We start from the raw sequence: 72,089 nt of genomic DNA on the forward strand, positions 1-72,089 counted from the left end.
GAAGTCCATTTTCTACATGATATATCATTTCAAAGCTCAGGAAGTCAAGAATCCAACGCTTCAAACCGTGTACAATTTGGAGCTGAAATGAGGAAGATATGGCCTTCGGAAGACAACTGCTCCAGGCTTGTGCGAAATTCGCACAACACCTTGAAATTCGCACAACACCTTCAGCTTGTGCGAAGCTTGTGCGAAATTCGTACAACACCTTCCAAATTCGCACAGCCCATGCGTGGTGCGAATTTTCCTCTGTTTTTGCCGACTCCACTTTAGATCTTTTCCTATGTATTTTTTGATGTAATTTCTTTTCTTATCCTTGTAACTAACCAATCACAAGCTTTTGCTTTTGTAAAGACTATATAAGGGGTGGAAATCACCTCTTGGAAAAAACATATATGTTAAATTTTACACTTAGTGAAATACAGAGCTCTCTCGTTTCCCTTTTCTCTTTACTAGTTTCTTTTTCTTGGAAGCCAAACAACCTCTGAGGATGTTTTCCCGGAGGATGAGAAGCTAAAATTTTGGTTTCTTGGAGTGAAGGAAGCTAGGTGAAAAGTCCAGATGCAAAGGTGGAAGACTCCCGTGCATTAAATACAGGTAGTTGGAGTTCATAAATGGCTTCTAAATCCAAAGTTTTGCTTTAAATCCCTTAGAATCACTTTGAATGGCCAATACATGGTAAGCTTCAGGTCTCTGTGGATGCTTATTGCTAGATCCATATCAGTCCATTAGTTATCATGTACGAGCCATTGGAAAGTGGCTCAAGGTGAAGACCCATAGTGTCTAAAGCCATTAATGGACCTTGACTACCATTTCTATTGACTTTTTATGGATTAAATCTTCATTGTTAAACCTATACCGGTTCGGGAAATAACTATAGGTTAAATCCCCAATGCGAGGAGAAAAATCCAGAATTTTCCACTTTGCATTCTAAACTTGATCCTAGCAACCTCTAGCTCCGGGAGACTTTCTTCCTTCCATTTTTACTTAGTTTATGTTAGTTTAGTTTCAAACACTTTCAAAACAAATTTTATTTTCTTTTAAACTTTAAGTTTTTGATAAAGGAAATCATTAAATTAAATTTCTAATCTTGAGTATATCACTGGTAGAATGAAAACTCATCCTAGAGTTCGACCCTAGAGCCACTATTCTATAGTAGCTTTGCTACGCTAGTATGAGGTCATAGGTTTTATAAATGTTTTTTATTAAATGACCCGACTGGAGTTTCACACGAATCATGTGTCCAGTCCCATTATGGACCACAATGCAAAAATAAATTAACACTGATTTATGATTTTATCAAATTGATTATGTAAGTCCACACATAAAAATTCCAACAGAGCTTGGAACTGTAACAAGGGCAAGCTCCCAGCTAGTAGTTTGACATGACAGATTCAGTCTAAATTCGATTTTTCAACTCTTGAAGACAAGTGTGCGTTACTCACATATCTTGGAGGTTGGTCTGTATCATACTAATTGATCACATTGTCAACCGCATCAACTACCTCCATGAAGCTTTTATAGATAGCCAAAAATAACTGATGCATGTTTGGATGTCCTTGATCAAGATGAAGTTCCTTAGCTACTATCTCCATTCCAAAGTGCTTGTACATAATGTCGACACTACTAAACTTGGTAGAGAACCCGTGTGCAAAAACCTCACCAAACCCTTTCATTGTGTTCAATCCAGTCCCTTCAATAGCCCCACCTTATGTGAGTTGATACATGCAGGATATAGTGCATGTGACACGGCCAATTCCATATTTCACTTGAGGATTCCCCATACCATGATCCAACATCTTCAATATATGGGTCTATGCCATGTGTCCGAACCCAATCATAGCGGACAAAATCAGCCAGCCCACCAACAAGTTCAGATTCAAAAGTGTCAACATCCTGGTGGACATCACAATACCCATAACGGACGATGCATTTTCTCAATTTAGGACGCAATCCATAACTTGCTGAAAACAAACCGTACTGAAATGAAGAGCTTTTGTTGAGCCTTGAATTTGGAATTCCCCTCATAATTTCAAACTAGATTGTAACCTCTTTGCTTATCAGTTCCATTTTTGCTTATATACAAAAAAGGACTCCATAGTCAAAGGTGTCCAATTCTTTGTGGTAGTAGGTTTCATGGTGGAGTCTGACGAATGATGGAGTAATGGGGAAGTGGAGGAGAAAATATGTGAGTGGTGTTGGATATGGTAGAGTATGAGGGATAGAGAGATGAGAGGAGGGTAGTGACGGGTATGTGAGGTATGTAGGATGATTAAATGGGCATGATGTTAAATATATTAGGGTAGGAATGGTGTGGATATCATTGGTGGAATGGGCAATGGGAGATAATGGAAAGTGGGTTTGATAGAGAATGAATTTCTAGGGAAAGCTCATGGGATGATAGAAAAGAAATGAATGGGGAATGAATGGTGGGGTGGGTGATTGAAAGTAGTGGGAGAAATGGGTATTATGGGTATGAAAAGATGAAAGGATGTAGTGGGATGGGTATTGGATGTGGGCAGTGGGCATGATGATAGTGGACATGGAGAATGAGTTTAGGGTTGAGAAACACTGTCATAGGCACCTTTCATCTTCATGTGAGTATCTCATCTAGATGGTCATTTAATATTGCTTTTTCACAAATCCGACCTCATTCAAACATTGTCTTATTCACTTGAGTTCTCTCAAAAGCATTCCAATCAAAACAGCCAGCCTAAACATGATGTCCCACGCTCCAAAAATACCAGAAACAGAGAAGAGGGTGAAGTAAAACAGAGTATGTATAAAATGAAGAAAAAAACTGTTAAATCTAACTCCATTCTATGAATATCAAGGAGCTAAACATAGGTGGGATCAAAGGGGAGTGAGAACATGATTTTAATACATTAAGTTCAGGAAAGGAAGGTTCATATTCAAGGTATTCATAAAATAAAAGAACGCTCAAGTTGTTCATAAATGGAGCCAGAAAAGAATCAACAAAAATTGCATGAAAAAACGGTTTTGAATTTCATAAATATGCATAACACCAAATATGCACCTTCAAGCACCAAGTTTAACCTGGACTGAATTGATGATCTCTTCCTCTGCTTAGCTTGAAACTCTTTTTTCCCTTCTTTTCTCTGCTGGTTCCTTCCAACTCCTTCAAAATGTTTCTTTCCTTTTTATGGTTCCATCTTCCCTTCCTGCTTCAACTGGTTACTCACTCACAGCCTCCTTGCTTCTCAAGCAACAACCAGCCTCTTCAGAAAGCCTAAAACATGCTCCCTCACAGCCCAAGTTGCTCCTCAAGCTATCCTCTCCTCTCTTTAACCAGAACTCCTAGAAAAATATCTCTTCCCCAGACAACAGAATACGTTCTCCCTTCTAACAGCCAGAATATTCTCTCTCCATGTGTCACTCTCTAGTTGCTTCTATGAAAAGGACACTCTCTAGCCCACTCTCTCAATATGTGATGCCAAAAGCTCCCTCCAAGTGGTAAAAAAAATGTGGTAAAAAAAATACCCAAAACCTGGACCAAAATGAGGGTACACAACATGGTATTTCAAATTTGTATATATATATATATATATAATCATGAGGTCGAGATGGGGGTAAAGTCAAAAAAAAAAAAAAAGGTAAGAATAGGGGCATTCGCAGAAGGGAAAGTGTCGCTCACTTTCGGGCGGTTGTTTGACCCCCTCAAACAACCTCCATTTTGTGTGAGATTTTAGAATAACACTTTATTCAACATGAGGAATATTAATGAGTCAGATTTTGATTTCAACGGTTAGACATTTTTTATTTAAGGTAGGGTGGTTGAACCTAAAACTTCTATTTAATGTCTTTTTCTTTGAAAAATTTAAAGATTTTGTTGTTAGGAGATAAATAGGTAGTATTTGTGGCTTTTGAATGTGATTATTGATATGAAAAAAAAAATTGGTGATTTACAAAATTTTCTTTGGAATTTTTGTGATGTTGGGATTATTTAATTGTGGGAAAATTGTGTATTGGGTGATTAAAATTATTTAGATTGTTGGGAGTAAATGAAATTAGGATAAAAATTGTGTTTTGTTGATATTTGTATTATTGGGATTTTTCTTGAATGTTTTTGGTGATTTAAATGTGAAAAAAATAATTGTATTGGGTATTAAAAAAATTATTAAGATTGTTGGGAATAAATAAAATTAGGGTATAAATTGTGTTTTGTTTATATTTGTAGTATTGGGAATTTTCTTTGATATTTGGGGTAATGTAATGGTGGAGAAATTATTATGTTGGATTTAATAAAAATTGTCTTGGGAAAATTGTGAATAATGATATGTGAAATTATTGCATTTCATATTCATCATAGTTGTGTGGAGGAAAAATAAAAATTGTTGAAAAGTTACATGAAATTGAAAAAGAAAAAAAAAATGATGATGAAAAGTAAAGGCCCGTAAGAGGTGAATTAAGATGGGAGTGAGATCCTTAGGGTGAAAGAACCAAAAGTTTACCCTGAGAAGACTTCGAATGAGGAGTGTATTTTAGTACGAAGGTGTATTGTCACACCCCCGGGTTTTAGACTTAATAATTGATACTCAAATACAACATAAGTGCTTTCAAAAATTTGGGGATACAAAAATTTAAATGTTGAGTTCCTGCTTGATTTTGTGTAAAAAGAAAATATGGAAAGTTGTTATAAAGATGTTTACATCCTGTATTAAACTTTGTAACTATTAGTTAACAAAATATAATCTGTTTCACAAAAAAAACTTGTACTATATTACTTTACATATACCAAAACCCCATGGTTCACTATGGGTATCCCATACTACAAGTGTACATGACAAATATACATTACATCATTCCTTCAAAAAGATTTAGTCTTTGTATGATACAAAGGCAAAGCCTCAAAACACTTTCAATGCGAGCAAACAACATCCAATCAACAGAAAAGAAATGCTCAAGCATTATTTCCAACATAGGTCTTATGACCTGCATCTAGAAGTGGAAATGATAGGGTGAGTTCACAACTCGGTAGCAAAGTTTATAACCATCCTAAGCATACCCTTAAAAACCTTGAATTAAACATATAATAGCATGCATGATAAACTTTTATAACCATTAACAAATATGCAATAATGTCAAACAGGTATGCAAGAGTTTGATGGTTTCATCTCTGCTTTTCCTCATCCATCCTTTCACAACTGATAAACCGATAACCCCCACCAATGTACACATCAAATATCAATGCTCCACAAGATACTCAGTCAATATAATAATGAATATTCTGGGACATCACCCAAGGGTAAGTCATATCCCGTCTTCTGGGACTCATACCCAAGGGCAAGACCAACCCTATGTCTTTAAGGACTAAAACCCAAGGGCAGGACCAACCCCATACACCCACATCAGAGTGTCTTCCTCGAGGGCATTAAGGACTTTCACCCAATGACCCACGGTCCCACATAAACAATATATCAAAGGATAGTGCTTATAGCTTCACATAAACACTTCTCACATATCAATCAATTCTCTGGATATCATCTGTCATTATTCCATATCCTTCTTGCAATGCAACCACATCATGAACCATTTCCACAACACTGAACCATGAATCTTCATACCAATATACGTTTCAATATCATTGTAACATTTCAATACAATAAACCAAGATGCAATGACACATTAAAATATTTCATGAAATCATAGAAATGACATGAAATTTCAATAAATGTTTCAAGGAAAGAAACCAAGATACACCATGGAACAACATAAAATTCCCTACCTTACACTGACTTCCCCTTTGTGATTCTTCTATGCAGGCAATCTTTACCTATTACAAGGAACTGAAATGAAACAACATAATTTAGGTTTTCTAACCATGAAAATTTATACAATTAAAACTTATGACATTTTCCTTTCTTACTAATTTTTAACAACTTACTATTGTTAATTTTTAATTCTCATATTTTCTAATCTACATGCCCATGGGTTTTCAAATCAAATTTGAATTGAATTAAAAAATCTTTACAGTGCATATTAATATTCCCTAATTAATTACCAAACACTAGTTGTTTTAATTTTTCCTAAAGCCTAACCCATTAACAAGTCCCAAGTGTCCAAATAATCTAATTAATCACATGCTTTACTAATCTACTTTTCAATCAAACCAAACTAAACAAAGATGTATGTTGATCTTTCCATCAATAAAATACTTAAGTTAAAACACTTTAAACCTTAATTAATTCTTATTTATAACTAAAACATGTTTATAACTAATTACACTCAACTTTTACACAAACTTTACCATTAATTTGTTTCAAAATATCATTGGGAACCCAAATACACCAAAATTACTAAATTAATCAACTTCCTTACCTCAAATCTTCACTTTCTCTCTCTAGATTCTCTCTCTAACCCAAGTTTCTGTAGACACAAGGCTCCAAAACGAGGTTGCAAGCCCTTAAGAAGAGTCCCCAAGAAGCCAAGCAAGTGGTGGCAGGCCATAAGGCTACCACCAATCTCAACTTTCCAAAATTGCGCTTTAGTCCTTGTTGTTTAGTCCTTCAAGTTATCCAATATTAAATCTATAGTTGCCTATTAGTCCTTTAGGTTTTCATAACTATAATCAGCCCCTAAGAACCTAATAAGAATGCTTAAGTCATTAACTAATCCCACTTAACCTTAATCAAGGTTTAATTCATAATTAAATAAGATTAGCACTAAACTAGTTTTAACATCTAATTAAGCACATTTAAAGTTAAGTACTAAGATAATCATTATTGCCTATTTAATTCATTAGTACTAGGTATTACATGTATCCTTCGGTGAAAGCCCGAAAATAACAGTGTATCATGACTATGTGTCACATCCTCACATGCATTCTATTTAATCGTTGGGAATTGTTGAAGTGATATAATTAGATCAAATAAAATGTTTGAGTTGTTTATTTTATGGTTGAATGTTTTATTTTGTATATCTTTGAACCCCAGTAGAACCAATTATCCCCTTTGGGTGTAAGACACACTACTAAGTAATGTACAAATGCTCACCCTTTCTTTACTGAAACTTTTTAGATGCAGATATTACTCCTGAGGACTATCAGATAAAGCAGGGAGTGCATCAAAATGCCCCAGGTGATTTTGGAGTAGCTTAAAGGGTTGTAGCATAATTGTTATGTTTGTTTATCTTGAACTTGTATTAGTGTATGTGGACCTGCATTTTTCACATGCGTCCCCACTCAATGGCAAGACTCGCTTTTATATAATGAAAAATTAGTTTTGGAAAAAAATGGAGTCGCCACTTATTTTATTTTATTTTAAAAGGGAAAATAAAACAAGAAAGAAAACCCTAAAGAAATGACTCCATAGTTTTTGGATAAGCGTGTCTTTGAAAAACCCGAGTCTAGGTCCGGGGATCAAGTTACCTATTGGGAAGGTAACTCTAAAAGGTAGCACCCCTCTAAGCCCTAAAGGTCTCTATTGACTAAGTTGAGGGAAATGGGGCAATTAATTGGTTGATTATAGATACCTAAGTAGTCTAGGTGATTTCAAAAAAAATAACATGCCAAACAAGAAAACCAATCACAAATCATAAAGAAGATTTAGGGTGTGTACCTGGACTGCTTCTTAAGCGCTATCATAAGACATCAATGGTTAATTTGGAAAATAAAACACACATGTATTTTCATCAAAGATAACCGAACGATCAAACGTATATTAAGGCAATCAAGCATGACATCAAGCAAGGGCATAGTACACAAAGACATGGATATTCATGGAATTTTGAAAATAGGGAGATGGAGAGCGTCCCTGGGCAACAAGTTAAGCGCTAAAATGGGGAACAAGATTAGCTCAATAACAAGTGTAAAATAATCTCATGCATTCACAAAGAGAAAGCACAATCAATTAAATATCAAACAAGTAATATTGAAGAAAATATCATGGATGTTGGGCCCCCACCAAAGCCCTAATTACTTTTTCATGAATTGGTTCAATGAATTCCATTATTTGGAACCATGAAGTTTGTTCATGCTTGTTGAAAAATCAAGAAAATTATTAAATAAATTAAGAAAGGTGTTTGCCAAAGGAATATGGCAACGAGTGTTATTAAAAACTGAATTTTATTTTCTAAAAGAAATCTCCCAATGATGAAATTTGAAGAAAACTAGAACCGTTTTGATGAAAAAGATTTTGAAATTCAAATTTAAAATGTATAATATCACAAGAAGAAGAGAAAGAAACATTTGGGGGAGGATGATGTGCACCAAGGTGGCCAAGTTAGAGAAAGACGCAGAAGTGTGATTGGGGATTTGGTTGTGGCTACATTGTTGGTGGTTGTGTTAAGAGGCCTCTGTACATTGTTGGCATGCCTGAAGAAGAACTAGCCATATTCATTTCAAAGCCTATACTCACTTGTTGCCACTGATTCTCGAGTTTCAAGTCTTCGCTCATAAGTTCATTTGATTCATCAACTTTTTCACAATTTTCTTCTGGATTATTCTTTAGCTCATGTTCTTTGTTTTCCTGCTTATCATGAGCTTTATCTTTTACCTCTACAATTATCCTAACCAAATATCCGTAGCCTGTATGAGGGAGTTCACTGATGGCCCACTTCCATTATTCGATGATGTAGCTATGGCAAGGGTGTCAATTTCTAATCCGGGAAACCGTTACACTCGAAGAGGGCTCTCAACTCCGTTTAGTGTTGTTGGTTTCGCCATTTAAACCAACTTGATGATAGCAATAGATTACTTTCTTGACATCATTAGCTCTGCAAGATGTCTCAAGTTGCAGCTCAAAAGACTTATGTTCAGAGATCTTACTACTAGTGGTTGTTACTTGGCTTGCTTCTTTTAACCATTTGCATGGGCAGAACTGAAACCTGATGCAGTTTTCCAGTCTACAGATGGTTGTTTCATCTCTAACTCATCACTTGTTGATGCCAATAATGGAAACAATGTCATGACTTCAACCATTTCAAGTTCTAGCAAAGACTTCATTTTGAAATCTTCAATCTGAAATTCTGAAGTATTTGACGCTCTGGAGCCCATGACTAACGAGTACAACCTCAACTTGTATTACCTGTCACTTGCTTTATTTCCTATGTTTTCTCAATACTTCCATCTTTCTACTTTCCTTTCCACCTTATAAAACCGAAGATGATACTCTTGCCTGTATCGACTTAAGAAGAACATCAATCACAATTAATACGATTTTAAGAATCAACTCTTGTTTGGGGCTTTGCAATCTGCTGGTTATCAAAAGGTGTCTGGTGGACCACTCTACTTCATTCTCTAAATCAAGCTTACACACCACCAGCTGTTTCAATCTTCAAGGTTCAATTTTAGATCCGAATGTGGAACTTTCTATTCCTATTGTAATTGAGAGTGCAAATTCTGCAAGTTCTAGGGAGTCATCTCAATTTGATTAAATTGCAGGTGTACATTCTGTGCATGAGTTTGAAGCTGTTCCAATTCCTTCTACTTCTTGGCAGGCTTGACAGTGTCGAAGGAATTCTTGAAAATCTAAAATATATCTATGAGCAATCTTGGAAACATTCGAGCAATCCGCAGGTTCTTCACATGCTCTCATCTTTACATTTCGAACCGCCATCATCACCTTTAGGGTTGTTGTAATCATAATCTCTTTCCATAGAGTCCCATATTATCTATATGGATGAAATATAGAAGTGCCAATCAAAGGAATGGAAGTGTCACATTCGATGTTTGTCTCAACTATAGTGACGTGGATGGTATCATATCTAGGAATATTCAGTTTCACTATAACTAGCAAAGCTTTCCTGAGAATGAAAATAGGATCCTCTATTGTAGCATGGACAGATGACAGAGCTATAGAAATATCATGTGTGTGTTCATCAGTTTTTTCCATCAGATATCAGCTGTATTTTGTTGCAACTCTGTACTCGAAGAATTGAATTGTGCACCTGTCACGCCCCAAGACCCACTCCAAGGGCGTGACGGTCATTTCACACCTCAAACCCGAAGGCTTAAAGTATAATCTGACCCGAACAATCATATTGTAACTAGATGTTACCAATTACCAAATGCCTATTCAGAGTAGCGGAACAAAATCTAAATTCCTCAAAATTCAATTTCCAAATAACTTCCAAATATCAAATGATCCAAATGAACATAACTAACAGTTAAACAAAATCCAACATAAAATCCTAAGTCAAATCCTAATGATGACCATTCTTCAGCCTAGCCATCACTCCTCACCCGAACTAAGAGTACCTGAAAATTTTCAACAATTGGGAATAAGCTCACAGCCCAATAAGGAATATTAATGCAATTCATGGATCAAATATTTTCATTTCAAATAGGAGATATCAAATTTTTTTTTTTTCAAATATCATAGTTTCAAAAATGCCAATATATTCAAAATTCAACCAACCATTTTCATATCAAATTCAAACACTTTCACATAAGATTCAATCAAATCCATTCAATTTTCATTACTCTGGTTGTCAAATATCAAATGCCCAGTTAGGTGGGACTTTTCAAATGGGTGGCTAGCCTCAAATTGTTCCTGGTGGACGGAACCAAACACTACTAGTACTAGTAACCTCTAACCAAACCCCTAGAGGCTAGGGTCCAAATCAATTACATTCCTACCATGAAATGTAAAGGTCAACTATTATATCCCGTTGACAGGGCCGAATAGTCAACTATTATATCCCGTTGACAAAGGCCAAATAAACTAGAGTGATGTTTTTGTTCAAGTATTCAAATTTACACAACATAATATCTCCATATTTTGTGTCATAAATAAAACAAAATATTCCAACATAACATTTAGTGCAAAACAATTTGATCCATGCATGGTAACAAAATATCATTTTCTTTTCCACAATTCAAAATAACATATAAGATAATTTAATTTTATAAATATTACATTAACTTCCCTTACCTCAAAAGAAGTCCTTGAAAGCTTGGGAGAAGAATAATTCTGAAAAAATATAATATACTCTTCACCTAATATAACATAAGAGAAACAATTATTACTATTTATTTATAATTTAACTAATCTATTCCTTATTTAAATAAAACTAATAAATTCTCAATTTGTTTCTAATAACACATTACTAATTTAATTAAATTATAACTTTATTTCATTATAAAATTCTATATATATATATATATATATATTGCTAAATCTCTTATTCTATTTATTACAAAAATACCATTATTACTATTATCTTATTTGTTAATTTAAAACTAAATATCATTTTTTTTTTTATTATCCAATTCAATAGCTACCTAACCATTACTCATTCTCGGGTACACACCAAAAAGCAAGTTTTTTTTTTTTTTTTTTTTTTTTTTTTTTTTTTTTTTTTTTTTTTTTTTTTTTTTTTTTTTTTTTTTTTATTGCCAATTCATTATATATATATATATAAGGGGCTTCTTGGCAGGCTGGCACACACACCTTTTGTTTTTATTTCTTTTTTTTTTTCGTTTTTTTTTTTTTTGGTTCCATGCTTCCAGTAGCACAATACATGTACGCCCCCCATTTTTATTTTTATTTTCTTCCTTCCTTCCTTCTAGTGCTGTGCACACGTGTTCTCTTTTTTTTTTTTTTTTTTTTAATTAACCCTAACCTAAAATCGAAATATTCCAAGGAATTTTTTTTTTTTTTAATAAAACTTAAGATCTCCCATTCCAATGCTAAAATCAAAATATTAAATTTTCACTATTTGATATTAAAACGAATTAAAAAATAATCTAACCCTAATCTAGATTTGGGGTTTTCCAAAAAAAATATATCTAATGTGTTTGAAATTAATCAATGAATCTAAAATATTAAACTAGGGGTTAGAATCTTACCTATAGAAATCTGTTCTTCAACCCTGAAATCTGACTCCAACCTTACATTCTCTGGAATTCTGCGAACAGGAACTCTATTCAGAAAAGAAGGGAAAGAATAAAATTTCTAATTTATACCTAGGGTATTTATTCGTAAAATTACACTTTTACCCCTCTTCCACTTTATTAAATTAATTAATCAATTAATTTAATTATTAATAACAATTTCCTAAATTACCCTTAAGAGAAAATGCTTGGGTGTTACATCCTCCCCTCCTTAACAAAAGTTTAGTCCTCTAAACTTGACATACCTGAGTCTTGAAATAATTGAGGATGCTTTTCTCTCATCTCTTCTTCTAACTCCCAAGTGGCCTCTCGGATACTATGATTGCTCCACTGGACCTTTACCAACTTGACAACAGCATGTCGTAGTACCTTATCCATCACATCCACAATTTGAACGGGTACCTCTTCATAGGTCAAGTCCTCCGAAATTTGAATAGGCTCCAACTCCACAACATGAGATGGATCATAAATATACTTCCTCAAGGTTGAAACATGGAAAACATTATGAATCTTAGATAGACTTGGGGGCAAGGCTACTTTATATGCCAAAGTGCCTACTCTTTCTAATATTTCAAACGGACCCATAAAACGAGGACTAAGTTTTCCTTTTCTCCCAAATCTCATCACAGACTTCATAGGTGAAACTTTCAAGAACACATGATCACCCACCTCAAACTCCAAATCTCGCCTACGATGAACAGCATAACTCTTATGTTTACTTTGAGCTGCTTTTAATCTTTCTTTAATCAAAGCAACTTTTTCAACAGTCAACTGCACAAGTTCAGGCCCCAAAAGTTTCCTTTCTCCAACATCATTCCAACAGATAGGAGATCGACATTTCCTACCATACAATGCCTCAAAAGGTGCCATCCCAATGCTAGCTTGAAAACTATTGTTATAAGCAAACTCTACTAAAGGTAAATGATCATCCCAATTACCTTGCAGGTCCAAAATACAAGCTCTCAACAAGTCTTCTAAAACCTGAATTACCCTTTCTGATTGGCCATCAGTTTGAGAATGAAAAGCAGTACTAAAACTCAACTTAGTGCCCAAAGCTTTTTGTAGACTATGCCAGAATCTAGAAGTGAAACGAGGATCTCTGTCAGACACTTTAGAAACTGGTACTCCATGCATTCTCACAATCTCCTTCACATAAAGAGAAACTAAACGATCTAAAGAAAAGTTGACTTGCATAGGCAAAAAGTGAGCAGACTTTGTCAACCGATCAACAATCACCCAAATAGCATTATTACCCCCTAAGGTTCTTGGCAATCCTATCACAAAATCCATGGTAATATGCTCCCACTTCCACTCAGGAATAGCAAGTGGCTGCAAAGACCCTGCTGGTCGCTGATGTTCAGCCTTCACCTGTTGACACACTAAACACTGAGCCACAAATTGTGCAATATCACGCTTCATACCTGACCACCAATAGTTTTGCCTCAAATCCTTGTACATCTTTGTCCCTCCTGGGTGGATTGCAAACTTGGAACAATGAGCTTCCTCTAAAAGCTCCCTCCTTAAGTCTTCATCATTTGGGACACAAAGTCTAGTCCCAAATCTCAAGATCTCATCATCTGACAAAACAAAATCAGGCTTACTGCCCCTCTTAACTTCCTCCATAACTTGCACTAATCGGGAATCATTCTTTTGTAGGGTCTTAATTCTCCCAACTAAGTCTGGTTGTACTCTGAAATTTGCTACAAGTGCTCCTAAGCCCATAACTCGAAAGTGGACTTGTAAACTCCTCAACTCTTCAAGTAACTGCCTTTGACAGCCTCTAATAGCTGCTAGAGAACCAACTGACTTCCTACTCAAGGCATCAGCTACAACATTCGTCTTCCTAGGATGCTACTAAATAATACAATCATAGTCCTTAAGTAGTTCTATCCATCTTCTCTGTCTCATGTTCAACTCCTTTTGGGAAAATAGATACTTCAAACTCTTATGATCTGTGAATATCTCACAAGTTTCACTAAAAAGAAAATGTCTCCAAATCTTAAGTGCAAAAACCACAGCAGCTAACTCCAAATCATGAGTAGGGTAGTTCCTTTCATAAGGCTTCAACTGTCTAGAAGCATAAGCTACAACTCTCCCATGCTGCATAAGAACACAACCTAAACCCTGATGAGAGGCATCACTATACACCACAAATCCTCCTGAACCTGAAGGGATAGTCAAAATAGGAGCTGACACTAATCTATTCTTCAACTTTTGCAAGCTACATTCACAATCATCAGACCACTCAAACTTAACTCCCTTCTGTGTCAACTTAGTTAAAGGTAGGGCAATCTTAGAGAACTTTTCTATAAACCGCCTATAATAACCAACAAGTCCCAAGAAACTTCGAATCTCAGTCACAATACTAGGTCTTCTCCAATTAGCTACAGCATTTACCTTGCCAGGGTCAACTGAGATGCCATCATTGCTTACCACATGCCCAAGGAAAGAAATTCGGTCTAACCAAAACTCACACTTCTTCAGTTTAGCATACAATTGCTTATCTCTGAGGGTCTGTAATACAATACTCAAATGGCCCTCATGCTTCTCTCTACTTCTTGAGTATACCAAGATGTCATCTATAAAAACCACCACAAACTGATCTAAATAGGGTTTGAATACCCTATTCATCAAGTCCATAAAAGCAACAGGTGCATTAGTCAAACTAAAAGGCATAACAAGAAACTCATAGTGCTCATACCTAGTTCGAAAAGCAGTCTTGGGTACATCTTCCCCTCTAACCCTCAACTGGTGATAACCCGATCGAAGATCTATCTTAAAGAACACACAAGCACCTTGTAGCTGATCAAACAAATCATCAATCCGAGGAAGGGGATACTTGTTCCTCACTGTCACCTTATTCAACTCCCTATAGTCAATGCAAAGTCTCATTGAGCTATCCTTCTTTTTTACAAATAGAACAGGAGCTCCCCAAGGTGAAACACTAGGCCTGATAAAACCCTTGTCTAATAACTCTTGAAGCTAAACTTTCAACTCCTTAAGCTCCACAGGTGTCATCCTGTATGGGGCCTTAGACATAGGACCTGTTCCTGGTACCAGATCAATGGTGAACTCCACCTCTCTCTCTGGTGGCAAGCCAGACAAATCCTCTGGAAAGACATCAGGATACTCCCTTACTATGGGTATGTCTTCCAACTTCAAATCACTTCCATTACTCACCACACTAGCCAAAAATCCTTGGCAACCCTTCTTAAGCAAGCTACTAGCACGCAAGGCTGAGATCATACGCAATGGTCTGTCCACATGCTTCCCTTCAAAGCTAAACTTAGGCTGACCAGGAATACTAAATGTCACTCTTTTCTCAAAACGGTCAACAGAGGCATGGTAGGAAGCTAACCAATCCATCCCCAAAATCACATCAAAATCCTGAAGGTCAAGGAGTACTAAATCAACTAGCATTTCCCTATAACCAATCATCACGATACAATTTCTAAGCATTCTACTAGCCACAACAGAATCTCCCACAGGAGTAGCAACAATCAAATCAAAGTCCATGCTAGCAACAGGCAAACCCAACAAACCAACAAAAGATACTGAAACAAAAGAGTGTGTTGATCCAGGATCAATCAAGACTCTAGCAAATAAGGTGTGGATTCGAAGAGTACCTGTCACCACATCAGAAGTGGCTTGAGCATCTCGATGAGTCATAGCAAACACCCGTCCTTGGGCTTTGGGTTTCTGTTTATTCTCCTTATTTTCCTCTTTAGGCTTCCCAGTGATGAACTTCCTATTCTCTGGACAATCTCTGATCAAATGTCCCTGCTTCCCACAACCAAAGCAAGCTCCAGTCTCTCTATAGCATGGCCTACCCCCATGCTTCTTACCACAAGTAGGACAAGCCTCATCTAAATTCTGCGCTGCCTTCCCTTTATTCTGATTTCTTCCTGATGTAGACCTTCGCTGTGCTTGATTACCATGAGCACCATCACTCCTATTTCGCTTCCTTTGTTGTTCTCTATACTGATGAAGCTCCTCATTATCTTTCTCTGCTATAAGGGCTCTGTCAACAACCTCTTAATAGACACCAAGCTTCAGAATAGATATCTTGTTCTTCAAATAAGGCTTCAATTCATCCTGAAACTTTAATGCCTTTTCCTCCTCTGTAGCAATCAACTGTGGGGGAAAACGTGATAACTCTGTAAATTTGGCCTCATACTGAGCCATAGTCATATATCCCTGTTCCAAACGAATAAACTCTCCCACCTTTTGCCGCCTAACACTGTCAGGGAAAATACTTCTTATAGAAAGCCTCCCTAAATTGTCTCCATGTTATGGGTCCCTGATCCTCCAAAAGTCTCCTAGTCATACGCCACCAATGATCTGCCTCTTTATCTAACATAAAAGCTACATAAGAGGCTTTTTGCTCCTCAGAGCAATCTATGACACCAAAGAATTTCTCCATCTTAAGGATCCAAGCCTTTGCCTCTGTGAGATCTGTAGCACCAGAAAAGTAAGGAGGACCCAATTTCTTGAAGTCATCAAAAGAGCTACCCCTAGAAGATGAAGACTCTCCCTGAACATTAGTCCCAACAGCTCGAGCTTGGCGTTCAACTAACCAGCTAGTGTCCCAAGATACCTATAGATCCCTTCTGCACTCATGGGAGGCAAACCCTCAACTGGAGGTACATCGTCATTAGCCTGACTGTTTTGTGAAGAAGCTGCTCTTCTTGGTGGCATGATGTCTTAAAATAATAAGGCATAACTAAATTAGTCACTAAAGAACCAATTAGAAAATTTTCCAAATAAAGAAAGAATTGGAATTTATACTAAATGAAACTAAAACTTAAACAAATGCGTCACTCATCTATCCCTAATCTAAACCAATTCAAATTCCCATCAAGTCAAAACCTAGTGCTCTGATACCACTCTGTCACGCCCCAAGACCCACTCCAAGGGCGTGACGGTCATTTCACACCTCAAACCCGAAGGCTTAAAGTATAATCTGACCCGAACAATCACATTGTAACTAGATGTTACCAATTACCAAATACCTGTTCAGAGTAACGGAAAAAAATCTAAATTCCTCAAAATTCAATTTCCAAATAACTTCCAAATATCAAATGATCCAAATGAACATAACTAACAGTTAAACAAAATCCAACATAAAATCCTAAGTCAAATCCTAATGATAACCATTCTTCAGCCTAGCCATCACTCCTCACCCGAACTAAGAGTACCTGAAAATTTTCAACAATTGGGAATGAGCTCACAGCCCAATAAGGAATATTAATACAATTCATGGATCAAATATTTTCATTTCAAATAGAAGATATCAATTTTTTTTTTTTTCAAATATCATAGTTTCAAAAATGCCAATATATTCAAAATTCAACTAACCATTTTCATATCAAATTCAAACACTTTCACATAAGATTCAATCAAATCCATTCAATTTTCATTACTCTGGTTATCAAATATCAAATGCTCAGTTAGGTGGGACTTTTCAAATGGGTGGCTAGCCTCAAATTGTTCCTGGTGGACGGAACCAAACACTACTAGTACTAGTAACCTCTAACCAAACCCCTAGAGGCTGGGGTCCAAATCAATTACATTCCTACCATGAAATGTAAAGGTCAACTATTATATCCCGTTGACAGGGCCGAATAGTCAACTATTATATCCCGTTGACAAGGGCCAAATAAACTAAAGTGATGTTTTTGTTCAAGTATTCAAATTTACACAACATAATATCTCCATATTTTGTGTCATAAATAAAACAAAATATTCCAACATAACATTTAGTGCAAAACAATTTGATCCATGCATGGTAACAAAATATCATTTTCTTTTCCACAATTCAAAATAACATATAAGATAATTTAATTTTATAAATATTACATTAACTTCCCTTACCTCAAAAGAAGTCCTTGAAAGCTTGGGAGAAGAATAATTCTGAAAAATATAATCTACTCTTCACCTAATATAACATAAGAGAAACAATTATTACTATTTATTTATAATTTAACTAATCTATTCCTTATTTAAATAAAACTAATAAATTCTCAATTTGTTTCTAATAACACATTACTAATTTAATTAAATTATAACTTTATTTCATTATAAAATTCTATATATATATATATATATATATATATATATATATATATATATATATATTGCTAAATCTCTTATTCTATTTATTACAAAAATACCATTATTACTATTATCTTATTTGTTAATCTAAAACTAAATATCATTTTTTTTTTATTATCCAATTCAATAGCTACCTAACCATTACTCATTCTCGGGTACACACCAAAAAGCAAGTTTTTTTTTTTTTTTTTTTTTTTTTTTTTTTTTGCCAATTCATTATATATATATATAAGGGGCTTCTTGGCAGGCTGGCACACGCACCTTTTGTTTTCCTTTCTTTTTTTTTTTTTTTTTTTTTTTTTTTTTGGTTCCATGCTTCCAGTAGCACAGTACACATACGCCCCCCATTTTTATTTTTATTTTCTTCCTTCCTTCCTTCCAGTGCTGTGCACACGCGTTCTTTTTTTTTTTTTTTTTTTTTTAATTAACCCTAACCTAAAATCGAAATATTCCAAGGATTTTTTTTTTTTTAATAAAACTTAAGATCTCCCAAATTCCAATGCTAAAATCAAAATATTAAATTTTCACTATTTGATATTAAAACGAATTAAAAAATAATCTAACCCTAATCTAGATTTGGGGTTTTCCAAAAAAAAATATATCTAATGTGTTTGAAATTAATCAATGAATCTAAAATATTAAACTAGGGGTTAGAATCTTACCTATAGAGATCTGTTCTTCAACCCTGAAATCTGACTCCAACCTTACGTTCTCTGGAATTCTACGAACAGGAACTCTATTCAGAAAAGAAGGGAAAGAATAAAATTTCTAATTTATACCTAGGGTATTTATTCGTAAAATTACACTTTTACCCCTCTTCCACTTTATTAAATTAATTAATCAATCAATTAAATTACCCTTAAGAGAAAATGCTTGGGTGTTACAGCACCACACTCCTCTATTTTCTCCCACAGGCTCTGTTGTCTCCAGAAAAGTCGATAGCAACAGGGGCAGACGAATGTCGTAAACCATTCTTCAACCGTGAAGAATCATTGTAATTTCCCCTCTTAGCAGCAACACCAGCAATCACCCCATCATTAGGTTGATTTTGGGTTTGACCAATGTCTTCATCCAACTGAGTCAATTTGGCATCATCCCCAAAGCAAGAGTCCTCTGGTATAGGGGAATTCCTCCCAGGAGAACTTAATGGAGAGACAATGTTAGACTTGGATATTTCTCCAACAGCCACACTAGCAAGTAGATTCATCGCAATGTCATCCCCAGGTGATGCAGATGCACTAGCTTCAGATATCTTGGCACAACTTTCAATCAAAGCATTTATGGAGCTGAAAGAAACCTCATATGATTTTCCTGACTTCGGTGTAATCCCTTATGATGAACCAGTAGTTTTTTACACTTTTTTTGGCCTCTCACCATCTTCCCTCACCCTCTGCCATTCATCACAAAGAACGACTGCAAGTGACCCAGTACCTTCATAAGACCCAGCCAATCCATCTTTACTCTGGCATAATTCTGCATTTGTGTTTGATGCCATATTCACCCACAAAGTATCATCTTTTCCTTTTACTTTCTTGTCATGGTGATCATGCTTTTCAAGGTGTAGAAGCGAAGATCTAGAGAATGTAATGGCAGAATCTTCAAAAGAACCACCATTGGCACTTCGAGCAAGACTATGACCAGTATTTGGCAACCTGACAATCAATCGCTAACTATTTAAATGATCAGAAGGGGGAACAATGGACACTTTTTCATGCATTGCTCCAGCTGGTGACACCTTTTCAGATGTCGAACTCCTATTTAAGGAAACAAATTTTCCTAACCCCGTTTTCTTTTGACTTTCTGAGCCATGGACACCATTGCTTGATTTTCGATGTCGTGAAGAACTGCTTGATATCTTATTCGCACTCAATGACCCCGCAGTGGAGCTCCTCACATCTTCTCTGCACGAAGAACCCACAACTTTTGCATGGTCACTTGAGCAAGACTAGCTATTGTTCTGAGACTGACTAGAACTACTGCTTTTCTCCTCCTTGATTGGGGTTAGAGGCACATCTAAGCTTCCACCATCAACTAACATTTTGGAATTTGGATCCTTTGAGTTAATACCTGTTGATCCAGTCAACGATTTAGTTAAGCCCGGAGAAGCAGAGACAAACTTACCAACAGTTTCCCCACCACTAAGCTTAACTGAAGAAGTTCTAGATGCAGGTGGTTGTACAATGGAGCTCTTCATGCCAGCTTCAGACGGTCCCCCAATTTTCTTGTTCCTTGCATGAGAAAATTCATATGACACTGCCTTTGTTTGCCGTGAAACACTGCAATTTGACCCAGATTTTACATCATCAATGTTCATTTCAGCTTCAACTCGGTTTCTTCCATGTGTCAACTAAACTTCTAGCTTTCTTCTTAATTTCAGAATTTTTATGACTACATAAATGATTCACAGACTTGCCAACATTGCAAGTCTGTAGCGCATGGAGATTCACAGGCAGCTTGTCTAGTGCACGAAGTGGAGCCAAAAGAAATTCCTCAACAGATTTATCGTTTTCCTTGGGGCTACTACCATCACCAATCTTCCCACTGTTAAGCTCCCATCCCACCGCATTAGGAACATGCAGCCCATCCCTCCATTCTTGGGAGCCGAAATCTATGCTTCGCCAACAAGAGATAACCCCAGATCCGCGAATCCACGGTTCTCTCGATAACATAAAAACTAAACCTTTTTTATATTCCATCTTGAATAAATAAGTACAAGGAAATTGTGAAGAGGCCAACTGGGATTTTTTGGAAGATGACATGAGTCATAAAAACCAAACAACAACTTATGGTCATCTTCTTGACAAGCTTCTCAGTCTTTGAGATGCCTAATGGTAGAACGTGAATTTGAAGCTATATTGACTAGAAAGAATGGCACATCAGCTGTTGAGCTTGAGTTACGCCACTCATTACAGGCTGCTGACACTAACTCTGCCTCTTCTAGGTTGAACCACTGTGAAGCTGGCTTCAAATCAACCAAGGTTGCTGGAGGGTCAAGCACCAAAGCAGGGAAAGCAAACCAGTAATGGAAGCTCCTTTTTTTTTAGATCCGCAAATGAGACAAGAAGGAACCATGAGAGTACAGAACTGTCCTCCTCTATTTTTCCAGAATGAACGTCATTCCAAATCTTCTCTACTTTTCAGCCTTTAGCAAAATTTGTTCGTCAAGGGCATGGAAACTCTCCAATGTATTTGTGTTATAAAGGATGCCTAGAACAGAGCATTTATTCCTATTCCCACGACTTATCGGCGGAGTTGATGATTGCTCACTTGGTTCAGGAGGCAATGATTCAGCAAGAAGAGTTGAATGATTTGATACTTGAGAACGTGAGCATGGCGCATAGGAACCGGTGATTGAAATTGGGGAATCATCAATGCCCAGTTTGTTGAGTTTCAAGGATGATAATCTATGCCAGAAAGCCTCATCAACAGCACTTTGAAAGGGCACAAATTGAAGTACGGCACCACTCTCCTGCCACCTTCTTGCAGAAGCATAAATGTTCAACAACAGAATGCATAAACCCATATTGGGATCCTGCAATGTCGTTATTGTTTCACTGATTGTATCAGTCGGTCCAAGATTCCGATGGATGATTCCATAACTTAGTAAAGTACCCCAGATTATTGAATCATGTGGAATTATCGTGTTTTGGACCAATTCATATGCTTCTTCGACATGCCCAGCCTGGCCAAGGAGACCCATCATACAAGCACAATGCTCAAGTTTAGGAGACAATCCATGTTTATCGGCCATACTAGAAAACTAAACCATTCACTCTTCTACCAATCTTGAGTGGTTACAAGCTGATAAAACTCCAATGAATGTGACATCATTGGGCTGCAAACCAGTCCTCTCCATCTGTGAGAAAAAAAAACACTAAAGAAAGAGCCACTTCCATCACCATGGTAAGCCAGTACCAGTATCATGGCATTCCACGAGGCTACATCTTTCTCACTCGTCTTGATAAAAACCAAACAAGTATCATCGATTTTACCACGTTTTGCTTACATATCAACCACAACAGTGACAAAAATCACATTAGCGGGTGCAGATGAACTTCTCTCCCAAGTTACAATGCCCCTAAGCCAGCATAACACATTCACCGGTGTGATCTCATTACATTTCACAAACTACTTTCCTGAGACAATATAAATCAATTGCTTCCTCAAAAAGTCCATGTTGCACATATCCAGTAATGATGGCGTTCCAAGGAGGCAGCTTCTTACAAGAAACACCATCAAAGATTCTCCAAGCTTTCTCCACATTCCCACACTTAGAATACATGTCTATGAGAGTAGTAACCAAGATTGCATTCAAAGGGATCTTGTTAACATCGATAGAAGCCAAAAGGAACCTTCCAACTCCATAATTATAGAGAGTTGAACAGGCAGACAGTAGACTCACCATTGTTGCCGCATTGAATTGGACCTCATAAGTCGAAACAAGCATCCGGGAAATAAACTCAACATCTCCACAAAATCCCTTTCTTTCCCATACACATCTATCATTGCAGTCGGGCAAACCACATTCCTTCTCATTGGTATTTCTTCAAACAACTCCCACGCTCCTCAACCTCCCCTCAGTGCACATACCCTGAAATGATCGAATTCCAAGAAACCTCATCTCTAACCTCCATATCAACCCAAAATTCCAAGAAAAATCAAGACAAAAACACTTACAACACGTCTCTATTGAAGAATCACACAAACAAATCAAATCCAAAACCCAATCTTAGAACATGGGCATGAATGTGTTCACCTTCAAGCACCGAACTAAGGGTGGAACAAGATTTTAGGACAATAGGGTATGTAACATTACTCGATTTAGCGTTGTTATGAAGCACTCAGAAATAGAGAGCCAAGGAATTATGTGGAAAGCCTTGGAGGGTGTTGGCTTTGATAAAGGAGTTCCAAGAGAAATCAGTGGGAGAAGGGGTTTGGTCAAGGATGAAATGAGCATAATCGATTGAATTGAGGTCGATAAGCTATGAAATATGGCGGGTTTGAATTGAGAGGCCATGGATGACAATGGGTGACGGAGGTGGTGGTTCAGAGGATTCCCTAGGTTGAAGGAGTACTTGCAGCAGCAATTGGATGAGCAAGTACCTACGAGCATGCAGTTTATTTGTTGTTGCGCTGAGCCTAAAATTTCTTTCCTGAGGATAGTTTCTTTCCTCTCTACAAAGCCTACTTTCCATAGCTTGCGATTTAGTGAATGCCTTCTCATCCTCATTGCTAAAATTTATAAACTTCTCCAGTTCTTTTAAACATAGAAACTACTACACCACCGCTCATCATAGACACCATCAGATTGAACATTGAATGCAAGAAGGCAAATCTTGTTGTGTAGTCTACAAGTTCTGAGAGAAAAAAAAAACGAAAGTTCTTGTTCTCTACAATTTTCCTGAATATCAAATTGTGTTTTGACCATTGCCTAGCATTCAAGTTCCCAATTTATTATTGCCTTTAGGGATCACATGGTTCATATTTTCATCAAGCCTTGGCAGATCTTCCTCATCAACCCGCTGTAATATCTTAGAATTAACTATCCTGTATTCGAGCATTGGTCCATTAACACGAAACCTTCCAGAACTAGACAGGCTTATCTCTCATATCAAAGCCTATGTCATTCTCCAATACATGCTCAAACACATAGATAATGACTCTAACACCGTGTGAAAAAAGGAGCAGAAAGTATAGATGAAAACATTTTAAAAAAAATCCAGGGGAAGGAGGAGCAGAAGATGAACATAAATAGCCTCATTTCAAGGGCAGATCCATGGGCTAAAATGAGGGAATGATTCAAAACAAATTTTTAACATAAACAGGGCAGGATTTCTACCATCAAATTCAAGGATAGACCCAAATGCATATTATTTTCAAATGAAATCAATGGCATTAACAGAATGAAGAACATAGCAAACAGACAAAGAACTGATTTCAACACAACAATTTGTGGCCCTTTCCATCCACAGCAATCAACAAAATATTGAATACTTGGCAACGACCAAAAGGAGGAATTGAATATAAGTAAGAGTTCAAAGTGTAACAAGAAGCATACCTAGTCAATCTCGATTGTAATCTCTTGGCTTTCGGCTATCGTTCTTCTCTAAAATCCTTCGAAAACCAATGAATCATCAGTTTTCCTTCTTCCCTACAAAGACAATCAAAGAATCATCCCTTCCCAACACCTCTTTTTTACGTATATATATCAGCCCTCAACAAAAACCCAAACCTGCTGGAGGAAAATCCCCTCCTTTCTTCCCTCTTCTTTCATTTTTGTGTGTTTTTCTTTTGGAAGGTTTACTCTCCCACCTATGTAAGATCTCTTCTTTTCATATGTATGCAGCCACATTAATCCCCTTTTTCCTCCAAAAATATTTTGCTTACCTTCTTTGAGTGCACGTGCCTTCGTGAGAGTTGATCAACAGCCCCAATTCTCTTGTAAAACAATACAAACAAAAATAAAAAGAATAAAATGAAGTAAAAGAGTTAGCGATCTTGCAACATATAAAAGAATAAAGTAAAATAATATAAATAAATAAAATAAAATAAAATGGTCAAGTGAATAAATAAATAGATACCAAGCAAACGCAAACTATACAAACTGTGAAGGCCATACGGGCCATGCAAGTCATGCGACTATTCGAATCATGCAAGAAACACTAAAAATGTCTAATAGGCCAAGTGTGCCTAGTCCAAGTGTGCCTAAGTTGGCCTAAGTGGGCCTAAGTGTGCTAGATGGGCCTAGTGAGTCTTAAGGGGCCTAAGGTGTCCAAATGGGTCTAAGTAACCTAAATGAGCCTAACTAAACCTAGATGGGCCTAAGGTGGTATTTAATGGGCCAATGTGGTTTAGGACAGTGTCTAAGTGACCTAAGTGATCAGGACATTGTCTAAGTGACCTAAACATACCTAAGCGTGTTATCCTAAAAGTGCACCTAAAAGCTATCCTAAAAAGGAAGGAAAAGCCTAAGTCTAAATTAGAGTTGCTAAAAGTCACAATGGGGTTAGATAAATCTCTCAACCAAAGTCTCCAAGACAACTAAAAGAAAGGTAAGTAGTATGAGTAGCCATGGGCCACCAAGAGACTAATATGGATCATTGGAAGTGAACTTAAAGACATGTGCTAAAATGACAAAATGGAGGGTCTACAATATATTCTTAAACTATATATATTTGTATTTGGACTTTATTTTGATTAAACTTGTTCAAATTGTGGACTTTTATTACAAACTTGGATTAGAGACCTTAATGATTTTTATTTTCTCATGTTGTTTTTTAGTATTGGTTTCTATATTGGTGAATTGGAACCTTAATTGAAAGAAATTTTGTTTTGATTTAAATTGTGATTTATTTCTAGAATCCGAGGCATGACATGGCATCTTAGGCCACCTGTTCAACCTTCACAACAACCAGAGCAAGGGGTGCCTTTAGTACAGAATCCATTCAATTGCCAGTGCAACCATTACAGATGTTGCAACAGCCCCAAGTTTCTCCTCTTCATGTCTATTATCAACAGCAACAGCAGGAAAACTTTCCACATGTGCCGCAACAGCAGCAAGTTGAACATGTTCAACCTCAAGTTCTACATCAGCGAGGGGATACAAGATTCATGGATGTCATTACAACAGTACTTCAGTTACCCAGAAGCTATTCAGTTTTTTACTACATCATATATACCCTCTCCCATTGAATTTTTTGGGGCATTTAATCCAAACTGCCAGAATCTCTCTAATCACTATTGTTCCTGCCTTAATGACAGTCTTTATTGTGTGATCGGGATAAACTTTGCTAGCTCTAAGAGCAACATCCCAAGTTAATGCAAATGCTTCAGGTATGTTATTCAACTTCTAAAGTTATTACAGTAGTGTTACATTTATTGTGTAACAGTGATGGAAGATTGGAAGTACACGCAAAAATGAGCCTAAGAGGCTGCTTGGAAGACAAACTTTGGTCTGAAGGTTAGCTTTATTTGTCTTGTTTCAAGTTGTATGAAGTTTTGTTTTTCTGTAATTTTTTTTTCTTTTTTTTTTTTTTTTTGGCCCTTTGCATTTTATATGTTTGAGGTGCTGTGTCATTGATTTGGAAAATTGGCTTTATTTACTGGATTCTTTTGTGATTTATGCCTTGTAAACTAATGCTGTGCTTATGTCCATTCCAGGTCCCACTGTTTTTTCTTGTGTTTCATCAGGAAAGGTTGGGCCAGCTATAACAACATGAATAGAGAAATCCGAGGATGTTTTCATCTCCTCACAAAGAAGATACCCCTCATGATGTTTATCTCCCTCTGAGACCTGTAAAGTATTGCGCAGATACTAAGTAAATATTCACAGTCCCTGTCTGGAGTCAATATCCTATGCTGTGAGAACAGCCATCACCAATCGGCATCAGCACTTTGCGAGCCAATATTGGGTCATGACCTGTCCATAAATATTTTGTATCGATGGAAAACATTGTGTTATCAGTCTTCCATGCCTCATGTTAAATTATTCTCTTTCATTTTTGGATTAGAAGGAAATGGTTTCAGACAGACGGCCTAATATGTTTCCGATGAGCTGCCAAAAGGGCTAGCAGAATACCTGCCACTGTTCCACAAATGTAATGTGGAAAACATTGTTTTAGCAGTTCCATGCTGCATGTTAAATTAGTCTCATTTTTGGATTAGTAGGAAAGGGTTTCAGCCAGATGGCCATATATGTTTCCGATGAGCTGCCAAAAGGGATAGCAGAATTCCTGCTACTGTTTCACATATGTGATGTGTCTGAACAACCTCAAAACAAACCTAGCTCCGGTACTGTAGTTAATGTGAGCAGCAGCCACTTGGGAATTCTAATATATATCAAGCTTTTGGAGGAATGGAGAGTTTGTCGAGTAAAATGAATTTGTTTGTTGAGAGGCCTTTTGTGGATGGTGCCAAATGTTTTCCAAAAATTGTCCATGAATCATGGATTTTAGCCAGAAACCATGATTTTTTATACCATGTTAATTGCTCGAGTATTTTGGGTGGCCTACAAGTTACAAGGATGTTTATTTATACCCAGAGGAATGGCTTGATTGACAAGTGATACGGGATTTTTGGCAGATAGAAAAACAAATCCTTCAATTTTCGAGGCATGAAAGCCACCCCCAAGTTTCATGATCCAAGAAGCACATGATACGAGAAATACCCTTTTCTTATATATATATATACAACATTCCCTGCTCCCCTTCTCCCCTTCAGGGAAAACGATACACAAAGTATTTTTTTAATTAAATTATTGTTGGAAAGAGCGGTGTCTTTTTTTCTTCTTCTTATTATAAGATCTTAGAGCCAGGGAAACGAAATTTTTTAAAATAAATAAATAAAGAAATTAAGAAAACAAAAACACCCATACTCCGGTAACTATAAGAAGTAATTTTGCATTACAGGATCAGAGACGATCATATAGATGTAATTTATTATTAGATCATATTAGCACACATTTAGCAAAAAACACAACTTTTGAAAATTATAAATATGTATTCGGAGGAACCAAGCCTCCTAACCGTAAAAAGAAAAGTCATGATTTGGGGTGTATTTAACAACTGTTTTCGAAAAATAGTTTTCGAAAACTATTCATTTTTGTGGATCTAAAAGTTTATTTGGAAACTTAAAATATTTTTAACATGTTTTTAATATTTTTAAATATATTTTAAAAATAATTTTTATATCTAGTATTTTATTTTTAATCATTCTATATATTTGTATAATTATTTCTTAAAACAACCCTTAAAAAACAATAAAAAAATAATTAAAAAGTGTTTTGAAATTCTTAAGAACAGAAAACAGTTTTTTATTGTCAAACATATTTTTTATATTTTTTATTTTAAAAAATAAAAAATTATTGTCAAAAACAGTTCCCAAATAGGATCTTAACTTTCCTTAAATTAGGCAGAATAATGGGAAGCATAAGCATATTTAAAATTTTTTAAAAGTAAATCTTTAAAGACATGAAGAGTTCTATTTTTTAAAATTATTTTATAAGGATATAGAAAATAATTAAGTTTGCATTTTTTTTTTATAGAAGTTTTGTATTTAATGTAAAAATTATTATTATTATTTATTCATAAAATAATAAGAAGAAATTTAAATGTGAAATTTTTGCTTTTTACAAGCACGGTAACGTGATGAGTCGCAGAGTAAGAAACTTGCATTGTAATCATTGAATCACTAGTAAAACTGTTTGTAAAAAGAAATCAATTTCAATATTCAAGTCCACTTTATTAAATTTTTCTAATTTCTTGTACAACCACTTGCCAAAATCGCTGTTAATTTTGTTTCTCAGAGGTTTTGGTGAGTGGTTAGGAGGCATAAAATGTTGCAGCAAAATTTTAAGATAATGGTGCACGTGTGGTTGTATTTTTATTTTTTGTTTTTAAAAATTAAGAAATAAATTTCTATATAAAATATAAAGTCTTTAAGACCCTAGAGGAAACAGAATAAATTTCATTACCAAAATTTGCGTAGTTTGACACACCCAACCCTAATATGGTTCACGTGGAAGCGCCTGGTGGTAGTATAATTCCCATCACCACATTTTCATAAATCATGACGAAGAAACCAGTGGTGTGGGAGCCGAGGCCCTTGCTCCCACTTCCACCCTCATCTCCACCAATGCGATTACGCCACTTGTGAAAACACCGACACCCACCATCCGCTCACGGTCCAGGAAATAACCCTACCCTCATGTGCAATGTACAATGTGCAAGGCTTCAATATATATAAAACTATATATATAAATATATGCACATAAATATTTGATCTCAAACTCAACAATACCAGAGTTTTGAGATTTCAGGGTTAGGGTTCTGATGAACATACATATACATATATATGCATGCATCTTGATTTGTCCAAGGGGAAATGTGATATTACTAATTATGTGATGGAGGGAGGAGTTTGGAAGGCTAATGTTGAGATATCGCCCAATTGTCCCCGTTGCGGCTCTTCCAATACCAAATTTTGCTACTACAACAACTATAGCCTCACACAGCCCCGCTACTTCTGCAAGGGCTGCAGGCGGTATTGGACCAAGGGCGGATCACTCCGGAACGTGCCCGTCGGCGGAGGCTGCAGGAAGAACCGGAGAGGCAAGTCGTTCAGGATATTGACCGATCGCCTTGCCTCCAAGGGTTTGGCCAGTGATCCTGACCCCGACCCTAGTGGAAGTGCCTTGGCTGACTCCGCCACTACCTCTTCTGGGCTACACGATGCTTCCGCATCCAATATTGATCTTGCTCTTGTTTATGCCAACTTCCTAAACCAGATGCCGGAGCCAAAGTCAACAGGGTTTGAAATGCCAGAATTGCCTTGTGAATTCCATCCATCTTTCCAGCTTTCATCAACTCTTTCAACGTCGAACACCAGCCTGGATTCATCACATATTCAATTACCGCCGGACACTCATTTGAGTGAGGATAACCAGGTCTATCTTAGTGGCTTCCACCCTATTCACACCCATCATGACCATGACTCTGCCAATATTTATGGGCTGCCACCACTGCCAGGCCAAGAGGTTGCTTCTCCGGAGATGTTGTGGCCCATTTCTCAAGCCATGGTTCAGAATCAGACCTTGCACGAAACACAATTGCCAGCTCTGCACCCAGAAGCTGCTCAACATCCAAATCATGTAGCTGTCACTGCTGGTAACTGGAGCCCATTTGATTTGTCATGCTACGAAACCTTCTCTCGGCCTTGAGAGATTCCATTTTGCTTATTGTTTTCTTGTTTTACTTGCTATATAATCTTGTATACAATGGAAAGCTTATAATGAAATAATTTTCAGGTGTCAACAAATATATGCTTTATAGCTAAATTCACAATGATAAATACATCCTAAAAGAACAGCCATGACGTTTAACTTCTGGAGAGACTAGATGTACCCAACAGTGCCATATTGGGATTTCGTTTACAGATCATATGATGTGCTTCGTAATGGATCAAAGAGCCTCACTACATGAGAAATAATAATAATAATAATAGTAATAATATATATGGTTTTGGCGGGACAAGTTTGTGAAAATAAGGTTGAACTGCTCAGGCAATGGAGATTGAAAAAAGAGTGTTTGAGCTAATTGATGATCTAATCTCCTTAGTCCTGTACAACCTGAGCGATACAGAATATCAATTTCATGTTGGGATAATCCTAATTATATATTATGCTATATATGCTGATTGTCTGTTGCTAATTTTACTAGAGGATTAGGGTTGAGGATTTGAGACCAAATACAAATAGAGCTGCCACCATCAAGTGTGGAACTGGTTGAAGAATAATGTGCGGGAGTGCTGTTTCTGTTCAGCTACTAATTATTCAAAAAGAATAAGCAATGGGGAAATAAGCCCATAATGTACATCGAGTTAACAGCCATTCTTCTGGGACAATTTCCTTGGAAAGCTCTCGCCTTCGGGATTTGATCCTCAAGCCCACTTTTGTTGAGTCTTGAGGCCAGTACAGAACAAGCAGACCTTCTCTTCCTGAGTTTCAAAGATTGTGCCTTGAAGGACTGAAGTTCAAATCCCAGCTCTCAATGAGCAATTCATTGATCCTAACTAATTAAGTGAATTAAATTAATCTCCTTCATCAAAGAAGATTGTTTCCTTGGTTAAGAAACATTTTGCAGACCAAAGGATATGTAGATTAAGACATTACTGAAATCAAAGAAAACACAAGCAGATTTTAATACTTTTATCAGATAGTTTCCGTAACTGTAGTTCGAGGCTCTCCTGTTTCCCTATTGACATAGAATTAACTTTCTGATTGTAGAGCTAAAGATGCCAATAAACTATCTGGTCCATCTTCTCAGAAGTGTCAAATGGAAAGAAATTAAGAATTGCATGCAGTGGTTTTGGTTTGTTATGAACCATATAGATGGAGCAGCTAGCATATATAAAATGCTGAGTGGGGCGACATTTCTGGGCATGTGGATTAGCAAATTTGGCTTAGAAAATTGAAAGACTTGTTATGAGTCATCACCAACATAAAACTCAGGGCATCACACATGATCCCAGACAGACCCATGATCCAAGAATTAAATTGTCTTCTCATAAACATATCAGTGCTGACAAACTTCTAGGGCAAAGGAACTATTAAGTCTGATAGAATCGGATAATTAATTGAAGCTTAATGATCAGTATAAATTATTATCAAGATAAGCTTCATGAATATATTAGTTTAATACTTGGGGGATTTTTACGCACTATTTTTATACTAGTAGTACGTGTATCCTTGTGCGCGCCATGAAAGAGAAGCCATTGGCATTGGAAGAGATGCCATCGCCTTTCTCATAAGAGAAGAATGACCATGATCAGACAAAGAGCTTCACTAGTGATTTGCAGTTTGGCCTTAGCATGTTTTAGTGTAGGCAAATCAGGAGCCTCAGCATGGTATCTAGAGGGCACCCCCAGTTTGACCAGCTGCCTATATATGTTGTTTGAATTTTATCTTTCAAAGATTCAATTTTTTTTCTTTTGTTTTCTTCAGTTCTGTATTTTCGCTTCACTATGATAATCAAAAAGTGAAATTTTGTGACCAACTGCAAAGGCATCTCAAAATCCAGGTTACTGAAAAGAGACCAAATCTATATGTGTAGCGTTATAATAAACAATAAGCAGACTCAATCCTCCTAGAAAGTAGTAGTTAAAGGAGGGAACCAGTAAAGTTTATTAGTTCAACACAGGACCGATTTCATTTAAGATCAAGACAAATAAATTAATTAATTGTGGACTTAGCTCCAGAACTTTGAATTAGTCCAATAATTAAGCACATACCATTTCTTATTCAAATTTGGTGGCACGTACGTCTAAGTGGCCCGCGCCGCCCCACCCCCCACCCCACCTCGAAGTGGTTGCGATTGAGTTGACCACTGCTAACTTGCTGATAAATTTTTAGAATCACTGGTATTTCTATGTACAACAAGGGATGTATATATGGATCTAATCCACCAATTGCTTACCTGGAAATTAATGTGGTTTATAGCTACCAAGCTCACCTCATTTCTCCATTAAATTAAATTAAGGATAATATTAAGAAGATATTTGATATAGTTTTATACTTAAGTTGATTCTAAGATAAACCATTGATTTAAAACTTATCATTTGATAAGTTTTATAAAATTTATTTTAAATCATCAAATTAACATATTTAACTTCATGAGTTAAAACTAATATTTACCTAATTAATTTTAAACGATAGTTACTTTAATCAATTTTAATTAATAAATTTATTCGTTAAACATTTACATTTAAAGTATTATAGATATATAAAATAATTAACCATAAAATAATTATAATAAAAAAGAAGTCATGGATATGGAATTATGGTTATAAAATATGCTCTTATTAGTAGAAGTGGGTAAATGATGTTTAAAAAAAAATGTTAAGAAGAAGTTAACTATTTTAACATAATATTTAAAATTATTTTTAATTTTTAATTATGATATTAAATTATTTTATCAGACATATTTAATCTATTTAATGATTTAAATTAAGTTATCGAGTCATTAAATAAATTTACCAAACATCATTTAAACCAAATAGTGCTTTTTTTTTTCTCTAAGTTCAATTATTGGTGGATGACATCTTCACTTTTTTTACTTTTATTTTGTAAATGAATATACGGATGTAACAAATTTCATAACAACTCGCTAGAAAATGCTTAAAATGTAAAACAACTGGAACAATTTTCTCTCTTCCATGTAGATATTATCCATTATGGGTCTAATAGATCTTCATCAACTTTAAAATACGTCTACTTGGTTAAGCTTCGTCCCATATAAATGTTATTCCCTGTGAGCCCCGTTAGCTTTCATGGGTTTCAAATACATTTAAGATAAACTCATACATGGATAGTGTTATAAACTTTCTCTATTTGATGTGAGATATCGCATTACCCCTCATGCAAACGAAGGAGATAAACATCCCTTTTTAGGCCAAACAAAATCTCATACCATGGTAAGAATTGGTTTTAATATCATTTGGAATCACTCATTCCTTCAATGACGCTCATGACATTGGAACGTGTCTACTTTATTAACAAAAATTCATATATACAATATGGTGATCATGAACATTTTTCCCCAATCGACATGAAATGTCAAAGTTACTATAAATTAAGAAAGCTATAATTTATCTATATAAGGGAATTAGGTGCCATATATCAAGCTACGAGCCTTACTGCAACAGAAGTCTAGCTCCCCACTTTGTTAGACCAACTCCAGTCCATTTATTTTCAATTTTTCACTTTCTCCGACAGAAAGGTGCAAGCTGTGTGCCCTTCCACACATCAGAGACAAAGTTCTAGATACATGCCTACAATCCCGATCACTGCAATGCTCAATAAGAGTGGTTTCAGGGTTGCAGCGACTGAGCCAATAATTCTGACCAGGTCCGACTAGCTAGAACCAATGGTGGAGGTGAGAGGTAAGCACGGCAAGATGAACATAAAAAATGGATGGTCTCTATTTATTTTATTTGTTGCAACCCCAATTAAAGAAAAACATCTTAAGTCAATCCCCTAAACAAACCTTCCAATTTAGGCCATTAGTAATTCAGCAGTGACGTGAAAGCATAATGGCACTGGTTTTGTGATCTCATATTAGGTACAATTACCAAAAGCGAGAAGAATGATAACTATTGGTTGCTTGTATGTGCTTGCTTTCATGCTTATTTTATCTAGTCATTGGAAGCCATTGATCCTTTTAAATCCCACCTTCGATACTTGAAGATATATATATATATAGAGAGAGAGAGAGAGAGAGATAACTATTGGTTGCTTGTATGTGCTTCCTTTCATGCTTATTTTATCTAGTCATTGGAAGCCATTGATCCTTTTAAATCCCACCTTCGATACTTGAAGATATATATATATATATATATATAGAGAGAGAGAGAGAGAGAGAGAGAGAGAGAGAGAGAGATAACTATTGGTTGCTTGTTTGTGCTTGCTTTCATGCTTATTTTATCTAGTCATTGGAAGCCATTGATCCTTTTAAATCCCACCTTCGATACTTGAAGATATATATATATATATATATATATATATATATATATATATAGAGAGAGAGAGAGAGAGAGAGAGAGAGAGAGAGAGAGTAAGCTAGCTGTCCACAGAATACCCTTCTATCTCCCCTTTCTTAACGTCATGTTAAAAATTAGATCTAGAATCCCCGGTTGACCCGCAGTGCTGATCTTCAAATTTGATCTAAAAATTATTGCTGTGAAAATTCAAAGGAGCAAACTTGTACATATTGGACTTGAAAATTTGAGGATGTGTTCCAAATGCCAGCTCCTGCATGATGATGTGCTGCACATTTCAAGACAAAGCCTAAAAATTAATTAAAATCCAAAGTTTTCTTCACCTGGTAAACCACCTCAGTGACATATTCTTTTGGGAAGGTTCATCTCTGTCTTGACATTTTCAACTATTGTAAGAATTGATTCGTTGAAGGAGACCAAGAACAACCAACTACAAGAGGATCTCTGAAATGTTGTGTGGAACATAAATTTTCTGAAAATAGCAATCTATGTGCCATAAAATGTTTCAGTGGGCACTGCTTAATGCCCGTGTAGAGAGTCTATTCTAAGGTATTCATCCAATCAATTAATTATGTACACAAAAGGGGGAAAATAAGAAAGAATGAATTTGCACGTTCTCTCGGTGGGCCTATGGATATGAAGAAAGCAAATTGGTGGGTATGCATGGAGAGTTCTTCCATGCCCTGGCATGCAATCTGAGGATATCTCTGGTTTTCTCCTTGGTCCTGCTCCCACAATCCACTTGAAGCACTAAACACAATTTCGCCACAACACCCAGCTGCGACATCTCTTGAAGAACACTTGGAGTTGCAGAGAACTTGGAAATGGAATACAGAATTCTCACTGCCCGTTCACTTGCCACGTGAGAAACCCTCAGTATCTTCTTTGACACTATAGCCATCCCGGCTGCATGCTTCAACAGTTCGGCTCTTCCTTCCGCGCACCCGCATAGCTGATCCAACACCGTTAGGATCATCTCACAAGCCCTTTTTTCTGAAGAAGCGAGAAGAAGCTCTGTCAATATCGAAACTGCGCCGGCTTCCACTGCTTTGACCTTGTTTCTCCCCCATGGACAAACCTCAATTAGTAGTTTGAGTGTAGCTTTTGTGGCCTGGTGAGATATATGATCCTGCAAAACTTGCACTGCTTCCACGAAGAATTCGGGTTTCAAGGCGATTAATTGTATTGGATCAGCAACTTGGAGCATCGAACTCAATAGCATTACAGCATAAGCTCGGGACTCGTAGTTTCCTCGTTGTAGTACTCGTACCAAGCAACCCACAAATTCACCATTTTTTCCCACAAGCTTCTTGAGCCCGGCTTCTGACAGTAGGAGATAATGGAGAATGCTTAGAGCTTCACTGCTCGCGCTCCTGGACTCTAGCCCTTTATCTGATTCCTCTTCGAATGTTGTGAAGTTGGCTTTGCTCACTATTGAAGCTAAGAATTCAACTGCACCGGCGGACTCAATGCACCGCTTGTTGGCGTCGCTCTCAGCCGCAAGGGCTCGAAGTTTTCCGATACATTTCATCTGCAACTGTGGAGACTTAGCATCATTGAGAAGCTTCACGATCTGGATCTTGTTGATCGGAATCTTGGGCGTCGGAATACGCTCTACACCGTTTGAAGCATGGAGAGTACACCACGCCTGAATCAGCCGCCGGAGAGTGTGGTTGGGAGTCAGATCGGAGTCCGCCGACAGAACCTGTTTCGTCGCAGGACAGGTGTTATTTTTGCCGGAAAACAACCACTTCTCGATGCTCTCCCGATCGTACGTTATACCCGTTGACACCGTCACCGGATCTTTCATAATCTCCAAAGAAATCGGGCAGAGGAAAAATGGAGGAACATCGATTTCTTCCATCACCCAGAAGATGAGCTGAATCAAGAATCAAGTTTAAAAGAAATCTTGAGAAATATCAGAGGGTAGAATTTGAATTTGAACTTGAAGCTGTTGAGGATAGTTGAGATGTTTGAAGATGGGAGGGATCTGGGATGAGAGCTTTATAAATAGGAGTGAGAGGTTCAAAACATGAGAAAGTCAAAACACGGAAAATAGGAACGTTGAGAAAGTGTGTATGATGAGATAGAAGACTTTTCCAAGGGCTAGGAAAGGCTCAGGAATCACAAACTTTACCAAGTCTATCTCATTATATCTGCACGTGCCCACTCCTTTGACTTTCTCTCTCTAACTCAACTCCATTGGATGCCGACAAGTTGTGTTGGGGAGGACGTGTGCGCTTCTTCGATCACTCCCTCCCCATAGCTGTGGCCAGCTCCGTTGACTAGCCGTTGGTACAGGGAACTTACTGTGCTCCTCATCAATATCAGGCTTCTGATTGCTCCTTTCTGGGTTAAAGTCAACTTAAATCATTTTTGACATTATCAATGAAAGGTGGTGGGTTATTAGGGTGGTTTGCTTCTGGAATTTTCTGCATTAACGGTCAAATTTAGTGCTGGTTGGATTTGAATTTTGAGTTCATTTTGATTTCTTGGCTTAATGGTTGTGCCTTTTTAGTGCTTTAGGGAGGTAGCCTTCCTTCAATATTGAGTTCGTACATGCCAACTTGGAAGGTGGTTAATGGAAAATTAAATTTTTTTTTAAGTAATTACCATAAGACATTGTCCAAGACACTTCATAATCCATATAAGAAAAATTAGTTTCAGAGCCCAAACGTAAGATCACATGATATCTTGAATTCAATTTGATTTGAATTTTATATGTTTCTTGAATAGGAATAACAACAGGTGAGTTTGAGACTATTCACCTCCATCTCAATTATATCCCATTTATTTAAAATAATTTTCATTCTTGTCTTATTTAAAACATTAAATTAGACGGGATGGGTATGAAAAATTCTCATATCCGTCCCACCTCGTCCTATTTAACCTTTTTTTGAAATTTTAAAATTTTTTTAAATCATTTTTAAATTTTTTAATTACATTAAAATGAATATATTTTATAAATAAATAAATTATTATAATTTTTTAACTTATTTTATTAAAAAGTATTTTATTATTATCTATATATTAAAAATAAAAAAAATTAAATTAATTTTAAAAATTAATTTTATATATAATTTTGACAAGACAACACCCAAACCTCTCTTGAACTCATCTCGGATTAAAAAGAATCTCAAACTCATCCTATTAGAGACAGGACAAGATGGGACGTATAAGATGGGTACTTGAAAAAACTCGTTACATTATTGTCCTTATCCTTGAAATGGTTTTCTTTGTTATATTTTATGCTTAGTTTTATCCTAAAAGGCTTTCAAAACGAAATTTACACTATCTTAAGTTTTATCCTAAAATGTTTTTAAAATAAAAATGATAGGCATCTTGCCCTTAAAAAAAGAAGAATAATTTAAAATAAATGAATAAATATATGCATAAAGGACGAATCTATTGATTTTAAGACATATTAAGTTATATTAATTTCAATGCGGGATAGAGCCAAACTTAGTGAATGGGATTTGGATGACGATGATGTGAAGTGTGTTGATAAATATTGGGCTTGAACACGTGCTAGAAGAAACCCACTGCTAAGTAGCACCACTAGTAGTAGAAGAAGACTGCCCGCCGGCGGAGGCTGCAGGAAGAACCGGAGAGGCAAGTCGTTCAGGATATTGACCGATCGCCTTGCCTCCAAGGGTTTGGCCAGTGATCCTGACCCTGACCCTCGTGGAAGTGCCTTGGCTGACTCCGCCACTACCTCTTCTGGGCTACACGATGCTTCCGCTTCCAATATTGATCTTGCTCTTGTTTATGCCAACTTCCTAAACCAGAAGCCGGAGCCAAAGTCAACAGGGTTTGAAATGCCAGAATTGCCTTGTGAATTCCATCCATCTTTCCAGCTTTCATCAACTCTTTCAACGTCGAACACCAGCCTGGATTCATCACATATTCAATTACCGCCGGACACTCATTTGAGTGAGGATAACCAGGTCTATCTTAGTGGCTTCCACCCTATTCACACCCATCATGACCATGACTCTGCCAATATTTATGGGCTGCCACCACTGCCAGGCCAAGAGGTTGCTCCTCTGGAGATGTTGTGGCCCATTTCTCAAGCCATGGTTCAGAATCAGACCTTGCACGAGACACAATTGCCAGCTCTGCACCCAGAAGCTGCTCAACATCCAAATCATGTAGCTGTCACTGCTGGTAACTGGAGCCCATTTGATTTGTCATGCTACGAAACCTTCTCTCGGCCTTGAGAGATTCCATTTTGCTTATTGTTTTCTTGTTTTACTTGCTATATAATCTTGTATACAATGGAAAGCTTATAATGAAATAATTTTCAGGTGTCAACAAATATATGCTTTATAGTTAAATTCACAATGATAAATACTTCCTAAAAGAACAGCCATGACGTTTAACTTCTGGAGAGACTAGATGTACCCAACAGTGCCATATTGGGATTTCGTTTACAGATCATATGATGTGCTTCGTAATGGATCAAAGAGCCTCACTACATGAGAAATAATAATAATAATAGTAATAATATATATGGTTTTGGCGGGACAAGTTTGTGAAAATAAGGTTGAACTGCTCAGGCAATGGAGATTGAAAAAAGAGTGTTTGAGCTAATTGATGATCTAATCTCCTTAGTCCTGTACAACCTGAGCGATACAGAATATCAATTTCATGTTGGGATAATCCTAATTATATATTAAGCAATATATGCTGATTGTCTGTTGCTAATTTTACTAGTGGATTAGGGTTGAGGATTTGAGACCAAATACAAATAGAGCTGCCACCATCAAGTGTGGAACTGGTTGAAGAATAATGTGCGGGAGTGCTGTTTCTGTTCAGCTACTAATTACTCAAAAGAATAAGCAATGGGGAAATAAGCCCATAATGTACATCAAGTTAACAGCCATTCCTCTGGGACAATTTCCTTGGAAAGCTCTCGCCTTCGGGATTTGATCCTCAAGCCCACTTTCGTTGAGTCTTGAGGCCAGTACAGAACAAGCAGACCTTCTCTTCCTGAGTTTCAAAGATTGTGCCTTGAAGGACTGAAGTTCAAATCCCAGTTCTCGATGAGCAAATCATTGATCCTAACTAATTAAGTGAATTAAATTAATCTCCTTCATCAAAGAAGATTGTTTCCTTGGTTAAGAAACATTTTGCAGACCAGTGGATATGTAGATTAAGACATTACTGAAATCAAAGAAACATGAGAAGCAGATTTTAATACTTTTATCAGATAGTTTCCGTAACTGTAGTTCGAGGCTCTCCTGTTTCCCTATTGACATAGAATTAACTTTCTGATTGTAGAGCTAAAGATGCCAATAAACTATCTGGTCCATCTTCTCAGAAGTGTCAAATGGAACGAAATTAAGAATTGCATGCAGTGGTTTTGGTTTGTTATGAACCATATAGATGGAGCAGCTAGCATATATAAAATGCTGAGTGGGGCGACATTTCTGGGCATGTGGATTAGCAAATTTGGCTTAGAAAATTGAAAGACTTGTTATGAGTCATCACCAACATAAAACTCAGGGCATCACACATGATCCCAGACAGACCCATGATCCAAGAATTAAATTGTCTTCTCATAAACATATCAGTGCTGACAAACTTCTAGGGCAAAGGAACTATTAAGTCTGATAGAATCGGATAATTAATTGAAGCTTAATGATCAGTATAAATTATTATCAAGATAAGCTTCATGAATATATTAGTTTAATACTTGGGGGATTTTTACGCACTATTTTTATACTAGTAGTACGTGTATCCTTGTGCGCGCCATGAAAGAGAAGCCATTGGCATTGGAAGAGATGCCATCGCCTTTCTCATAAGAGAAGAATGACCATGATCAGACAAAGAGCTTCACTAGTGATTTGCAGTTTGGCCTTAGCATGTTTTAGTGTAGGCAAATCAGGAGCCTCAGCATGGTATCTAGAGGGCACCCCCAGTTTGACCAGCTGCCTATATATGTTGTTTGAATTTTATCTTTCAAGGATTCAATTTTTTTTCTTTTTTCTTTTTTTCAGGTCTGTATTTTCGCTTCACTATGATAATCAAAAAGTGAAATTTTGTGACCAACTGCAAAGGCATCTCAAAATCCAGGTTACTGAAAAGAGACCAAATCTATATGTGTAGCGTTATAATAAACAATAAGCAGACTCAATCCTCCTAGAAAGTAGTAGTTAAAGGAGGGAACCAGTAAAGTTTATTAGTTCAACACAGGACCGATTTCATTTAAGATCAAGACAAATAAATTAATTAATTGTGGACTTAGCTCCAGAACTTTGAATTAGTCCAATAATTAAGCACATGCCATTTCTTATTCAAATTTGGCGGCACGTACGTCTAAGTGCCCCGCGCCGCCCCACCCCCACCCCACCTCGAAGTGGTTGCGATTGAGTTGACCACTGCTAACTTGCTGATAAATTTTTAGAATCACTGGTATTTCTATGTACAACAAGGGATGTATATATGGATCTAATCCACCAATTGCTTACCTGGAAATTAATGTGGTTTATAGCTACCAAGCTCACCTCATTTCTCCATTAAATTAAATTAAGGATAATATTAAGAAGATATTTGATATAGTTTTATACTTAAGTTGATTCTAAGATAAACCATTGATTTAAAACTTATCATTTGATAAGTTTTATAAAATTTATTTTAAATCATCAAATTAACATATTTAACTTCATGAGTTAAAACTAATATTTACCTAATTAATTTTAAACGATAGTTACTTTAATCAATTTTAATTAATAAATTTATTCGTTAAACATTTACATTTAAAGTATTATAGATATATAAAATAATTAACCATAAAATAATTATAATAAAAAAGAAGTCATGGATATGGAATTATGGTTATAAAATATGCTCTTATTAGTAGAAGTGGGTAAATGATGTTTAAAAAAAAATGTTAAGAAGAAGTTAACTATTTTAACATAATATTTAAAATTATTTTTAATTTTTAATTATGATATTAAATTATTTTATCAGACATATTTAATCTATTTAATGATTTAAATTAAGTTATCGAGTCATTAAATAAATTTACCAAACATCATTTAAACCAAATAGTGCTTTTTTTTTTCTCTAAGTTCAATTATTGGTGGATGACATCTTCACTTTTTTTACTTTTATTTTGTAAATGAATATACGGATGTAACAAATTTCATAACAACTCGCTAGAAAATGCTTAAAATGTAAAACAACTGGAACAATTTTCTCTCTTCCATGTAGATATTATCCATTATGGGTCTAATAGATCTTCATCAACTTTAAAATACGTCTACTTGGTTAAGCTTCGTCCCATATAAATGTTATTCCCTGTGAGCCCCGTTAGCTTTCATGGGTTTCAAATACATTTAAGATAAACTCATACATGGATAGTGTTATAAACTTTCTCTATTTGATGTGAGATATCGCATTACCCCTCATGCAAACGAAGGAGATAAACATCCCTTTTTAGGCCAAACAAAATCTCATACCATGGTAAGAATTGGTTTTAATATCATTTGGAATCACTCATTCCTTCAATGACGCTCATGACATTGGAACGTGTCTACTTTATTAACAAAAATTCATATATACAATATGGTGATCATGAACATTTTTCCCCAATCGACATGAAATGTCAAAGTTACTATAAATTAAGAAAGCTATAATTTATCTATATAAGGGAATTAGGTGCCATATATCAAGCTACGAGCCTTACTGCAACAGAAGTCTAGCTCCCCACTTTGTTAGACCAACTCCAGTCCATTTATTTTCAATTTTTCACTTTCTCCGACAGAAAGGTGCAAGCTGTGTGCCCTTCCACACATCAGAGACAAAGTTCTAGATACATGCCTACAATCCCGATCACTGCAATGCTCAATAAGAGTGGTTTCAGGGTTGCAGCGACTGAGCCAATAATTCTGACCAGGTCCGACTAGCTAGAACCAATGGTGGAGGTGAGAGGTAAGCACGGCAAGATGAACATAAAAAATGGATGGTCTCTATTTATTTTATTTGTTGCAACCCCAATTAAAGAAAAACATCTTAAGTCAATCCCCTAAACAAACCTTCCAATTTAGGCCATTAGTAATTCAGCAGTGACGTGAAAGCATAATGGCACTGGTTTTGTGATCTCATATTAGGTACAATTACCAAAAGCGAGAAGAATGATAACTATTGGTTGCTTGTATGTGCTTGCTTTCATGCTTATTTTATCTAGTCATTGGAAGCCATTGATCCTTTTAAATCCCACCTTCGATACTTGAAGATATATATATATATATATATATATATATATATATATATATATAGAGAGAGAGAGAGAGAGAGAGAGAGAGAGAGAGAGAGTAAGCTAGCTGTCCACAGAATACCCTTCTATCTCCCCTTTCTTAACGTCATGTTAAAAATTAGATCTAGAATCCCCGGTTGACCCGCAGTGCTGATCATCAAATTTGATCTAAAAATTATTGCTGTGAAAATTCAAAGGAGCAAACTTGTACATATTGGACTTGAAAATTTGAGGATGTGTTCCAAATGCCAGCTTCTGCATGATGATGTGCTGCACACTTCAAGACAAAGCCTAAAAATTAATTAAAATCCAAAGTTTTCTTCACCTGGTAAACCACCTCAGTGACATATTCTTTTGGGAAGGTTCATCTCTGTCTTGACATTTTCAACTATTGTAAGAATTGATTCGTTGAAGGAGACCAAGAACAACCAACTACAAGAGGATCTCTGAAATGTTGTGTGGAACATAAATTTTCTGAAAATAGCAATCTATGTGCCATAAAATGTTTCAGTGGGCACTGCTTAATGCCCATGTAGAGAGTCTATTCTAAGGTATTCATCCAATCAATTAATTATGTACACAAAAGGGGGAAAATAAGAAAGAATGAATTTGCACGTTCTCTCGGTGGGCCTATGGATATGAAGAAAGCAAATTGGTGGGTATGCATGGAGAGTTCTTCCATGCCCTGGCATGCAATCTGAGGATATCTCTGGTTTTCTCCTTGGTCCTGCTCCCACAATCCACTTGAAGCACCAAACACAATTTCGCCACCACACCCAGCTGCGACATCTCTTGAAGAACACTTGGAGTTGCAGAGAACTTGGAAATGGAATACAGAATTCTCACTGCCCGTTCACTTGCCACGTGAGAAACCCTCAGTATCTTCTTTGACACTATAGCCATCCCGGCTGCATGCTTCAACAGTTCGGCTCTTCCTTCCGCGCACCCGCATAGCTGATCCAACACCGTTAGGATCATCTCACAAGCCCTTTTTTCTGAAGAAGCGAGAAGAAGCTCTGTCAATATCGAAACTGCGCCGGCTTCCACTGCTTTGACCTTGTTTCTCCCCCATGGACAAACCTCAATTAGTAGTTTGAGTGTAGCTTTTGTGGCCTGGTGAGATATATGATCCTGCAAAACTTGCACTGCTTCCACGAAGAATTCGGGTTTCAAGGCGATTAATTGTATTGGATCAGCAACTTGGAGCATCGAACTCAATAGCATTACAGCATAAGCTCGAGACTCGTAGTTTCCTCGTTGTAGTACTCGTACCAAGCAACCCACAAATTCACCATTTTTTCCCACAAGCTTCTTGAGCCCGGCTTCTGACAGTAGGAGATAATGGAGAATACTTAGAGCTTCACTGCTCGCGCTCCTGGACTCTAGCCCTTTATCTGATTCCTCTTCGAATGTTGTGAAGTTGGCTTTGCTCACTATTGAAGCTAAGAATTCAACTGCACCGGCGGACTCAATGCACCGCTTGTTGGCGTCGCTCTCAGTCGCAAGGGCTCGAAGTTTTCCGATACATTTCATCTGCAACTGTGGAGACTTAGCATCATTGAGAAGCTTCACGATCTGGATCTTGTTGATCGGAATCTTGGGCGTCGGAATACGCTCTACACCGTTTGAAGCATTGAGAGTGCACCACGCCTGAATCAGCCGCCGGAGAGTGTGGTTGGGAGTCAGATCGGAGTCCGCCGACAGAACCTGCTTCGTCGCCGGACAGGTGTTATTTTTGCCCGAAAACAACCACTTCTCGATGCTCTCCCGATCGTACGTTATACCCGTTGACACCGTCACCGGATCTTTCATAATCTCCAAAGAAATCGGGCAGAGGAAAAATGGAGGAACATCGATTTCTTCCATCACCCAGAAAAGGAGCTGAATCAAGAATCAAGTTTAAAAGAAATCTTGAGAAATATCAGAGGGTAGAATTTGAATTTGAACTTGAAGCTGTTGAGGATAGTTGAGATGTTTGAAGATGGGAGGGATCTGGGATGAGAGTTTTATATATAGGAGTGAGAGGTTCAAAACATGAGAAAGTCAAAACACGGAAAATAGGAACGTTGAGAAAGTGTTTATCATGAGATAGAAGACTTTTCCAAGGGATAGGAAAGGCTCAGGAATCACAAACTTTACCAAGTCTATCTCATTATATCTGCACGTGCCCACGCCTTTGACTTTCTCTCTCTAACTCAACTCCATTGGATGCCGACAAGTTGTGTTGGGGAGGACGTGTGCGCTTCTTCGATCACTCCCTCCCCATAGCTGTGGCCAGCTCCGTTGACTAGCCGTTGGTACAGGGAACTTACTGTGCTCCTCATCAATATCAGGTTTCTGATTGCTCCTTTCTGGGTTAAAGTCAACTTAAATCATTTTTGACATTATCAACGAAAGGTGGTGGGTTATTAGGGTGGTTTGCTGCTGGAATTTTCTGCATTAACGGTCAAATTTAGTGCTGGTTGGATTTGAATTTTGAGTTCATTTTGATTTCTTGGCTTAATGGTTGTGCCTTTTTAGTGCTTTAGGGAGGTAGCCCTCCTTCATAATTACCATAAGACATTGTCCAAGACACTTCATAATCCATCTAAGAAAAATTAGTTCAGAGCCCAAAAGTAAGATCCACATGATCCCTTGAATTCAATTTGATTTGAATTTTATATCTTTCTTGAATAGGAATAACAACAGGTGAGTTTGAAACGATTCACCTCCATCCCAATCATATCCCATTTATTTAAAATAATTTTCATTTTTGTCTTATTTAAAACATTAAATTAGATGGGACGGGTCTCATATCCGTCCCACCTCGTCCCATTTAACCTTTTTTTGAAATTTTAAAATTTTTTAAAATTATTTTAATATTTTTTAATTACATTAAAATGAATATATTTTATAAATAAATAAATTATTATAATTTTTTAACTTATTTTTATTTAAAAATATTTTTTTATTATCTATATATTAAAAATAGAAAAATTAAATTAATTTTATATATAATTTTGACAAGACAACACTCAAATCCGCCCTAAACTCATCTCGAATTAAAAAGAATCTCAAACTCATCCCATTAGAGAAAGGACAAAATGGGACGTATAAAATGGATACTTGAAAAAACTCGTTACATTATTGTCCTTATCCTTGAAATGCTTTTCTTTATTATATTTTATACTTGGTTTTATTGTAAAAGGCTTTCAAAATGAAATTTACACGTATCTTAAATTTTATCCTAAAATATTTTTAAAATAAAAATGATAGGCATCTTGCCCTTAAGAAAAAAGAATAAATATATGCATAAAGGACGAATTTATTGATTTTAAGACATTAAGTTATATTAATTTCAATGCGCGATAGAGCCAAACTTAGTGAATGGGATTTGGATGACGATGATGTGAAGTGTGCTGATAAATATTGGGCTTGAACACGTGCTAGAAGAAACCCACTGCTAAGTAGCACCACTAGTAGTAGAAGAAGACTGCCCACCTTTGACGAGTGGAAATTTCAAAGCCGCCAGCCATCTTGGCCGGTGGGTTAATTAAGAGTATGTAGGTGTTAGAACCGTGTTTTATCAGCCTTCTTTCAGCTCCATTTTGTCAATTATTAACATCCGCAGTCCCTACTTTTTTTATATTCCAACCCTATGAAAAGTGCCTTAAAAGTCAACCCTCTAATGCACCACTTAGACCGCCGCTATTCACCGGTTTGGCTATGGACTTTTACATTTGTTACACAAGAAAAAAATAAAAATAAAAATGAGATTATAAATCAACAAACATAGTACGTAAAAATAAATAAAATAAATTTTTATTCTATTTCACTTTCAAATGCAATACTTAAATTTGCAATCATACAACATCGTTCCGATTTATAAACTTGATGGACAAAACACCTAAGAATGAGAATAATTAATGCTGACGTAGTAGCAATGAAGCTTTCCTACTTCTTAAAATATGCCATTTATATTATAAACCGGTTTAGGTAAAACCAGCCTTGAAAAGGGTGTACCATATTTGAAAAGTAGACGGTTAACCAAAGCTGAAACCTTCTATTGAAGACAGGATAGAGACTGAGAGAGAGAGGGATGGGGGGTGGTAAAGATGGAGTTAACAACTTCATGGTCACGTGTTCGTTGAAGATAAGGATGAAGTCAAAACGTAATATTAAAATTTGAATAGTTGGAACATATGTTAAATGGAAACTATAAGGATACAAAGAATCATTACGTAATATTAAAATTTGTCACCACATGTTGAGTGGGAAGGTAGGCTGCCAAGCATCAATTATTACCTACCACATTAAAAATATGAAAGCCGTCATCATGTTCTACAATCATAATAATTTCATTTTAAAACCAGACTCTTTCTATTTTTCTCTTAAGACATAAATTATGTGCAGATTATTCCACCTTGGAAACATATTTCTAAATTCAATTTTCTTATTAATATTTTATTTTATTTTTTTCATAATGATATCTAAAGTTGTTAACTGAATCGTGGCAACCCATTTTGTTGAGGTTTAATTCCATTTTCCTCCATGTGTTTTGGATTTGGTCAATATTATAAGACTTAGCATTTGAATACATGAGATTTAATTCATATATGCTACGTTTACTATTGAATCCTAAATGTTGTTGGCATTTTCAATGGGGGTAGGGGACCCGCTAAGAAGCCTGAACCGATCTCCAAAATTTCGTTCAAATTTGCCTACTTGCATTGGACCTACCATTTTAGTATGTTTTGTTTTTCCTTTTATTTTTTGGGACAAAAAAGAAAGAAGAAAAAGTCAATCAACCGAGGTGGCTTCTTCTACCTAACAGGAGAATGTCCTTTTCTGTTACAAGGAAGGTTATAAGTATGGAAAGAATATGGAGTCAGCTTCCCTCCATAACCAAAAAATAAATCTAAGTTTATATTTGGTTACAACCGTCCAAACGAAATATTTTTAAAATTTGAAAGAAAATCAAATATAATTAAAATTATTAAAAAAATTATATACTATTAATTTATTAATTTGTATATAAAAATTTCAAATAAATGAAATAAAATTTAAAATAATATATAAAAATATTTTATTAATTTTAAAAAAATAATCTTAACAAACATTTTATTTTCATTTTCCTTTAAACTTTTCGAATATCAAACACAACTTAAAAAAATAATCTTAAGAAACATTTCAACACCACCAACTCATATTTCACTACAATAATCTCCTCTAAAAATAAAAAAAAAAACCCTATTTGCTTAAAATGTTTTCTATTTTTATTTTCTTAAGAAAATAAAATTTAATTTGATACTTTTGTTTCAGTTTCAGTTTCTCAAAATTGAATTTAGAAAACACAAAAATTGGGGAAAAAAAACTAATTTGGGGTTTTTGGAATTTTATTAAGACAAAAGAAAAATATTATCAAATAATTTTCTTAATAAAATGGACAAAATCATGAATAATATTTTGTTTTATTTATTAGATCATGTTTATAAATGGGCACATTTTTATATTAAAAATTAATTTATTTTAATAAATTAGTTATAAGCATATTAAAACATTTTAATAACATTATTTATGAATAAAAGCATGATTAAAAATGAAAAGACAATTAACAAATTAATGTTGGAAGATTTGATTTCAACATACATATGAAATCATTCAAACTTCAACCATATTTCGTAGTTGATATTTTGTGCAATTGATTTTATTTTTATTGATTTATACATGAAGTTATTCCCTTTTGATTCAATATGCTTTGGAATTTGGTGAAAATCTTTTTTAAATGGAAAAGCATTTGACCATTGAGTGCAAGCCAAATCAGTGGGCTTTACATTTTATTTCTGACGGCATCGGAAAATTCAACATTGGCTTTCATGCAAAAACTTCAACCCACTACTTGTTTGTTTGAGTCACGTTGCCATTTTTCCTCCACGAGGGAATCTTTTTGAAAAAAATGTACGATTCCTTTTGTTTGTCTGCACTTCTAGCTTAGTTTATACTTTCTTCTCTTCTCTCGTGAGCATTGTATACTTCCATGTTTCAAAATTCACAAGTAAATTTTGTTACGAACTTATATTATATATAAAATATAATATAATATAATTTAAGTTCATTTAATTTAATTTAAGAAATAAATTTATTATTTGTGACTTTGACATTAAAAAGTTGTTAGTATATTTTATTTAGTTGACAATTTTGTTCATTAGATATAACTTACTTTTCTAAATTTTATTTGTTTCAATACAATTTTGAATTTCATCAAATTAGACTATTCTAAATTATAAATTTTAAATGGTGGAATTTTATGAACCCTAAAAGAGATAAGCATTCATCAAAACTTGATTGTAAAACTTTTATATTTTTAAAAAATTTCTTAAGAGTTTTAACAAAACTTAAATGTCTTGTCTAGAAATTTCAATAAGGATTTTGCGGTATTCATTAAAGAGTACAAGAGAGTGTTATATTGAAGACGAGGAAAAAGAGTGTTGGTGTTGATAGTATAAGACCCTAGAGAGTAGGTTCATTAAATCAAATAAAATTGTATACAATTTCTTTTATAATTAGTGGATTATTTAGGTATTGAAAAATTATTTACGATTTTTTACATCTAGTAATTTGCTAAGTGATTGCATTTCAAGTTTTATCTTGTGTGTTGTGTGAACTTAATTTTATTTTTTTTTATTTTTTTGCACAAGATTTTTGTTCTGGTTAAAGAATTAATATAATGGGACAAACTATAAGTGGGTAACAAAAATTAATAATTATCTTTTTGCTTGCCTTTAAATAATTTCATTATATTAAGACTAGGCATTAAATTGCTTTTAAAAGTTATCGAATCGAATTCTCAAATAAATTCACATGATCGAAAATGGTTTGAAGTGTACGAAGAAGCACAAATAAAGATGGTGTTGGAATATAGTTTTTATTTTTTATTTTTTTTTAAAAAAAAAGGTTGTACCACCTTAAAATGATAATGATTTATAAAATGATCCCTTAACTATTGATTGCTTTTAAGAATAATTTTAAAAAGTCCTCCTTTGGTATAAGTTATAACTCATTACCCCAAATTTTAGTCAAAACTAATGCGTCCTTAGCAGTAGCATTTTCACAGGGGTGGGACAGGGCTGACCAGCCTGGGCCAGCAGGACCACATGATACCTTTCATTCAAATTTGCCCACTCAGGCTACTTGGACCACCCATTTGCTTATCTTTTCTTTTTTAATTATTATTATTTTATTTTTTATAAGTCAATCAACCAAGCAGGCTTTACCTATCACCTAGGAAAATGACTTTTTAAGTATTTATTGTTACAATCTTAAAATCTTGAAACTAATTCCGTAATAAATTTTAATTATAACGGTTGACACCCAACCCTATAAATATTATTTATTTTAGACCTAAAAGAGGCCCTCACGAGTTTACTATAAAAACTTATTTGAATTCAAAACGGATATTATCTATATGATTGGATGAGAGTCGTTATAAATGGTATTAAAACTGATCATCGATCCTGGTGTGGGAATTTATTTGGTCCTGTATGGAGTATTTGTCCATTTGATACCGTAATCTCATGGGACACAATAAGGATATTGTCCATTTGATACCGTAATATCATGGGACACGATAAGGATATTGTATGACACTTTATATATAGAAACTCCTTTTAACAAGTAAACGCATTTTAAAATCGTGAGAACACCTTTAAGCGTAGAACAAACAAATATCTACACAGTTGAATGCAGGTTGATCATATATTCGTATTCATATATCATATGACAATTAAGAATTGTTGATTAAAAAAGATAACAAATTAAGGATGAAAATGTCCATACTATTTTCATCAAAAATTCCATAATTTAGGACTTCTAATATTAAAAGAGGGTATCAATATTTCACTTATACTTTAATATTTTCCTCTACAAATATCATATACAATTCCAAATATAACACAGAGAAATGCAAAAAAATTATTATTCATGATAAGTTATAAAAAGAAATTAAAACAGTCATGTATGATCAGTCATACAAACTTGATTTCATGATATCGATATCACAGTGTACATATTTTCATTGTCCAATATCTTTATAATATCATATTTATATTAATTTCTTAAAAAAAAAAATATGTATTATTAATGACACCTTGCAGGGGATGAGTCAACAACCAAAAAGGACTTAAGAGCCGGAATGGTATTGACTAGTCCTGAAGGGGCTATGTTGGAATGTGTAGTATAACTAGGCTTTAAGGCCTCAAATAATGAGGCAAAATATGAAATTTTAATTATGGGGGCTGCAAATAGAACCAGTAGTACAAGTAAATTTTTTATTATAAATTAAATTTATGATTAAAAAACTAAAAAAATATTTATAAAATAATATAATATAAAAAAATTATTATAAAAATTATGGGTCTAAATTCTATTGATTTACGATTTTATAAAAATTAGTTGTGTAACATGATATTAGAATTTTGTTCAGATATCATTGCATATTTATTTCCTTGATTTATTAAACTCAAATGAAGCTAGTGTATGATGTACACTATGGATCAAAGTTCTATGAGTTTGAGCATATGAAAAAGTTAATTATCTAATAATCATTGTCGTGAATATGATCACATTACTTCTTTTAATACATTTAATATTATGGTTCGAAAATCAATATCATGAGAAATTTCCTTCTCCTTCAAATATAAAGCTTTCTCATTTCTTTGTTTTAATATTTTCGTCATTATATCATTGTCAAAACATTTTAATCATAAACTTTTTTTTATTGCATAAAACATTAAGTTTTTATTTAGTTGTTTTAATCAAAATTTCAATTAGAGGATGAGGAATGTTAGAAATTCATCGAAGAAGATAAAAGAGAAAATTATTTAAATCTAAAAATTATTAAAAGAAGATTATAACCATTAAAATGAGCAATTTAACTAAAAAATCAATGGTATTTTTTCGATACCATATAAAAAATACATCATCAATCAACTGATATTACATTACATAGTATCTTAAGATCTTATTTGTAAACATGATAGCTAGAATTTTTGTAGCCTAGCATTTTTCTAAAATGACATATCATAAAAGAAAGGTTGTACCATATTTACAGGTATCAATTGAAAAGAAGAATTATAATAAGACAGGAAAAGTACTCTCATCATGACTTTGCTCGGCATATTTAAATCTGTGGTCCAATTCCAAAAGAGGATGGTACGTAAGTCTTAAATATGGGCTGGGGAAATGAATTTCAAATGCCAAAATGTTCAAAATTTAGAAAAATCTAAAGTGAGGAATGGTGGAGAAAGATCAGCATTTCAAAATCAATGAAGCAATAAGACTCTAAATCTCTATCGTTGACTCAAACTGAACACTATTTTTAAAAAAGAAAAAAAAAAAAGTCCAAATTCAAAAGTTGATCAAAATAAGGCTAACTCAGTTTGGAAGGTTATGGTGGATTCTTCATTGTCTTCAAGGCTGAATACACTGAATATGAGCCCTAGGAAAAATGATGAAGAGAAATAAAAAATTGAATGAGAGAAAAACTTGGCACATGAAATATTACCTTAGAAAATCATCGTGAAAGAGGATTCTTTCTATTTTTTATTCATATTTTTCACGTGTTCTCGTTTTTTCACCTCAAGTTTGAATTATTGTCAATAAAATGGATTTGAGTATTCAATATTTTAGGTTATGTTTGGTTTCTAAAAAATTTGAGAGAAAATACAAAAATATAAAATATATAAAAAAAAAAAGCAAATTAAAACTTAATAAAGTATTTTTATTTGTTACTTTAAATTTATTTTACTTACATTAATTCATCAATATAAAGATTATATAACTTTAAAATTAATTTTAATTATATTTGATTTTCTTTTCCATTTTTCATAATATAATCAAACATAAAAAAAAAAAAAAAAAAAATCATTTTTTAGAAATATTTTTTTAGTATTTTTTTGAAACCAAATATAACCTTAATTTTTTGAAATCTTCGAAATTTGTGTTGGCTTTTTCAACGAGTTAAACTAAATGTAATAATGTTATTTGAAAAAGAAAGCATTTTAGATCACTAAAATTTTGTTTAGGTTGGTGAGAAGATCATCATTTTCTACTAAATCAATGTATAGTATGGAAATAAAAGGATATTCCCAGTAACTATTTCCTAAAATCCTTTTTCTAATTCGATTAGGATTCGTTGGGATTTGAGATATGGTTTCTTTCTCTTCTTTTTGGTTGCTTTTCTTTCTTGGGCCATGAACAGTCTTTGTAGACTTTTTTGTGCGCTTGGGTGGACCATCTTTTGTTCAGGTGCCATCTTTATCTTTTGTCATTTATCTACAAGAGCAACATAAAATTGATATATGTAATAATTCTATTCATAATCATATACTAAGATACTAATGATTAAGGTTCTTGAAATTAAAACAATTTTCTTATGAAAACCATTCATTTGATCAGATTGCCAAAGAATTTGGGCTTGGGCTGTGGGGCCTGGTGCCGTGGCCCAAACAGCCCAACTACATCAACTTTCTTACACTGCGCTCTCGTTGTGGACCCTGTTGCCAAGATATTACAATTGGCCAGGCCCAAGCCAAGCCTCAATCTCTTCCCCAATCCCACATTAGATTTTCAACCATGCTTGGTAACAATTAGGAATGACATGTAACAGTTTTTTTACGATACAAAACCCATCATGTCCCCTAATAAAACATTATTGGGATAAAAATAAGCAGGGTAGGGGGGTTAGAGGATTTTTTAATTGGACCAATTTTTTCAAATACCAACCTCGTCTTGTCTCTATAAACAAATTAGTGACAAGTTTGACACTTTTTTTAATCCAGGTAGGATTGTGCGAGTTCAAATATTACAATGTGTTGTCCCACCCTTTTATATGTATAATTAAATAAAAAAAATTATTTCATTTTACCCCTTTTAACTCCATGGCAAATAAAAAAAAAATCATTTTTTAGAAAAAAAATTATAATATTTATTTGTTTATAAATTACACTTTTTTAATGTAAAAAATTTTAAATTATTTAAAAAAAAATTAAAATTAGAAAAGAAAAAGTTAAATAGGTGCAAATATGAGAATTTTTCATATATATTTCATTCAATTCGTCATTTTTAGTACTAGTATCATAATAGATTTAGGGAGAATTGTATTTTGGGCCCAGCTGGGCCCAAAAATTAACATTTGGTCCATATATCATGTATATTTAAGCCCAAAACTCAAACAAAGTATAAAAATTAAGATGAAGGATATTTGTCTTTCATTAATCCCTAAAATACCTTTAACTCTTACATAGGTGCAAGTGAGTGTGAATTTCAATTTTTTTATGTTTTTTTTCCCTTTTTTATTTCCTATTAAGTATTATTCATTTCTAACTTTTTTTCTTTTTCTTTTTCTTCCAATCTATATTTCTATTTTATGTCAAATAAAAAAGCAATAATGTTTTTTTGTTTTTCATTTTTAAAGATATTGAATCTTTTTGCTCTTATTGTAAGCAATGATAAAAATTTTGGAATTTTTCATCCAAATATTTTTTATCTTTTTGTATTTCTCTTTTTGTTTAATTTTATTTTTTTATTTTAAATTTATATTACCCTTTCATTTATATTTTTATCTTGTTTTTAATTATTTTTTATATTTTCTACATTAACCATATTTTAAAAAATTTTAAAATTGACTATCACTTCACTTTATTTTATATATATATACTTTTAGTTTTTTAATTTTTAATGTTTTTATTTTAAAATTTTTAAAAAGATAAATTTATTGAAAAAAATAACTAAGATTTGAAATTCTAATATTATATTAATAATATTTTTTTTTTATCTAGATAGACTAATGCAAAGTATTTTGACTCATAACAAGAAAATTGTCAATTCAATTTTTTAGTTAAACTTTTGAAATTTATTATCTAAAAATTATTGAAAGTGGTATTTAATTTTTTTTTTATTGACTTTCAAACTTTTCTAATTTTTTACTTGAAAGGTAATAGAAAATGTTTATAAAAAAAATAGTTTTTCATTTTTTAAATAAATGAGTATAAATATATTAAAAGAATTAAAGATAATCTTACTAAAAAATTTGATAAATATGTGTAGACCCCATCGGATGGTGGGAATTTTATTTTTATTTTTTTATTTTTTCTTCTTTTCTTTTATGTTTATTTTCATTATTATTTTTTTTAATTTTATTTTTTTTGCCACCTCAAGAACGAGCTGTTCTGGGGCGACGAGATGGGACTGGAGGCAAGAAAAAATAGAGCTCGAGTGGGCTGTTTTGGCGGCCAGAGGGGACAGAAAGAAAAAGAAAAAGGATAGAGGAAGTGACATGAGGATTTTGGGGGTCACGGAGGAGGGTTTGGCTAGAGTAGCAAAGAAAAGAAGCAAAACAGAGGAACGGGAAAAGAGGGAGAGGAGTTGGGAAAGAGGGGTTGAAAAAGGATTTTCAACAGAGATATTTTTGGGACTCCAAGGTGCGAATCAAAGAGCATATTTAACTGATTTATGAGTTGCATTGACTGTGCTATGGTTCATTTCGTTTTCTTTGCTTTGGTGTTGTTAGAATTATTTTGTCTCTGTTTCATTTGAGTTTGATGCCCGAAAATCATGCTTTTTATTTCTGTTAATTCCACCTGCCCTGGCCATGGATGTCACCTGAAAATGGGGATCTCCATCCATAACCAGTCAAGTCCAGTCACATAAACCCACCACCTCTTTTTTGTAAAGCTCGGTAAGACTGTTTCTGGTTTTCTTTTCTTATTTGTTTGCTTGGAAAATCTTCGTATCAGCTACTTTATTTCCTGGTCATTTTTTAGTGTTTTGGTTTCTCGATTTTTCTCGGGTATTTTCTCCACTAAGACGTCGTTTGGCTGTCGAGAAAGCACAAGAGAATTGTTGCTGTTTGGAGTGAAGCTTTTATTGGGTTTCTAATTTTAGAAATTTTCCTGGAGTCCTAGAGGGAAACGTCTCTTGAATTGAAAAGTTTCCACTTCTTGAGTTGGGGTCCTGTTGAGGCCTCGCGTCCCTGATAATCCACGTAGTTGCCAAATGGGTGGACGCATGATCTCAACCAGTACAGGTTCTTGATTCAATCGTAATACCTGCAAAAGGCATCCAGAAAAGGTGTTCGGACGCACCATCCGATGGTTTTGTTAGCCATGGTTAGAGAGATAGAGATAAATCAGTTGGCCTTTTACCAAGTATAGCAAGCTTACCTTCCTCTTTGTGTGAAGGTTCATATATATAGTATCAGAGGCTTTGTTTCTCTCTTTAATGGTAGGGAGATATTTTGTGTTGTCATGATAACACTAGGTGGTGGCAGGGCCATCATCATCCTACGGGCGGCTGACAGAGATCGTGGTAGTTACTGCGATTGTCAGAAATCGTGGGAAGTGATCGTAGGAAGTGACTTGCTGTCACTTCATTCTTGTCCTTTCACCCTGCAGGTGGCGGAACGTGGGTCATGGCAGGCTGTTGTGATAACATGTAAGACTTGCTTACTTTAGTCAATGATCCGGACAAACATACCCGGATAGTGTATGTCGGTCGTCCGGATGCGCTGTGGCAGTCGTCCGGATGTTATGTTTGTGAGTGTCGTGTGCCTCTCCTTGAGGAAGTCCGGATAGGAGAGGCGTGCCACGTGTACTCTTGGGGAAATCCGGATGAGGTTGATTCGGATCAGAATGTGTGCCACGTGTTATCAGGGGGAGGGGTCCCTACAATGTCCCCCTTTTTAACTTGCCCATTTTGCCCGAGCAAAATGGGCGGGTTAAAAATAATTGGTTTTTTTGAAACTGAGGTTACTTTTTGCGCTCATTGGGTCACGTGGCGAGCGGGGGTGAAGAGTGAGAAGAGCATTTATGATGAGCCGTCGTCTTTGTGTATTCCCAGGCAGCGTGTCGTTTCAATGATGGCGTAGCTGAACGTTTGGTTTTCCGAGGGGCTGTCGCCCTATAAATAACATACTGTGCCTTCTGTTGCATTTTTCCTACTGTGTTCCTTTCTGAGAGTGTTTCTTCTTCTACCTTCTGCGTACTTTCATTTTCTGAGTGAAGCCTTAGAACTTTCTGACGATGATTTTTGCGTTGTACCGGTGACTACATTTGCGGTGTTCAACCCTATTTTCGCTGTTTTCACTCGGTATGTTCGTTTGTCTTGTTTTTGTCTTTTGTTTTTGTTGGTTGTTGCTGGTTTGCTTGGGCGAGTTGCTTGCGACTGCGTGCGTGGATATTGGTGTTTTTTGGTTTCTAGGGTTTTTCGGGGGTGTTTGACTGTTTGTACTTCCTCCATGCAGATTTTATTTTGTTGCGAAAAAAAAAAAATGTCTGCTAATCAAGAAGCGACCTCTTCTGGCCCGTGCGACGATGCTCATGCTGAGAAATCTGTAGAAAAATTGAGTGTGAAAGAGTTCCGTGAACGGTTTTGCATTCCCAACGGTGTATTTGTTGAACTGACTGTTGGGGAGGCTGAGTCGACTGAGAAGGGTGGAGACCACGCTATTTACTTTAGCAAGGAACAGTTCAACGCTAGGCTCCGGTTTCCCCTGTCGTCTTTGTTCAAGGAGTTTCTGCACTTCACCCAGATTCCTCCGACGTATATTCATCCTAATATGGTCCGGGTGCTGATGGGATGCAGCATCCTAAGCCTGCTTTTCAATTTGGACCTCACACTGTTGGAGGTTCTCTTCATCTATTCTATCAAGAAGGTGAAGAGTGACATCTTCAGCTTTGTCGCTTGCCTTCCGTCCCTGCAGTTGGTGATCAGCCTACTAGACTCAACCAAGGGGGTGCCAAGGGCCATGTGCTGGTGAAAGGCTTATGGGCGGGTTTAGGGACGCATCCGGATAGGCCATTTGCTCCCAACCAATCATTGAAGGTCCCCGGTATGATTAGATTTATCTTTTGTTTTTCTATGTTTTGTGAGTTTAGGTCATCATTATTGGGTTGCTGACATACTTTTGGTTTCTTGGGTGCAGGCCAGGATAAAAGGGGAAAATTGGTGGAGTGGGTGGAGAAGGCCTCGTTCGATTGTTTGAACAGGCTCTACGAGATTGCGGCGGCCTAGCGGAGTTGTGATGTGCTACTCTCCGCTCAGAACCTTCGTTTGGTCACCCGGGAACTGCAGCCGTACGTGCTGAATATTCTCCCAAGGCGGCTGCCTAAAGAGGTGGTGTTTGGGGAGCACTTCGTTCTTCCGGATCTGCCATTCTATGCGTCGGTGCAAAAGGCAAACGCCCGGACACGCAAAGCTCGCCTCAATAATCGGGAGGAAAAAAGGAAAGAGGGGCTTTTGCGGAAGGCTCCGGGTGGCAAACGACCCGCGTCTTCTCCCCCTGCTGGTGCTCCAGCGAAGAAGAAGAGGAAAGTTTCCAATAAGGGGAAAAAAGTTAAACTCCCCACTCCTCCGAAGGAGTTTGTACGCCCTCCTATTACTTATGAGAAGGAGGTAACAATAAAGGAGCCGAAAAATCCTCTCCCACCTTCTATTTCAAGCGGTCCCAGACATCTCGCGAGTCTGAACCACTCAGGGCCTTCAATGTCGGCGGCTGGCCGCTTGGCTCTTCTGGCAGAAGAAGCTACGTCAATAAATCAACCCGGCTCTCCCCCCCCATCCAGATGCGGGCGTAGCTAAAGCTTCTTGTGCGGCAGTATTGCCCCCATGGCAATCCCAATGGAGGAAATGGGGGGAGAAAGCCAGAGTCTTTCTTCTTGCGGGCCAAGCCCTCTTGCCCTTGTACCGGTGAAGGGGCCAACTAGAAGGAGGTCGCGTTCCGCGCGAGACCTAAAGTCTGGCCTCTTGGGGCGGGTTCAAGATCGGTTCTTGGAGACCATTGAAGTTAGCTGCTCGTCCGTCTAGGATGATCATCCGGGGGAGAGCGAGACGGAGATGGTAGCTAAAAACCCACCTGCCCCTGTGGTGGTTCCGGATGGGGTTTCATCCGGAGCGACCCAGCCGGCCAAGACTGCTGGGGCCCCAGACCCGGAGGAGGAGTCACTCTCCAATGCTTCTTCAGGGGGGATCCCGTTGATGATGCAGTTTACATCTCTGGTAGCGCTTTCAGCTACGCGGAGTTGGAAGAGAAGCTGAAACGGATTCCACCCGGCTCGGACGCTGCCATGCCTTCAGCAAAAATGTTCGACGTGGTGGAAACGGTATAACTTATTTCTTGATTTGTTTTTCCATACTGATGTGCTTGTAGTATGGTTTGTAACTTTGCTTTTCTTGTTTGTGTGTTTATTTGCAGCTGGTAAGCAGTCTTCGCGGCATGGTCTAACAACACGACCTATTTACTGACTTGCTGCGGACCGTTGATTATATGAAGGCCTTCGCTTCTCAGCGCAAAAATAGTGAAGATATGTTGCGCTTGAGGCTGGAGGAGGCCGAAGCCAGCTTATCCGCCATTCGAGGAGACAACGAGGCTCTCCAAGCAGAGTTAGCTGAGGCAAAGAGCTGGGAGGAAACTTTGGATGCCCGCCTGCTTGAGGCGGAGGATGAGAAGGCTCTTCTGAGGGGTGAGGTGAGGGAACTCCGGATAGAAGTGTCCATTGAGAAAAAGCAGAGAGAAGATTTGCAGCTGCGCTTAACATCGCAAAAAGAAGAGCTGAAGAGTGAGTTTGCTGCAGAAAGGGAGGAACTTGAAGCGGATTACCAAAAGCAAGTAGACGACATGTTCTTCTTCGGCTATCGCTGCTGTATGAAGAAACATGGCATCAAGCGGGATGTCCCTTCAATACCCCCAGGCGAGGAAGAAAAGCTACGCGGCAAGCCTGCTCAATGAGAGCTTTTTTTTTGTAATAATTTTTGTATTGCTATCTTCTTTCTGTACCTTGTAGTCCGGAGGACCCTTTGTACATAACTTCACAAATATCAATAAAACATACACTTTTGACATTTGTACTTGTCTCTTTCTTTTATTGATAATACTGCTTTAAATTCGACACATTTCATGGTCTGAGTAATGGTGTTCCGTCTAGCTTTTGCAAATGATAAGCGCCACTTTCACTTGTCTTAGATACTATATAGGGTCCTTCCCAGTTGGCTTGAAATTTTCCTGCTCCTGTTTCAATAGTGTTTTCAAAAACTTTTCTAAGGACCAACGTACCATTTTTGAAGCTTCTGGGCCTTACTTTGCGATTGTAATGAGCGGATGCCCTTTGTTGATAGTCTGCCATCCGGATGGATGCGCTTTCCCTCACTTCATCTGCCCAGTCCAAGTTTCTTCCTAACTCTGCATTTGCATCATCCTGCTTTCCTGCCTTAGTCCGGATGGTGGGTAACCCAATTTCGGTAGGAATGATGGCGTCCATACCATATGCGAGGGCGAAGGGAGTGTTTCCTGTCGGACGTCTGGGTGTGGTTCAATAAGCCCACAGGACGCCGGATAGCTCCTCGACCCATTTTCCTTTGGCTTGCTCGAGCCTTTTCTTTAAGGCAGTGATTAAAGTCTTGTTTGTGGCTTCTGCTTGCCCATTACTTTGAGGATAACGCGGCGTGGAGTATGAATTCCGGATGTTCAGTTCGAACAGAAATTTCGGATGGCAATGCTATCAAACTGTGGACCATTGTCGGCTATAATGGTTTGGGGGATTCCGAAGCGACAGATGATGTTTTTCCACACGAACTTGATGACATCCTTGTCTTTGATGTTGGCAAATGCTTCAACTTCCACCCATTTACTGAAGTAATCCGTGGCGACTAGCAGAAATTTCTTTTGGGCGGGTGCGGTTGGGAAGGATCCCACTATGTCCATGCCCCACTGCGCGAAGGGCCAGGGGCCTAAAATTGGTTTCAATGTCTCCGATGGTATATGCGGAATGGGGGCATGCCTTTGACATTTGTCACATTTTTTGACATAGGCTGCTACATCTTTCTTCATTGTGGGTCAATAATATCCTTGCGAATGAGCCCTATGCGTTAGAGACCGTCCTCTAGAATGATTGCCACATACTCCCTCGTGTAATTCAGCTAACACATACAGGGCCTCTGAATGACTTAGGCACCGAAGGTAGGGACTTGTGAAAGAGCGCTTGTACAAGTGCCCCCCAATCAGAGTGAAACGGGCGGCTTGCACCCGGATCTTATGTGCCTGCCTGGGATCTTCAGGCAGAGTGCCTGTCTGGAGGTACTGTATAATGTCGTTTGTCCATTCTTGGCCGTCTGATTGGCTTGCCGTAATGGCTTTGCAAGTGGAGGTTTCCGCGACGGAGGAGTTGGCTTGCACATGTATAGGCAAAAATATGGTTTCTTTGATGTGGAGGGAGGCAGCTATGCTGGCCAAGGCATCGGCGCGCCCATTTTCAGTTTGTCTGATTTTTTCGATTGTCCACTCGGGGAATCGTTGTAAGGTGTCCCTTACTTTTGTCAGATATCGTGTCATGCGCGCATCTTTGGCTTCGTATTCCTTCTGAACATGCCTTACTACGAGTTGCGAATCGCTATAGACCTGTAGTTTGGAGACGGATAGTAACAGTGCGAGGTCCAATCCGGATAGGATGATTTCATATTCTGCTTCATTGTTTGAGGCGGGGAATCCCAACCGGATGGCTTGCTCCAACTTTTCTCCCGTTGGTGATTGCAGTAGGAGCCCTACTCCAGATCCTGATGATCGTGAGGCTCAATCGACCCGTAAAGACCACCACTTTTGTTCATCTAGTTCCTTGCGCTGGATAGGCCTTCGGGAGTATTCCAGCATGAAGTCAGCCATTACTTGGCCCTTCATGGACAATTTAGGTTGGAACTCGATTCCAAATTCGCTTAATTCGATAGCCCATTGAAGCATTCTGCCGGTTAAGTCTGGTTTGTGCAGAATGTTGCGAAGGGGCTGGTCAGTTAGCACGACCACCGGATGCGCTTGGAAGTAGGGGCAGAGTTTCTAGGCGGCGCTCCGAAGGGCCAAGGCTGTTAGTTCCATTTTTGAATATCTGGTTTCTACGTCCGCCAATGTTCTGCTGACGTAGTAGATTGGTTTCTGCTCCTTGGGTGAGGGGCAACGGAATAGAATAGCGCTGATTGCCCACTCTGACACAACTAGATACATATACAATTTTTCTTTAGGAATGGGGCTGCTCAGGATGGGCGGCTGCGTAAGGTAGTGTTTAATTTTTTCAAAAGCATTCTGACAGTTGTCCGTCCATCCTGTTGCTTCAGCTTTTCGTATTACCAAGAAGAAGGGTCGAAGTTCATCAATGAAGCGGGCAATAAAACGCCTTAGCGCGACGAGCTTGCCTGTGAGGCATTGTAATTCCTTCTTGCTCCTGGGAGGAGGTGTTTCCATGACTGCCTTGATTTGATCCGGGCTAACTTCTATCCCTCTTTGGCTGACCATAAATCCCTGAAATTTGCCAGCACTTACGCCAAAGGCGCATTTAGAAGGATTTAGCTTCATGCCGTACTTTCTCAAGAGGTGAAAAACTTCTTGTAAGTGGAGGACATGCTCCTCTCGGGTTTTGCTTTTAACCACAATATCATCGATATATACTTCTACCGTGTGGCCTATCAGAGGTTTGAAGATCTTCGTCATCAGTCTCTGATAAGTGGCGCCGACGTTTTTGAGTCTGAACGGCATGACTCTGTAGCAATAGAGGTCGTGTGGCATTATGAACGCTGTTTTTTCTTCATCATCCAGGGACATGGGGATTTGGTGGTATCCGGAGAAGGCGTCCAGAAAAGAGAGCATCCCTTGCCTAGTGGTGGAATCAACAATTTGATCTATTCGTGACAAAGGAAAACTGTCTTTTGGACATGCATTATTAAGGTTGGTGTAATCGACGCACACCCGCCATTTGCCTTCTTTTTGGGTACCACTACAACATTTGCTAACCAGTCCGGATAATCCACTTCTCTGATGAATCCAGCTTCTAGCAACTTGTCCATATAATTCCGGATAATTTTTTGTCTGTCCGGATGAAAACGCCTAACCCTCTACCGGATGGGTCTGGCTGTTGGTAAGACGTTGAGTCTATGAGAGGTAATGGAGGGATGAATTCCTGTCATATCAGAATGTGCCCATGCGAAGACGTCGTGGTTTTGTCTGAGGGCGTTCTGTATATTTTGAGTCTCTTCGGGTGTCAGGAGGGAACTGATGTTGGTAAGGTGAGTTCCTTTTTCCGAAATTTGGATTGTTTGCAAGGGATCTGCTGCCAAAGGATATTTGTCCGTTGGAACCAATAATTGCTATTGGTCACGTGCATGGCTGGACTCAGGGAGGGATGCATCCTCCTGGCTGGTCCCTGCTTCCCGTGCTATCTGGTAGCATTGGCGAGTGGCTAGCTGGCTGCCATATAGATCAATTTGCGCATCCTTGGTAAGGAAACTTACCATTTGATGATATGTAGAGGGGATGGCTTTCATGTAGTGTAGCCATGTGCGCCCCAAGATGACATTGAAGGGTGATAAATCTTGTACCATCGAAAATTGTACGTTGAGAGTGACTGGGCCAGCTTGGATCGACAGTACAATGTCTCCCAAGGAAGTAGTCGATGACCCATTGAATCCGGACAAGATTCGTCCTGGATTTTCGAGGCCTGTGAGGCTGTGTCCCATGTAGCTGACGACCGATGCTTGTACAAGATCGGCTGAGCTACCTGGGTCAACCAGAATGCGTCTCACGTCGAAGTCTCCTATCTCTAGGGATAGGATGAGGGCGTCGTGGTGTGGCTGCAATGTCCGAGTGGGGTCTATTGGTGGGAAAATGATTGTCCCATCTATGGGGCGAGGGCCCCCTCTAGTTAGTCCAGGCCGGATGGAATTGATACGTTCGCGTACTGATGCAACCCGCAACAACTTTTGTCTCTTTCGTTTAGAGTCAAATTCCTTGTCAGATGGGCCTCCGTTAATGTAGTTTATAACGACCTTGGGGGCGGCCAGGGCCTTGGGGGCTCTAGAGTTGTGATTTTGGGAAGCGTCTCTACCTCCGGCTTTTGAGCGGAGGTATTGCTTTAAGTGCACCGCCCTGATGAGCCTTTCGACCAAATAATGGAGGCACCTGCATTCTTCCGTTGTGTGACCATGCTCCTTGTGGAAGGCACATCTCTTGCTATGATCTCTTTTGGTTGGGTCCGTTCCAAGGGGTCTAGGCCACCTGAAGTCGGACAAACCTTGGATCATAGGAAGGAGTTTTTCATATGATATGGAAAGTGGCGTGAGAGGTGGCCTTTCCAAGCGACTTGGTCCCTCCTGTCTTTGATCGGACGGCCTCGGACGGTCCGGAGGTTTGACATTTCTTTCCGTGCTACTTCTAGATGCTTGCCCAGCAACTAGGACTTGCTGGGTGGTTGCTCGTACGTCATCTTCGAGCATTGAGTATTTGTTTGCACGTCTGAACAAGTCGTCTATCGTTGTAGGAGACTTTTTAGCTAGTGATTCGAAAAATGGTGTGCCTGGACAGATGCTTCGTTTGAAGATCTGTAGGACAACATCCATACTGCAAGCCTCTACTTGAAGCACGGCTTGACCAAACCGCTTCACGAACTCCCTTAAGGATTCGTTATCCTGCATTTTTATGTTTTGCAGAGTGCTGATGTTCTGCTTGTGTCGAGCGGAGCACAAGTATTGTCCCACGAAAGCTTCGGACAGGTCCCTGAAATTGCCAACAGAATTGGGAGGTAGGCGATGAAACCATGAAAGGGCCTGCCCTTGTAGACTGGCAGGAAATACTTTGCACAGCAGCGCGTTGTTGCCAATATCGAGCGTCATGAGCTGTCGATAATGCATAATATGGTCGAAGGGGTAACTGGACCCATCATATGTGGAGAATTTTGGTACGAGGAATCCCCTTGGGGGCTCGTAATGAATGATGTGAGAGCAGAAAGGCGTGGAGAGCATGTCGTCCAGCCTTTTGCTGATGGAGCCAATGGGTGGCTCGTTTGGGGGGTTTCTCCCATCTTATCGTGCCGCTAGGTGCGAGTGAACGTTCCGCACCATGGGGGTGACCATAGGGTCACGGTACGGGAGCACGTTCTGCACCATGGGGGTGACCACAGGGTCAGGGCGTGCTGCCCAGGTTGTGACTACTGGTGGTCTTGGTCTCCCAGGCTCTTGTGGACCTAGTCTTGCGCGCATTGAATTTGACAACTGTGATTTTCTGTCGCGTTGCCTTTTTGCTGAAAAATGAGTGGAGTCCGAGCTTTCCTTGCGGGGAGCTCGAGGCATGGGCGTGTGTGGCTCATGTGGCCTCATGTTGTACGCTTCTAGGATAGCTCTCGCTGTCCCAAGAAATATTGACTCTGGTTCTGGCCTTGAATTTGCTATCTGGCCTCTCGAACGCTGGCAACGGGGAGGTCCTGATGTTGAAGCCTGGATGCGTAATACCGCGTTTTCTTCTCTTAATCTTTCCGTCTCCTGGAGGAGAGCTTTCAGTTGTCGCTTGCTTGCCAACTGTCTTCTTTCGATGGCTCGGCGCCATTCAGAATTATCCTCCTCTTCCCTACCAGATGAATGACTTTGGGAAGGTGTGACCATCTTTGCTGGTGATTGAATCAGTGATATTTTCCCACAGACGGCACCAATGTTGAGGCCTCGCGTCCCTAATAATCCACGTAGTTGCCAAATGGGTGGACGCACGATCTCAACCAATACAGATTCTTGATTCAATCGTAATACCTGCAAAAGGCATCCGGACAGGGTGTCCGGACGCACCCTCCGATGGTTTTGTTAGCCATGGTTAGAGAGATAGAGATAAATCAGTTGGCCTTTTACCAGGTATAGCAAGCTTACCTTCCTCTTTGTGTGAAGGTTTATATATATAGTATCAGAGGCTTTGTTTCTCTCTTTAATGGTAGGGAGATATTTTGTGTTGTCATGATAACACTAGGTGGTGGCAGGGCCATCATCACCATATGGGCGGTTGACAGAGATCGTGGTAGTTGCTGCGATTGTCAGAAATCGTGGGAAGTGATCGTAGGAAGTGACTTGTTGTCACTTCATTCTTGTCCTTTCACCCTACAGGTGGCGGAACGTGGGCCATGGCAGGCTGTTGTGATAACGTGTAAGACTTGCTTACTTTAGTCAATGATCCGGACAAACATACCTGGATAGTGTATGTCGGTCGTCCGGATGTGTTGTGGCAGTCGTCCGGATGTTATGTTTGTGAGTGTCGTGTGCCTCTCCTTGAGGGAGTCCGGATAGGAGAGGCGCGCCACGTGTACTCTTGGGGAAATCCGGATGAGGTTGATCCGGATGAGAATGTGTGCCACGTGTTAGGAGATGTGTGCCACGTGTTATCAGGGGGAGGGGTCCCTACAGGTCCCATCAGTAGAAAGTGGTGCCGAATGTCGAAGTCAGCTCCAACTCTGAAAGCTTCTTATGTCCTTATCGTTTTCATATTATGCTTCTTCCGTCCATCCTTCTCTAGTGCAACCTAATCTGGTGGCATTGAGTTATTAATCACTCTCAGAAACTCTCTTATCCAAAGAAGAGATGTTATTCCAAGTTGGTTTGACCTAGAGATCCCTACCATGCATACCTCCAACACCGCCTGTTTGAACTTCGCTCTCAGAATAAGTCCTTTGCATAGCAGCCCCCTTCACAACCTGCAGGATTTTTTGCTCTTGAATCCACCCCATCTACTCCACCTGCCGGCAATTGTGAGACATTGATGAAGCCTGAGCCCTCGTCCTAGTTTAAACCATTCCATAAGATTTTCAAAGTCTAGTGCACTTGCAGCAACCACATGGCCATTTTTTTTTTTTAAAAAAAGAAACTCTTAATGTTAAAAGGTTTTACCTCCCTATTTATTTTATTTATTCTCTTCTTCCTTATATTCTCAAATAACCCTTAAAAATCCCCTAAGATTCCAAAGTTATAAATTTATTTATCTATTCATTTATTATTTGTTTGTTTATTTATTTGTTAAAAATAAATAAATACCCTTTTCCAAAAAATATTCTAAAATTTGATTCTAAATTTAGTCCACACAACTTTAATTCTTGAAATTCAATTTTCCGCAACTCCATATTTTTTAAATTTAATCATCGAAATAATTTTTTAACGTCATAATTTTAAATTTAATTTTCCAATATTCAAAATTTTAAATTTAATTTTTCAAAAATCCCAACATTCCAAATTTTTTTTTTAAAATGCCACCTTCAAATGAATTTTAGAAACTCCAATTTCTTTCCAATCTAATTTTTTGAAAAATTCCTTTTCCAAATAATTCTTCAAAATTCCTTTATTTATTTATTTATTTAATTTTCAAATTCCCATTTTCAAATTTTTTTTTTCGAAATTCCAATCCTTAAATTTAATTTTTAAAAATTCAATCTTTAAATAATTTTTCAAAATCCTGGTTTCCAAATTCTAATTCCCAATTTCTAAAATTCCATTTTTCACATTATTTATTTAATCATTATTATTTTCGTTATTATTATTATAATTCCATTTATTTATTTATCTATTTCTTTTAAAAATTCCAATCATTAAAGTTCAATTCTTCAAAAATCTGACTTCCAAATTTAATTTTCAATCTAAAAAATTCCACTATTCATGTTCATTCGTTTAAATATTATTTTCGTTATTATTATTATTATTTCATATTTATTTATTTATTTCTTTTAAAAATTCTAATCATTAAAGTTCAATTCTTAAAAAATCTGACTTCCAGATTTAATTTTCAATTTAAAAAATTCCACTATTCACGTTCATTCGTTTAAATATTATTTTCGTTACTATTATTAGTATTCCACATTTATTTATTTATTTATTTTAAAAATTCCAATCATTAAAGTTCAATTATTCAAAAATCTGACTTCCAAATTTAATTTTCAATCTCAAAAATTCTACTATTCACGTTCATTTGTTTAAATATTATTTTCGTTATTATTATCATTATTTCATTTATTTATTTGTTTATTTCCTTTAAAAATCACAATCATTAAAGTTCAATTTTTCAAAATTCCGTTTTCCAAATTTAATTTTCAATCTCAAAATTTTCACTATTCACGTTCATTCGTTTAAACATTATTTTGGTTATTATTATTATTATTATTATTCCATGTTTATTTATTTATTTCTTTTAAAAATTCAAATCATTAAAGTTCAATTCTTCAAAAATCTGACTTTCGAATCTAATATTCAATCTAAAAAATTCCATTATTCACGTTCATTCGTTTAAATATTATTTTCATTATTATTATTATTATTCCATTCATTTCATTTTACAAATTCCAATAATTAAAGTTCAATTTTTTCAAAATTTCGTCTTCCAAATTTAATTTCCAATCTAAAAAATTTCACTATTCACATTCAGTTGTTTAATGATTATTTTCGTTATTATTATTATCCCGTTCATTTATTTATTCACTTATTCATATATTTAAAATTTCATTTCTAAATAATTTCTCAAATTTTCAATCTCTAAATTCAATTTCCAATCTCTAAAATTCTATTTTTCGCAATTAATTACCTAATCTTTATTATTTCGTCATTATTATTATTCCATTAATTTATTTCTTCACTTATTCATTTATTTAAAATCTCATCTCTAAATAATTTCTCAAATTCTAAATCTCTAAATTCAATCTCCAATCTCTGAAATTCTAATTTTCGCAATTATTTACCTAATCTTTAGTATTTCGTCATTATTATTATTCCATTAATTTATTTATTCATTTATTCATTTATTCATTTATTTAAATTCCGTCTTTAAATAATTCTTTAAAATTTCGACTTCCAAATTTAGTTCTCTGAAATTCCAATTTTCCAATTTCCGAACTTAATTTTTTTCAGTTTCCAATGTTCCAATTCTCGCATTTATTCCGTTACTTATTTATTATTATCATTATTATAATCATTTTATTAACTTATTTCTAAAAATTCTGCATTCGAATGATTTCCAAGATTTCCAATTTTTATAATTCAATTTTCATAGTTTCTACTTCTCAAATAATTTTCAATTATGATTTCTTTCAAAATTTAATTTCTAAAGTCCCCATTTCCGCAATTTTATTTTTAAAAAAATCCCAAACTCTCAAATAATTTTCAAAATTCCAATTTCTTTCAGATTTAATTTCTGAAATTCTCATTCTTACATTTAATTTCTAAAAATCCAATTTTCAAATAATCTCTAAAACTCAAATTTTCAAATAATCTCTAAGACTAATTTTCAAATAAATTTCAAAAATCCAGTTTTTCCTCGAACAGTTTTAATTTCTATTTGGTGACGCATGTGATATGTTTTGTGCTCTTTATTGTGCACTGACCCCATTTTTATGATAGCACATTGCTTGTTCGTGGCCCAAGTACGCATCTACTCCTATTCTGGTCATTCTCTATGCATGTTTTGATTCCCATATGTGCATGGTCGATTTGAGTATCCGTTGATTTTCCTATTGATCGCCACGTCAGCTACATTTTATTAGTAGAAGCCCGACTTTAGGGACTTAGAGGGGTGCTACTGTCTTTACTGTACCTTCCTGATAAGTAACCTGACCCCCGAGCCCGATCCGGTTTTTTCACATACCACCTTTTCCAAAATAAGGAGTCACACTTAGGGTTTTCTTTCTTATTTTGTTTACCATTTTAAAAATAAAACAAAAATAAGTGGCGACTCCAAGTTATTTTTTTAATAAATAAAATCATTTTCAAATAAAAATCGAGCTCGCCATCAAGTGGAAAACGCATGAGCCGAAATGCGGGGTCCACAAAATGGCGACTTCGTTGGAGATCGTCATGGAGGGTCAAGCTTGAACTTAAGATGGGCAAATGTGGCATTTGATTAGGTGATTGATGGATACCTGCCCTTTGTGCTTCTCTATGCTTGAGTGATCATAGCATATTGAGGATTTTGATGTGGCAATTTTCTATGCTTGATTATTGTATCTATTTGTGACGTTGACATATTGATGATATTGATTGATTCTCTTGATTGTCTTAGCATATTGATTTTGCTCTTACCATGATTGTCCTGCTCATTTTGACATGTATGTTCGCACTGTTGTATATCTTGTCGTCTTAGTGATTGACTCATTTGCCTGTATATTATCTTGATCGTCTTTGAGCATGTTGTTTTTATCACTATTCATCTTGATTGTCACAGCTTGTATGTGGACATGAGTGATATATCTGTACTTTGCTTGACTGTGTGTTGCATGACTGCTCTCCTCTGTGTGATTGCATGTCGCCTGTCCATGTGGGCCACACACTTATCCCCTTATCTCTGATCCTCTAGTTTTCGGTCATTTCTTCCATTCTGGCTCTCACTTTTGCAAGTCTGAGGCCTTGTGTGTGTTTGTTTCTCCGACCGAGCTAGATGATGGGAGTAGGGTCTAACGACGGGTTATACCAATGTTCGGGAGCATTATGGAGGGGTTCGACACTCTGGTGCTGACTGGAGTCAGATCATTGAAGACCTGTATAGCGCGGAGTTAGGTTTCATGGATATTTGTGCAACCAGTATGTTTCCTATTCTGCTTTAGCTTCATAGGGTTGTCGGATGCACCCACACCCCTCACTATGCACTCTAGTTGACTGCTAAGTGTTGAGAGTTATGAGACATTTCACCATAGGAAACCCCCTAGGATGTTGAGGTAGTGCATGTGTGGAGGTGATGACCACCTTGCATGGAAGCGCCTCGTCTCTTTGGAGGTGTGCAGAGGGTTGCGTGCCGCTGGAGGGTATGATCACTTCTGCTAGGGATTCTTTAAAGTCCACCCCTCTTCTTTTTAGAGCCACCTTGACCTCGTAGGTTGAGTCTTATATCTTTCAATCAAGATTTCTTTTCCTAACACGTGGGTGCATCTGTGGGCTTTCAAAGTCGGTTCAGTAGTGATAGGTTTAGTTATCTTCGTAGTGGTCTCTTATATATCTGCTCAGGATTGGATATCAGTTTGATTGCTTCCGAGTTACCTTTCGACACATTTGATAGACATTCTTTGTGAAGTTTCCCTTACCCCGTATCTTATCTAGTATTTCCACTGTTGTAGGAGTATCGATACGTTCAGTCTGGGTTCGACTTCTTGGATCAAAGTTAGGGGTAGATTGATTAGGGTATCAGACCAGTCAAACCAGAGATCAGATCAAAGAGGTATGGATTCACAGATAGTTACCATCGATCAGTTTACTGAGGCCATGACTTCGATTCAAGAGGCTATAGCTAGCCTCAGTCGAAGGATAGATGGGCAGCAGGCCCAACAGGTACCGCCTTAGGATGGCGCCCAGTATGACCTTACAATGCCACCACCCCCTCCACCCAGTCAGTCAGCACCACAAGCCATACCTTTCACTCTGCATAGTCAGGCCGAGGTTGCCTCGCCTCATGTCATCGTGCCCACCCCAACCTTGGAGGACCCACATGCCCGCATGGATAGGCTCGAGCAAAGGTTGAGGCAGTTGAGGACCTCAGACAGGGTTGTTACTTGGGATGATTTTGATGGGTTACTAGTGGCCAGTCTGCTGGCCAAGTTCAGGATGCCAAAGATCGAGCGATAAACAGGGATTGGATGTCCTCGCATCCATTTGAGGCTTTATAGTACGATTATGAGGGCCTATGGACTGGATGAGGCCTAGATGATTATGCTATTGCCTATGTTCTTGAGTGGTGCAGCACAACGATGGTTTACTTCATTGGATATATCACGCCGTCGGACTTGGGATGATTTGGCTCAAGAGTTTTTGAGACATTTCGCATTTAATACTATCATTGACGTCTCGATGAGAGAGGTAGAGGCATTGAGACAAAGGCTAGAGAAGTCGGTCACCTCATTTATCTCCCGCTAGAGGGAGAAGATTTCACAGGTTATTGATAGACCATCTGCGAGGGATCAGATCAACATGATTATGAGGAGTTTGTAGCCTCGATTTGCTCGACACTTGATGGGATTTCCACATACAGATTTTGGATCTTTGGTACAAGCTTTGTACGGTATAGAGGAGGGCATAGCTAGAGGATTATGGTCTGAGTCTTCTCCTTTTGATTCAAAGGGGAAGAAACCCTTAGGAGGACAGAGGTCGGGAGATGTCGGTGCTATCAGTTCGACAGGTTTGAGACCTCCTAGACGCTATTAGACAGTTGGACAGACTTTTGGACTCTATTACCCACCATCACCTCATGTGCGGTATAGACCACGAGCACCTTTACGGTCATATGATCAGACCTACGTGTCTTCTGCATTGACACTGCCTCACCACACCGCACAGGGTATAGAGAGGCCTCATGTCTCATATTTTGCCACCACGTAGCCATGCTATGCAGCACAGTTTGCTGTGAGACCTACGACATCTTATCCGAAGGCCCGAGCTCAACAAACCTCCGCTCCCTTTTCTTTGAGGACATAGAGGCAGTTTTCACAGTTAGGCATGCCGTTGAGCCAAGCTCTTCGGAAGCTTATAGAGGCTGGATTATTGACGACTCTCACTCCCAGGCCACCACCTCAGCCTGTTCTGCCTCAGTTCATGATGGATTTACACTGTGCGTATCATCAAGGACCAGGACATGAGACAGATCGCTGCATTACTCTAAGACATGCCATCAAGGATCTGATTGATTAGGGTGTGGTCCACTTGGGTCAGCCGAGTGTAACCACGAACCCATTACCGACTCACACTACACACGCGGTTTCTCCTCCGACTGATAGCATGCACTCCATCGACTTCGTTGAGCTTGACGATCACATCCACATGCTGAGTTGGGATGAGTCAGAGCCAGAGCCCATATTATCAAACGAGACTTATGAGATAGGCAAAGTGATTTTGGGCCCATGGATGTCCACACCATTCAGACTGATCCCTGAGGCGGCATCAGTACAGACGACCACTATCGAGTCGTCGATCTTCCCACATTACAGTATGCAGACTCCGTTTGTTTTGATTCCAGACGTTGATGAGGTTCGG

General features: G+C 37.0%; 5 protein-coding genes across 5 annotated transcripts; 2 read left to right on the plus strand and 3 right to left on the minus strand.

The window, feature by feature from the left end:
* Positions 1-21,098: 21,098 nt before the first annotated feature.
* On the minus strand, positions 21,099-22,373 carry LOC100854913 (pentatricopeptide repeat-containing protein At1g08070, chloroplastic). Its single transcript, XM_019221522.1, has 4 exons — positions 22,112-22,373; positions 21,884-21,969; positions 21,750-21,824; positions 21,099-21,650 (listed from the first exon to the last, which is right to left on the minus strand). Exons 1-4 carry the CDS (start codon positions 22,371-22,373, stop codon positions 21,099-21,101), a joined length of 975 nt encoding a protein of 324 aa, XP_019077067.1.
* Positions 22,374-28,871: 6,498 nt separating this feature from the next.
* Positions 28,872-29,684, plus strand: LOC104880004 (dof zinc finger protein DOF3.5). Its single transcript, XM_010655014.1, has one exon. The coding sequence runs from the start codon at positions 28,872-28,874 to the stop codon at positions 29,682-29,684; it is 813 nt and encodes a 270-aa protein (XP_010653316.1).
* A 4,723-nt stretch (positions 29,685-34,407) lies between these two features.
* On the minus strand, positions 34,408-35,999 carry LOC100266002 (E3 ubiquitin-protein ligase PUB23). Its single transcript, XM_002265403.5, has one exon. It carries the CDS (start codon positions 35,880-35,882, stop codon positions 34,647-34,649), a length of 1,236 nt encoding a protein of 411 aa, XP_002265439.2. The 5' UTR covers positions 35,883-35,999; the 3' UTR covers positions 34,408-34,646.
* Positions 35,998-38,238, plus strand: LOC104880005 (dof zinc finger protein DOF3.5-like). Its single transcript, XM_010655015.1, has 2 exons — positions 35,998-36,041; positions 37,551-38,238. Exons 1-2 carry the CDS (start codon positions 35,998-36,000, stop codon positions 38,236-38,238), a joined length of 732 nt encoding a protein of 243 aa, XP_010653317.1.
* Positions 38,239-42,726: 4,488 nt separating this feature from the next.
* Positions 42,727-44,264, minus strand: LOC100250551 (E3 ubiquitin-protein ligase PUB23). Its single transcript, XM_002267402.5, has one exon. It carries the CDS (start codon positions 44,145-44,147, stop codon positions 42,912-42,914), a length of 1,236 nt encoding a protein of 411 aa, XP_002267438.1. The 5' UTR covers positions 44,148-44,264; the 3' UTR covers positions 42,727-42,911.
* Between the last annotated feature and the right edge of the window lie 27,825 nt (positions 44,265-72,089).

This window comes from Vitis vinifera, chromosome 8 (genome assembly GCF_030704535.1).
Source record: "Vitis vinifera cultivar Pinot Noir 40024 chromosome 8, ASM3070453v1".
Classification (NCBI taxonomy): domain Eukaryota; kingdom Viridiplantae; phylum Streptophyta; class Magnoliopsida; order Vitales; family Vitaceae; genus Vitis; species Vitis vinifera.

Coding starts and splice junctions, on each gene's coding strand:
- LOC100854913 (XM_019221522.1), bottom strand. CDS start 22,373: ATGGTGAGTCTACTGTCTGCCTGTTCAACTCTCTATAATTATGGAGTT. Junction 21,970..22,111: donor GGAAGCAATTGATTTATATT/GTCTCAGGAAAG, acceptor TTGATATGTAAG/CAAAACGTGGTAAAATCGAT. Junction 21,651..21,749: donor CTTGTAACCACTCAAGATTG/GTAGAAGAGTGA, acceptor CTCCTTGGCCAG/GCTGGGCATGTCGAAGAAGC.
- LOC104880004 (XM_010655014.1), top strand. CDS start 28,872: ATGGAGGGAGGAGTTTGGAAGGCTAATGTTGAGATATCGCCCAATTGT.
- LOC100266002 (XM_002265403.5), bottom strand. CDS start 35,882: ATGGAAGAAATCGATGTTCCTCCATTTTTCCTCTGCCCGATTTCTTTG.
- LOC104880005 (XM_010655015.1), top strand. CDS start 35,998: ATGGGAGGGATCTGGGATGAGAGCTTTATAAATAGGAGTGAGAG. Junction 36,042..37,550: donor TTTATAAATAGGAGTGAGAG/GTTCAAAACATG, acceptor AACACGTGCTAG/AAGAAACCCACTGCTAAGTA.
- LOC100250551 (XM_002267402.5), bottom strand. CDS start 44,147: ATGGAAGAAATCGATGTTCCTCCATTTTTCCTCTGCCCGATTTCTTTG.